The sequence below is a fragment of the Triturus cristatus genome, chromosome 2_2, assembly GCF_964204655.1.
Source record: "Triturus cristatus chromosome 2_2, aTriCri1.1, whole genome shotgun sequence".
Lineage (NCBI taxonomy): Eukaryota > Metazoa > Chordata > Amphibia > Caudata > Salamandridae > Triturus > Triturus cristatus.
Window position 1 is genome coordinate 146388922 of NC_140582.1, and position 72089 is coordinate 146461010.

Sequence of the window (72089 nt, forward strand, 5' to 3'; positions counted from 1 at the left end):
TAGCTCTGCCGGCACCTAGGGAAACCTAGAAAACCTATATATTTTTGAAAACTAGACACCCAGGGAAACCCGGGGTGATTTGTCTGGCTCTCCCCAGGTTATGTTACCCAGAATCCCTTGCAAACCTCAATATTTGAAAAAAAAAAGACACATTTTCCTTACATTTCTGTGGTGGAAAGTTCAGGAATATGCATTGATCCACAAATTTCCACCCGGAATGATTTGTCTGGCTCTCACCAGGTTCTGTTACCCAGAATCCCTTGCAAACCTCATAATTTGTAAAAAAAAAAAAAAAAAACATTTTACTTTCATTTCTGTGGTGGAAAGTTCTGGAATCTGCGTGGATCCACAAAATTCCACCCACCCCACATTCCCCAAAGTCTTCAGAGAAAAAAGGACCTCACTTGTGTGGGTTGGCATAGTGCCCATGACAGGAAATGGCCAAAGACGCAACATGGCACACCACAATTTCACAGTGAAAGCGGACCCTTATTTTGCAAAGTGCCTAGCTATAGATTTTGAACCCTAGCTCTGCGACAGGCAAGGACCCAAAACCTAATGAGGCGGCATCAAAATTAGCTATCACAAAACAACCTGGTTTTGCAAGGAGGTCCATTGAGTTTCTGTCCCCGGGCTCGGCGGCCATCCAGGGAAACCTACCAAACCCACACATTTCTGAAAACTAGACACCAGGGGGAGTCCAGCAAGGTATAGCTTGTGTGGGTCCCCCAACATTTACCTACCCAGAATCCCCTGCAAACCTCAAATTGTGTTGAAAAATCAATTTTTTCTCATATTTCTGTGTGAGAAAGTTGTAGGATCACTGGACAGACACAAATGTCCTACTACCCAACGTTCCTCCAGGTCTCCCAATAAAAATGGTACCTCACATGTGTGGGTAGGCATAGTGGCTGCAACAGGAAATGGCCCAAATCCTACTGTGGAGACTTCAAAATTAACTATAACAAAACTACCTGGTTTTGGGGGGCATCTGGTTTTTTGACCCCGGGCTCACCGCCATCTAGGGAATCCTACCAAACCCACACATTTCTGAAAGCTAGACACCCTGGGGAGTCCAGTGAGGTATGGCTTGCATGGATCCCCCAACGTTTCCCTACCCAGAATCCCCTGGAAACTTTTAGCTGAAAAAAACACATTTTCCACTTATTTTTGTCTGGAATCACCATGCCGGCACAAATGTCTTACCCCACAGCATTCTCCTCAGTGTCCTGAGTAAAATGATGCTTCACTTGTGTGGGTGTCCAATGCAGAATTGGCTAAAAACATATATTTTTTTAAATGTAGCGCTTAGAATTGTCGGTGCTATACCCTAAATCCCTATGTTTTGGGCTTTTCCCAGTCACAGGCCCTTGCCCCACCAACACAAGTGAGGTATAATTTTACTCGGGACACTGAGAGGAAGGCTGTGGGGTAGGACATTTGTGTGGGCACGGTGATTCTACCCTAAAATATGTGGAAAATGTGTTTTTTTCAGCTAAATTTGACGTTTGCAGGGAATTCTGGGTAGGGAAACATTGGGGGAACCACGCAAGCCATACCTCGCTGGACTCCCCCGGGTGTATAGTTTTAAAAAATGTGTGGGTTTGGTAGTTTCCCAAGATGGCCACTGAGCCCGGGGTCGACTTATATACCTAGATTACATATTTGATATATTATTTGATAGAACACTATATGTGCATGACAATCATTGATATTTGATGCTATGTTCACATTTGTGGTCCTAAATAAATCATCAGCCAACAGATGTACTGCCACGTGAGAAACAGATACTGTTGATGTGAAGATTTTGCCTACAATATTTTAGAATCAAGAGAATTACATATATTGCCACCTTGATACACCACTGCACACACACATCCCACAAATGTTTTAGTTTGTTCCTTTAATGTTAGCTTCAAAACAATTGTGGGGCCCATAGTTTGTCATTTACTGTCAATGCAATTACACTACTTGTGATTCTTCCGGCTCAAACAGTATGTCAGGTCACAACACCTAGCACTGTGTATTCTTTCATCCTTTTATTTCTAAATTTGTGAAGTAATCACACATTGGGGTATCATTGTCTAAATGTTTGAGTGGTATACATCACACACAATCCAAACACAAACACACAGATGGGCATTTAGTCATTCATTTCAAAATAGGCAATCTATTGGTCATTTTGGTTTCCATAACACTGAGTAAGCCATTCCTATAACAGCCGTCCTCGATCCACTCATTGATGAGACTGTAGGGGAAAATCTAGGCATCACTTCTAGGGTATTTTACCAGAATGTTGATGAAGAGTCCCTGATCGTCCACTATTGCCTGACATTTATTGAATAATTAGGTTCCCGGTTCCTGTATAGGTGTGCAGTGTCTTCTGGGGGCACAATTTGCACATATGTGCAATCTATGGCACTAAGCACATGGGGGAATCCTGCAATTCTGTAGAACTCTAGCTTTGTATTCAATTTCTATTGATTAGTTTTGGGGAAAAGTAGGTACTGTGAGGTCAGTTGAATCCAAAACAGATAGGAGTAAGGCAGATAATGCTCCCTGTGATATGCCTGCCAATTTTGCCGCTGTAGTTTGGAATGATCCCAAGGCCTAGATGTGTAGCACAATCCTAAATTTGACATGTGCCGAAATGGTAGGGGTCCTAGTAGTTGCTGTCTGGCGACTTGGCCCTATCTTCTCCAGCAGGACCATGATAGAAGGACCATGATAGACTCCCTCTTCAACCTGTAAAACTGTAAGACCTCCTACTCCCTGAGGTCAATGAGCGATATAGGTTGGCAAAAAATATGTTCATTACCCTTTCACTGCCTACATGGAGGTGGTCTCCTATCTACTGCTTGTTGTAGTACAACGACCTCCATGGCATAGTTGAGCTTGTCAAAATGTTCTGTGATGCTAAGGATTTCATACTACAGCCACTGCATAATTTCCTATGGCTGGTTTGTCAAATTTGGCAGAAATTCTGGAGCATTTCTAGCTTTTTACTGTGCTACTCCACGATATGTGACACAGTGCTAAACTCCTAACAAAACATGTATTTGTAAAGCGCACGTTCACCCGTATGCATTTTAGCACTGAATAACAGATGTTTATTGTTACCCAACTCAATGGTACTCATTTTATTGACCTCAGATAGATGAAAGGCTGAATGGATCCCCAGGATTTGAACCTGTAACCATAAGGCCGAACACAGGCGCTTGCAGTGGAAGCATTAGTCCACTGAGCCACCAGACCCATGTCATAAATGGCATTGCATCACTGTTGCACTGGATTTTGGTGGTGAACGCCTACACTGCATATATTATTTCCCGAGTGACACCGCTGGATTCAGCAGAACTTTTGCCGCACGCAAACCTTGAAAAACGATACATTTTTGCAGATGTATGGTTTTTTAAATATGACTTACTGCTTGTGCCGATCTTGCATCAAACTATGTGACGCAAAGCTGACACAAGCCACTCATAAATAGGCCCCTTAATTTACAAAGTGTGCAAAAAGTGGTCTGCTTCTACAGTATTAAAGCGTTGAGATTCGCCTTCAGAGAGTGGAGTGAACAGTTACCTTGCATCTTACTTGTCCTGTCACTGCAAGTAAGGTATGCAACTACTACATCTTAAGAAATGGAAACAGCGGTTTATGTCTGGAAAAATGTGTGGAATAGTGCAGCACTAACGTGTGAAATTAGGCATACTGAAGTGTGAATTCAAGCCTGAAAATAATAGAAAATTACTTAATGTGTAGACGGATGTGGAGTTACAACTTCTTATGGTTTGCATAATGGTTGTAGTAGGTGAGAGAAGAAAATCTAGTCTAAAAATGAAGCAGGTCATCCGTCTTTCCAAAGCCAACTCTTGGAAACCTCATAATCAAAGAGAGCAGCTCAGCACAGGGAAAGTGTGCATTGTACACATTGGTTTGGAGTTGGGTGTGAGCGGCTCTAAAATATTCAATTTTCAGAGTTCTTTACCTTCCTCTCTGATGTCCTGAGAAAGAAATTTGAGATGAACTCATGGGGGAGCTGTCTGAAAACACCCTTTAGAAAGAGTTTGAAATGTGGGTGTACACATTACTGACCCTCTCTAAGGGGCATATCAGCAAGGGCCGGCGATAATTATCGCTCAGCGCTCTTAGCGTGAGGATAATTATCGCCGTCCAAATCTGAATGTTATCGCGGAGATAGCGTGCTATCAGCAACGCTTATCTCCACAGCGATAAAATTCAGAGCGCCAATTGTGAGATTATCGCTGGAAATACAGCGATAATCCCACAAAGTTTGGTGATAGCTTGCTGATAGGGGTTGACATACTCAAGTCTGAAAGTAGACCCGAAAACATAGAAAAGCATTGGCTGTGTTGTCAACTATAGAGCTTTAAGTTCATTTGTTTTCTGTGATGTTTGTAGTAGCTAAAGAAACATAAAGCTGCTCACCCCTGCTTCCAAACTTAGGTTTCTGAAAGCTTAAAATCAAGCAGAGCATATCAGCACATGGTTAAACGTGGGAAAGTGCATGTTGTGCAAAGTTTGCATAGTTTGGACTTGTGTGTCAGGCAGCTAATAAACACTTCATGTAAAGTCTTTATTTTCCTATGTTATGTCCTGAGAAAGAAATTGGAGTTGAACCTATGTGATGCACTTTGGAAACCCCTTTCAGAAAGAGTGTGAAAAGTTTTTCTGATCCACACAACACGAGTAACGTGTAAAAGTGTCAACGCTTGGAAAATTGCATTTTTACCTAAAAAAGATGAAAACTAACAGTTAAAAATAGGCCCAAAATCTATTGGCTGTGGAGATTTAAGGTGTTGTGCTTTGTGTGTTGACTGATGCATGCAGAATAAACATGAAGTTGACCTTCCATGCTTATGAACATAGGTGTCTGAAATCTCATAATCAAACAGCACATCAGCACAGCTTTGATGGTGAGAAAGTGGCAGTGTAGGTTAGCGTAGTCTGGACTGGGGTGTGAGGCAGGTGCAAAATGTTGCATTCATTTTACATATTACATCCTGATAATGAAAGAGGACCTGAGTCCACATGGAATCACTTGGGAACATCTTTTCTGAAGAATGCAAAGAGTGGTCTGCTGTTAACAGCTACTGCTGTGGTGAGTATCACCTTTACAAAGTGGACAGAACAGTTGCTTTGCTCCTTACTCACCCCCTGAACGCGAGTAAGGTGTACAACAGCTACATGTTAACAAGCAGAAACAGAACTTAAATAAAAGAACTGTTAAGGTATACCACCTTAAGAATCGGTGAAAAGATGCAAACTAAACTCTAAAAAGTAGGCCCACAAATAATCTGAAATTATTTACTGTGTAGAGAGAGGCCCCTATAATCGCTGCTGAAGAGCCCCCCCCCTCTTATGTCTGACCTAGCTTGTAGAACAAAAGAGGTGGCCAATCTCAGGCATCTCGTAGCTTCATTAATGGATGCAATATGGTTGAAGACTGCTCTGTGAATATGAGACAGGATTTTAAATACAATTCTCTTATATATAGGCAACCAATGGGGACCTTTTAATCTGTTCACTATCAAGCAGTGTCTGGGAATATTTAGTAGTAGTCTAGCAGCTGCATTTTGTATTTGTTGCATGCATATTATTTGGAACTCCTAGATATGACGCATTGGAATAATCAGCAAATATATTACACTTTTCCTAACCATAAATAATAGGGAAGGGAAATCTTATGCAACATTTTTAATCATCCAAAACAGACAGCCATGACATTTGAATTTGTGGATTGAAGGTAAGCTGAGTACCCTAGCTTCACACGTAAATTGCATATAGTCTGAACAGGAGGGCCAAGCTCCTTTGGCCACCATTCATTATTCTAGACTTGTCTATTAGAAGCCAGGATGAGCAACTCACGTTTGCCCGGGTTAAGCTTCAGAGGATTTTGATGAATCCAAGATGCTATGGCTTTACTGCTCTATCCTCTCGGTAACAACAGAAGAGTGACTGAAGAATTCTAAAGAAAAGAACACTAAAGGAATGAACAGCACAAGGAAAAACCTCTTTGTTTAAAAGAACTCTCACTCACCTACCTAGTTGGTGACATGCTTCATCATTGGGTTCCCACCAGAGAGACCAGTGCCCCCCTGGTGTGCTACGATGCCTGAATTACAGCGGAGCGGGTTTTATCATGAGAGAGTGTAAGTGCAAAAGTGGTGCAAGTTTAAAAGATGGCTGGTTTTATCCAAAAGTGATTTTATTGGTGGAAAACCAGAAATCGTTAAAAGCAGGTGAGACGGACCTAAGCTGGCTGGAAAGGTTGACCAGACCCGTCCGGTTTAGTATAAAAAGTGAAAGGTGGTCGACATGTTTCTGCTTTTAGGTGCAATTATGCTAAGCATTCATCAGGACCAGAGCTCCACGGTGGTATACGCTCTCTAAGGCGTATCCTGACCTGTGGAGACGTATGGAAGGTAAAACTCATTGTTTTACCTATGCGCCCTTCTGGGATTTCCAAAAGCCACAAGACTGTGAAGTAGAGACCATCATCATCAGCCAGAGTAGCGATTAATTGTGTCATCTGCATAGGATGGTACCGCAAAGCTGAAACCACAGATATTTTTGACTAGCAGGGCTAGATAAATATTGAATAACGTGGGGTTTAGTGGGGAGCCCTGAGGCACTCCACAATTCAGATCAATTTGTTGCAATGAATAGGGAGGCAGTTGAACTGAAAATGTTCTTTCGTGAGAAAGCTAAAAAACCATTATAAGGCCAGCACTTTGAAATTGATACCAGTTTGCTTCAAATGGTGAATCAGTATGTTGTGGGAGATGGTGCTGAAAGCTGCAGCTAAATCAGAGCAAACTGTACCACTTTGTCTCGTATACTTTTAAAGTTTTCAGAATTGGTGAGGAGAAGAGATTCCATGCTATGTGCAGCTCAAATTCCAAATTAAGAAATATCCAGAAATTTATAGAGTAACAAGTTTATGAGAAGCTCTAACATTTTTACCGGAGAAGGTAAAGGGAAAAAGGCATAAAATTCGCCAAGATGGAAGGGTTCGAGTTGGCCTTTTTTCAAAATGGGTATAACAGCCTGAGATTTCCAAGAGTTAGGTAGCCTAGCTGAGGTAATTGATCAATTTAGTAAGGTGCATAGCACTGGGGCGATTGAAGGAGCATTTACTATTGGGCTGAGGTGGAAAGGATCAATAGAGATGCCATATCTAAATCTGAAATTGGAGCAAGGAGCCGGCAGGCAGGTTGGGGCCTCAGAGGTCTCAAACATTTGAAGCGATAAGATTTTATCTTTAGGAGAGGGCATAGATTTAACAATGTTGAAAGTGGCCTTCAATGAATGCTTTGCTTTCTCAATTTCATTAGTATACAAAGAGATCTTAGTTAGTCTGATTTCTTTATGAAAGATTTTTAGACTCTCTGAGTAATGTACTTTATCAAATGTAATCAAAGATAGATGCTACTTTATTTCTAGTTATTGGTATCATCTTTTCAAATATAAAAGTTTTAAAGAGAACCAAGGTGATAGGCTAGCCCTATCCAAGGTTTTCGTAGATTTATAGGGAGCTATAATGTCAAGAGAAGAAGAAATTCAGGATTGAAACCTGGTCCAAACTTCAGCAAGATTACCACAAAAAAATCTGATTGAGCTTTGCTCAGCGAGGCAGTAAAATCCTGTTCTTTAATGAGGTGTGATGGGCGCTTCAAGGATGATGCCGGCTTCATACTGTTCCTGGTGGTTATTACCAAAGAAAAACGGACCGCCATATTGTCTAAACAAACTACCGGTCTCAGAGTATCACAGCAGAGTTTGGGCAACTTAGAAAGTGGCACTAGATGCTAATTGCGTGAGTTGGAAGGAAGTTAGTTCTAAGAAAAAGCATGCTGTCGCATCTGAGTTATCATCTATGTGATAATTAAAATCTCTTAAGATTGTAAAATTGGCCACCTTAGCCATATAGAGAATTATTAGGTCGATTGGTGCTTCAGGGATACAGGTATCATAGCTGAGGGCTCAATAAATAAGTGCGCCTGATACAGTAAAATTGAATGACAAGGATAATAGGAAGATCAGACCCTTCACATTGTTGAGAGAGGCAATAGGAACAATGGAACATGTTTAGACATGTTTAATATTTATTGGGACTCTGCCACCTAATCTTTCTGACCTGTAATCATATAAAATACAAAAGCCAGCAGGAATGACTTCAGCATTGTCAGGTAACAAGTTGTCCTGCAGCCAATTTTCAGTGAGAAAGATGGTATCAGGATTAAAATCTGAGATAAAGTCACAGACATTTAGGGGCCTATTATCAACAGCCAGCGATAATTATCGCTGGCCGTTCTTAGCGTGAGAATTGCTATCGCTGATAATTATCGCCATGCTAGCGATGTATTAACAACGCATAGCGCAATGGCAATAATTATTCCAGCATTTCATTTCATTTGATCTTTATTTCGACATTTTTTCAGTCATAAAAGATTACAGTTAAAACAGTAAAAACATAAGTAAAACCACAGGAGATAAATAAACATTTCATAAAATCAGATTATCAAGCAGGGTATGCAATCATGGTATACAATCACCCCTGGAAGCTGCTGTAATGAGAGAACATCTCTTGGACCACATAGCTAGCAGGAACTTTGAGAGTGCGAAAACTATGTGCGGTGAAGTGTCAGTTTTGAGGACTCTCATTGCAACAAGACATTTATCAAAGCCCATGTTCTTGCACAAGGGTACCAACCAGTACTTTCTGGCTTTACTGTAGGCAGGGCAAAAAAAGAGCATATGTAGTTCATCTTCCTTAATCGCACCTCATCCAGGGCAAGAATTGCTCGTTGGTGTAGACCAGTTACTTGTGAATGCCCTTAGTGGTAGTGTTGCGAATCTCCATTGGATATATAACTTCCTAGCTCCAACTGGGTAAATAAAATTCAAAAACTCCTCAAAAACATATGAATGTTTAAGTGTTAAAAAGGTCGTTGTCAGAGGGCCAGCTTTGGAGTCATGGAGCCATATATTTTGTTTGTAGTCCATAAAGGACTTCGCAAGCATTTAGCATGAAACCCCCCTGCATGCCTGTTCAGGCTCATACCAAAGGTCCGAAAGTCCAATTTTCCCCAGTTCCTTTGTCACAAATGCAAGCCAGGGGATTTTCGCTGCACTACCATGGTTCAGCACATCCTTTAATTCAAGCCTATAATTGGACAGTTCTGGAGTTATCCATAGCCTGTGCCAAAACCTAAGAGGTTTCAGAGCTAGCTCATCCTGGATAAAACTCAGTCCTAAGTCCAATCTCAGCGGAAGGAGGGGTGTGCTTTGGGGGAGTGCAAGTAGCTGCCTCATAAACTTGTTCTCCACGTTAGGAATTTCGGGCCCCCCCAGAGTTCCCCACCATAAAGAGCCGATTCCCTCGCCTTCACTTTGTAAATCTCCAGTGCAGGGCTCACTGGCTTGATTGTAGATGTATTAGACATTTTGAGGATGCCGCCCACTAGTTGGGAGAGTTTAAGTTGTGATTTCGCCTGTTGGGGGCCCCAGGAAAGATTTTCATTGATCGTTACCCCTAAATATTGGAAAGTCTGTACCCTCTCCAGTCTAACCGAACCCAGGATCGGTGTTGGGCGGGTAGATGCCGGGGGGCTGAAAATCATAAATTTGGTCTTATCAGCATTGATTTCCAGTCCGCGGCATCGGCAAAAGTCTGTAAAACCGTCCAGCACTCGTTGGATCCCCGTGGGGAACTTGGAAAGCAGGAGGGTGTCATCGGCAAACATTATCGCCGGCACCCTCCTGCCTGCTAATCTGGGTGCATCGTTATTGGGAACCGCGGCCAGATGCGATATAACGCCATTCACATAGAGGCAGAACAGGGTTGGTCCCAGAACGCACCCCTGCCTGACCCCCCTGCAAACTGGAAACCGGGACGACAGCACCCCCTCCCTCCGACATCTGACCTGTGCGTAGTTTTGTGCATGCAACCTAATCAGCACCGTCAGTATTGCGTTGGGAACTCCCATTTCCAAGAGCACCGCCCACAGTTTGGCCCTGGGTACTAGATCGAACGCGGACCGGAGGTCCACAAAAACCATGTAGAGGCTGCCACCCTCTAGTGTTACCGTCTTCCAGAATAACATTATAAGACGGAATATCTGGTCCATGGTCGATGTGTTCCTCCTAAATCCGGCCTGATAAGGACTGAGGATATCATACTCCTCAATCCACTCCTGTAAGCAGTCCAGGATTAGACGGGAGAAGATTTTTTGGGGAACATCAATGAGGATAATGGGCCTGTAGTTGGTTGGAAGCAGAGGAGAGCCCTTCTTGAAGATTGGGACAATCGCTGCTCCCAACCAAGTACCCGGTACCTCCATACCTCGCAGAATTGCGTTGAAAAGGGCACATAGGTAGGGGGCCTAGATCGCCGGTTGATCCCTAAATAAATCACCGGGGAGTCTATCTAGGCCGGGAGCCTTACCCGTGGCCAACTTCCCTATGGCAATGTAGACCTCCTCCACTGTGCATTCATGATCATTTAGTGCCCCCAGTCTAGGTGTAAGTGCCAGTGGACTTTCTAGACCTGTAACTGCCGCATATAAGGTCTTAAAATGGAGCTCCCAAACCCCCGCCTCGATATTGGGTTCTATTGCAGATCTAGGCTTTCCTGACCCTGTGCTAACTATTGCCCAGAATCTGCGTGCATCTCTCGTTTCCAATGCGGAGGAAAGGTTGGACCACTTCTCCAAATCCCACTCCTCCCTAGCGAGGTTCATTGTTTCTTTATATTGTGATCTTAGGGTGCGGATTTTTAGTTTGTCTCTCCCATCTTTAAGGGCCACAATAAGCTCTGATTTTGCCTTCCTGCATGAGGCATTATACCATGTGGATACAGGCACCCTGCACCTCCTGTTAGAGCCAGGGTGGTTAAAAAATTCCGCTAAACAGGCTACTAGGTCCTGATGCACGCACTGCATGTTATCATTAAAGTCAAGTGCCAGAGGCTGGGAGATCAGGGAGCCCACCTTCGTAAAATAGGGTAAAATTGCGCTATATAATTTAGGCAGAGCATCTCGTGATACCACCAGTCTCTCCCACTTGACTCTACGTCTATTATTCGTTATGGTCCAGCGATAGCGTTGTTTTCCATGGAACATCACTGGTTTTCCAGCGATGTTCCATGGAAAATGGCGATAACCTTGCTGATACGACCCTGTGGTCGTATCAGCATAATCCACCTCCAATATAAAGTATAGGGAAGTCAGCATTTTTGCAGACGTTAGTTTTGGGCGAAAACCGTGGTTTCCGCCAAAAACGAACGTCTGCAAAAATGCCTGGCCCTCCTTGTAAATAACGCGATGTGCACATCAGCAATATTTACAAGGTTGTTCTGCCCAGTGACGCCCACTTTGCATCTCATTAGAGATGCAAAGGGAGGCATCGGGTAAAAGGGTGCTAACATGCGCTAATGCATGTTATCACCCTCTTGTTAATAGGGCGAAAACATTATCTCCGCTTTCTTTGCTTTCAAAGCCAAAAAAGCAGAGATAAGGCCCTTGATAATATGCCCCTTAGATTGTGTCTAGGTAAGGAGCGAACATTCAACAGTAATATTTTATAGGTCAAAGGTTTAGTGGATAATTTTCAATTAAAAGGTCTCTGCTCACAAAGGGAGGGACATACAGGTGTATAAAGGTGATATTCATAAATTGGGATACATTTACTCCTACTATGGGATCCATAAACGTTAATACCTACGGAACATTAGCCTTACCTTTGATGTGAAGAAGTTTTTGAATGGCTGCAACTGATCGGAGCTGGAATTAGTCGATCAGAGGGCCAATACAGTTTGGAGCTGTAATTAGTCACCCAGCAGGTGTGGCACTGGGTTTGGTCCAGGGACGGAGAAGGGCGCAGACAGGCTTGCCTTTGGTGCACCAGTGGGGCACTAGCTGCTCAGATGTGCACCAAAGCTGTGTTTAAATCTCTCCATCCTAGCGAGGGGACATGGTCCAGCAGAGTGAAAAGACAAGAACGCTGCCTGCACTAGTCACAAGAACACTCATATTTTGCAGAGAAAAATAAGTGATGGGGCAAATAAAAAAACACAAACAAGATCCCGGCAGATCCAGTGTGTGAGGTCAAGCTCTCTTGCGTCGCACACTACAAAGGAAAAGAAATATTATGAAAATAAAGGTGCGAAAAAATAAAATAAAAACAGAAAAGAAAGACTCTGCTAAGTCACAGGGTTCGAGTGGGAGCCAGCTACCTCCCAAAATACAAGGGAAAGAAACTTCTCCTGAATAGGTCAGCTATAGCTGAGTTGCTGTAGTGTGAGGGACTGGGATGAAGGTGGACATCCACCAGTGCTGTCATTGAAACCCGCCATTCTGGCCTACAGGGCCACAAGGATATATTAATATTAATATTAAAAGACAACAAGCAACATCAACTTTTGTGTACCATTAAACTAGGATAGTGGTTTTGACAAGATCATTTTTGTCTTGTTTTAACTCTTTTGGCTTTTTCTTGTATTTTAATTTTTTGCGAACTCACTTGTGAGCAGTCAGGACCAGGTGCCAGGCTTGGGTACTCTGTTCTTCAGCAGACACAAATGTACAGCAATCCATGCAGCACAAACGCAATCTGGTTGTAGAGGGGGTTGAGATCACAAATCAGGGCCGCTGAAGCAGCAGGTCAGGGAATTCAGTGTCACCAGGCTGTACACTGTGCAGTGGACCACTTGATGTAGGGGGTCCTTCGTCTGCCTCTTCTGGTATCTTTGCAGCATTCAGCTGCCTGTGTGCCTAAAATGTAGATGTTTGCACATTCCAAACATCCCAAAAGTATATTTCTTCCACTACCCCTGGAAGATTCAGGAGGAGGCCACCTTCACCAAGACTTTCTTTTCATCTGTTGGAATTTTAAAGAAGTGCTAAATAATGGACTGCTATGTGGATTCTGGGTCCTCCTGTTTCTCCTGTTCTTCAACAGGTTGGTGTTTTGTACCTTGTCCACCAGATGCAATTTTTCTAATTTGATTTAAAAAAAGCAACAACAAAAAAACAGCTGACCCTGGTGAGGCTCTGAATGGTGTAAAATGCCACTCCCTAATACCAATGAAAGTGTGGGAGCTACCTGGCAATGCATCAAGATGATATTAGCTACTGAAATGTGTGTTTCTCATTCAGCCACAGGTACTGGGGTGTCGTCTTCGGATACTGTGATATTGCAACACCTAAACAGGCAGAAATTGCACTGTAAACTTCAAGACAGCTTCCTCATTTGAGCATGTAAGAAAACCTCCACTTTAAAAGTTTAAATAAAAGTACCCCCTTCACAGTGAACACAACTTTTCTAAAAAAACACTTCAGTGTCCAGCTGGACTCCCATCGGACATGCCAACTGAAGTAAAGGTCCCGCAAGAGCGACATGGCATGTCCCCTCATTTGCTCTGTGGGTCTCACTGGAGTACCGCAGTGCCCTATGAGAGGTCAAAACAATGTATATGATATGAGCAATTTCATTGGGCAGAAAGAAAATAGTAGTTTAAGCAAGTCCACACGCTATTGAAGAGTTCTGGATACAATTTGTATAGATATTTGACAGAGGGAACTGGAAAAAATTGTATCAACATACACCATGGCATAGAGCAAAACTGGGTCAAAGACATCAACCAAAACAGGCGCTTGGGCTAGCTTAATATCATCATCCCTGGATGAGGATGTAATTGTGGTGTCTTCAACATGTTCAGCACCACAATCAACTAGGCCTGAGAAGGATCCTATTGTGTGGAAGTTTTTTACACTTCCACCTGGACAAAAAATGTATCAATGCCCGGAATGAGACATGCACACTGTGCAATCAAGAACTTCACTGTGTCAATCAAGGGCACGACTCTATGGTCATTTCTGGAACATAAAAGCATCTAAGAGCAATGTACCCCAATTATATTGCCCGGACCAAGTACCAGAAAAAACATACAGAAGGTGATGAAGTACAAAGAGCACCTGCCGACTTTGCAACATTAGTTGCTGTTCATTATTGCCCCTAATATATATGGGTTTGCAAAATGTCATTTCTGTTTGGGTCTATGGACTAGCGAAATTTCGAATGTTTGCATCCAAATGCCATGAACTTATTTTTGTTGATACTGACCAGCGATTATTTTTAATATTATAAGTATTCACTTTGACCAATTTTCATTGAAGACCTATCTGGGTAGTGGACAGAATGATAAGGTTGTCTACATATGCGATGTATGGAACTTTAGTTTTGTCTAATTTTGAATCATAAACCTGACTTTGTTGAAATACAACTAAAAGGTCTAAAATATATACACTGAAAAGTAGTGGGGCCTAGATGCAGCCTTGTTTCAAGCAATTAAAGCCCTCGTTCATCCGAAAGCTTCACTCTTACCCTGGTGTCACTATGTCGGTCTACTAGCATATTTAAGAGGCCTTCGTATATATGCCCCAAGAAGCCAGTTTTATCCACAGATTAGCACTGTTAACTTTATTGGATGCTGTAGAGAAATTGATATGGCACACAAAAGGTTTGTTGGCTTTGACTAAATGTGTTTTCTGTGCTAACATGGTTAGTGCCACAATGCCATCCGTTGTGCAGCACTTTGGGCAAAAAACAGTCTGAAGAAACGCAATTCTATTGGTTCTGCCCAATGCTTCAAATGGGTTCATACGTGTTTGGAAAAAAGTTTCCTGACTGCATCTAAAAACTATATCAGCGAATAGCTATGCAGAGAATCTTGGGCTGAATAATTGAGCCTTTCCATGATGGTTAAACACAGCACCTAAACAAATCATTGAATTGACAATGGTAGCTATTAGCACAGTCAGGCTTAGGGTTGTCTTCTCCCAAACGTTTTGCTTCTCCTTCTCCATTTTACTGAACCTATTTTTTCCTGGCCTTAGGACTTTGTGCACTTCCCCACTGCTACCCAGGTTAAAGTGCTGAAGCTTACTGTTGGAAAACATGGTTAAATTAGCTTATACCCAATTGGCATATTTAATTTACTTGTAAGTCCCTCAAGAGTGGTATACCATATACCCAAGTCCTATAAATTAAAGACTACCAGTAGGCCATGGAGCAATAATTGTGCCACTCACATATGTAGCACCTTAAAACATGTCCAAGACGTGCCACTGCAGCCTGGATGCAGTTTTACACTGCCATGTTGACTTGGCAATCAAAACCCGTTGTCAGGCCTTAGACTCTGATTTTATAACATATAATTCACCCCTAAAATAGACAGTAGGACGTTAATAGGACCTGGTAGTGGAAAATCCCTAAATCATTTTTTCACTACTGTGAAGCAAAACCCTCCCACAGATAACATTGGAGATTCCGTATTACCTTTAATAAGGAGTAATTTCCAAATGGGAGCATGACTGACTTTTACTGGTCGCAGGAGGCTTGTTTTCTCTCCAGGGAGGACCCAGCTTGGCACTTCGGGATGGAATGTTCTCATGAGGAGCAGGATCAAGACTGATTTGCATACAGCTGCGTCCAAATTGGGGTGGCGTAGTGAGCAAAAGAAAGATGGATTTAATCCAGATCTTTTGACCGGGGGTGAATATTTGATTCATTCAGCATTCTGGCCATCATCTGTTGCCACAGCACTGTACCCTGGTTAAGGAAAACATAGAGAGCTCTATGATTTTCAGGGCTTCAGAGCTTAAAAGTACCCTGAATAGTTGGTTGATGTTTAATGCCCAATGTTAGAAATGGGATTTCTGGTTGTGTTTTACATTTACCTACCCGTTCTGATGGTTCTGACCGTGGCCCGATTGGCCTAGTCCTGTATATAATCCCCTGGGAATATTGCCCATGTCAGTTGGCACAGTGCAAATGTGTGATTAGGTTTCTATTGTGTTTATGATAATACAAAGGCTATTTTTAATATAACCTTGTGTGGAGTTTCTTTTGTGGTGTGTTGCTGCTGTGTGTGTGTGTTGCGCAAACGCTTTACACATTGCCTCTGGGATAAGCCTGACTGCTCGTGCCAAGCTACCAAGGGAGTGATCAGGAGTTATCATCAGTGTGTAACTCCCCTGCCCTGACTAGAGTGGTGGTTTCTGCCTGGCTTAGGCGCAAGCCCTAGCCTTCCAGAAATCCAATTTCTAACACCCAGTGACAGGACCATCCATTAGAGGCTTGAGTTTCAATGGAAACAATTGTAATAGGTCAATTATGTTGTCAATTTGAACAATTGTTTTCAAGTTTGAGGTTAGGCTGTGCGAGAAGTTCTCTTGTTCAAATCATTCTATTTGACAGTTCTTAAAATGCTGCATATTCAGTGCAGTGCCATTTAAATATTTAGGGGCATATTTATGAGAGGCTTGTGTCACGTTTGCACCACGCAACGTGGTACATGCATGATGCAAAACCTTTCAGTCAGAATCTCTGAATGGCTCCAAAAATCTGGAGTAACACAACACAGCACAAATCTCTGCGTTGTATTACTCTGCCCTGGGAAGGCATTTTTTGGGTGTCCCCACGCAACTCTCATGGTTTTTGGTCCATTCCTAGATCTACAAGAACTTGTAAACCTGGGAATGGGCTAAAATCCTACAACTTCCCAGGGAAGGCGTAACAAGGAGTAATATCTTTATTTCTCCTCATTTCTTCCTCTTTCTACGTGTTGCAGTCTGCAACACACATAGAGAGAGGAATATGCCTCCCAGTATTGTTTTTGTGCACGAAGTTGCCCCATCCTGCACAAAATCAATCCAGTATGCAACACAGGCACTCTTGCACCATGGTGCAAGGGTGTCTGTGTTGGCGTCTGGCAGTCAAAAGGGCGCCAGCGCAGGGGAAAGGACAGGAATGCTCAATTTTGTCTTAAATACTGCACATTCCTGCCCTGTCATGCAGGTGGCTTGCTATACTGCAATGTGTGACTTTCTCATAAATGAGCCCTTTAGTGTGGTTGCCTGGAAATGTTGATTGCTCAATTAACATATCCAATACTTTCGTTAATGTATTTAGTCAGTCAGTCAATATTCTTTATTTGGCTCAATTCAGTCTGAAAGATAAGAAAACACATAAAAGCTGAACAATATGATGCAGGATACATTTATTATATTCAATATAAAAACTTGATACAAAGTAAAATTCATCTATTTACAAAGATTCAAAAGGGCAAATGGCATAGCAGCATGGAATATAAAATCAATTCTTTCAGATTGCTACACTATTGTCACTAACATTCTCAGCGTTTTAAGAAATTGGTTTCTTGGTCTCAGGCACAAACTACAGTCCTCGTCAGGGTGAACCAGAAAAGTCACTGCAACAATATGTGCTTAACCCTCTAGTAGCTGGCACAAAAGCAGTCCAGTCAAAAATTAATTACATTCAATCAGAAGAGCCAGAGTTATACATTTTGAAAGTTTTTTGTGAAAAATATTGCCTAAAAGATCAAAGCGCCAAATCCATGGATCTGGTCACGTAAGATCGAGTCAAAGTCAGACGTAAAAGCTGATCATGATAGAGTGCGGTTCAGATACAAGGTGTGGGTTGTTCCTGGTCTCGAATTAGCTTCAGACTTGGAAACAATTCTTGAAAAAGTTCTTGAGAAGGTGGCGTCTCAGCGGGACAAGGTAGCAGGCTGTATCCTAGCCATTAACAACAGGGAGCCTCTGGACGAGGTCTCATTGAAGCCGTTAGTGAAAAAACTCAGAGTAGGAGAAGCTGGATTTCCAAGCCGAGGAGGTCGCCTTCATCGATGGGCTGATGGTCGTCAATGAGCCAGGTGAAGATTTCTATCTTCGGACTTAAATGAGGCTGCAGACTATTGTCAAAGAGGGCTCCACATAGCCGGATATCACTCCTGGGAGGCCTGAATTGTTCTGGCAGCCATTTTGAATTTTGTCATGCCTCAATGCCTCTCCTCAGTGCATCAGTGACTATGAAGTATTTGCATACAAATTGAATTCTTTGACATTCTTCTCATACTCCACACTGTTGGTATCAGCGGAAGCTACTTAAATATTATTTTTTTGTTGCACTTACCTCTTTTATGCATGTAATAGCAGTTTTCTGAGGAGACATTGCTTCACTTTCATGAGACTTGAACTTACTTAGAACCTCACTTAGTGCAAAGCAGGTCCTGTTGACTTCATTGTGCAGGTATATCTTTCTAGGAGTTTCTTTTTCTTTTTGTGCGTGTCTGAATCATTTATGGGCAGGATTAAGAAACTTAAACTGTGAGACCGGCTTCACGGCGTTGCCCTCCCAATCATCCAGCCAACCTGCAACCACCCTCAAGACACGACATCTCCGACTCCGGCCGCCCCAGCCACCCAGATCCGAGGGCCGGCCAGAGCCCTGACAGACTCGACACCCTACCACGCATGTCCGACCGAGGGAGCGGGAACCCTTGAGCCAGACCCAAAGGCGCCAGCCCAGTCACACCTCGGGTCGCCTTCCCCGGGAAGACTCGATCGGCCACCAGGCCCCTGGGGAGCAGGCGCCTCCCCTGCCGAGCGTCTGGGGTCCCTCCCAGACCCACCTGAAAAGACCAAAGAAGTGAGCGGCAGGAAATCCCGCCGAACCCCCTCCGTCACCCCAGTCCCCCCTCTGCGAGGACCCCGGACTTCAAAGAGCAAGCGGAATATAACAAGGGGTGCCGGAGAAACGAAGGGAGAGAAGACCTGGAACCATCCGAGCCTGCTGACGCTGTCGCGGCTCCTGAACGCTGAAGTCACCTGGGCCTGCTGAGTGACTCGCGGCCTCTTGCTATTGAACCATCTGAGCCCTGCTGACGAGGTCGCGGCTCCCGAGCACTGAACCACCTGGGCCTGCTGAGTGACTCGCGGCCCCCCAGCTATTGAACCATCTGAGCCTTGCTGATGGAATCGCGGCTCCCGAACTCCGACCACCTGTGCCTGCTGAGAGACTCGCGGCGCTCCCCTTGAGGACGACTCGGTAAGTGATCGGCCAGAGAATCGACACCCTCCAGCTCGAGGATTGTGAGCTATCCGCAGGGTACTTCGCAGAGACACTATCTTGAAAGACTGTCCCGCTACCCCCATTCCCCACGACCGATTTGTGGTACTTTGGGCCACTGCTGTACTACTTGCATCTTGGATCATAAAGATCCCTTGAAAATCATCGATAAAAGAACCTATCGTCCTACAAAGAATACGTGTGGTGTCACTCTGTTCGTAGTGTATATCAGGGTGTGCGCGCCTAGTTCGGCCTACGTGGGAGAGGTGGGTCAAAGGGGTGGGCAAGACGGGCATCGAACCCCCCTCCGGCGAACGCCTTTCCAACATTTGGTGGCAGACGACGGGATCCGAGCCGACACCGAAAGAGAGCGTGCAGTAAACGACTGACACACTACCAAACAGAGATGGAAGGAGAAACCTCCCTGGGTGCCGCAGGTACCGAAATAAGCTCACCGTTCCGAGAGGATCAATTGGACTATTACACACATAGAGAATTAAAACAGTTTTGCAAAGACCTTGGCATCGCTACCACCGGATTAAGCACAAAGGAAGACTTCCAGAAAGTATTGAAAACCTGGGTCGAGACGGAGGCGCCCCCGACCCAAACGGAAGGAGACTCTGCCCATGAACCACAAAGCATCCCGGCGAGAAACAACGGGCCAGAGGGGAACCTGTCCCCCGAGGAGCTAGCGGACCGAGAGAGAAGCCGCAACCACAAACTTGAACTGGCAAAACTAAAAATCGAGGGAGAAATAAAACTAGCAGAGAAAAAGTTGGCCGTCGAGCAGTTACGGCTACAAGGGGAACTCGAAGAGAAGAGACGCCAAAGAGAGCACGACGAAAAGAAGCTCCAGCTAGAACATGAACGCAGCCTGAAGGAGATTGAGTGGCGGGCTAAAAACGAAAAGTCACAGCCACCCGGGAATCCACCGCCCGCTCCCACCGGGGAAACCAAAGTCCACATCCCCAAGGATGTGGTAAAAGAGTATTACAAGAACGACGATATCCAGCAGTGGTTTAAGGCCTACGAAGTCGCCATGACCTCTCACCGAGTCCCGCAGAAGGATTGGGGGGCTGGCCTATGGGGCCGGTTCTTAAGCGAAGGAAGAGATACCCTGCTAGATCTGCCCTCCACGGTCATGAACTCCTACAGCCACATGAAGGAAGCCCTCGTGGGCCGGTATGGACTCACCCCCAAAATGTACCGACAACGGTTCCGAGATTGTAAGAAGATACCGGGCACCACGTGGGTAGAATACGTGAACTTTTACAGCCGAGCCTTGGACGGGTGGATCAAGGGCAGCAAGGTCTCCACCTTCTAAGAACTGTTTGATCTGATTGCCTGGGAACATTTAGCGGCCAATTGCTTTGTAGAACTGCTCCAGCATCTCCTGGACAGCAAACTCACCGACCCTCGGAAGCTGGCCGCTGAGGCTGATCGTTGGGTGAATACCCGAGCCACCCGAGGCCCCGTGGGGGACTACGGCCGCCACAGTCAAGGCCCCCCCCACCAGAGGGGCGGAGGGAACCACGGCCGACCAAGAGACTTCCCCGGGGGGTCCTCAACCAGCCCCCCCAGCAGCCCACCAGCGGCGGGTTCAGCCCCGTCTCCAGCAAGCACCGGAGTCGCAGGACGGCTAGGTCCACGAGCTAGGATCACCTGCTTCCGCTGCCAACGGCCCGGACACTACGCCAATGACCGCCAGTGTCCCCAGTATCAGCGAACCACAACGACCAATCCCCCGGCCCGGCAGATGGCCTTCGTGGCTCTGGGGGAAGAGATGGAGGACTCCGAAGAATGGGAACCGGCGGCCATGGCCCTGGTCTCCCTTGGTGATCGAGAAATGGTCCCCGGGACACCCTTGCCCGCCAACACAAAGAAATACCGACAGCAGGTGACCATCAACGGCCACCGAGTCGAGGGCCTCCGCGACACCGGGGCGAGTGTCACCGCGGTCCACCGCAGCCTAATTTCAGAAGACCAGATCCTAACCGGTGCCCTCTGTCCGGTCGTATCCTCCGACAATTCTGAGAGCCTCTGCCAGATGGCGCTGGTGCCCTTCGAGTGGGGAGGGGTCTCCGGAGAACTGAAGGCAGCGGTCCGGACATCACAGCCCGTAGACTGCCTCCTGGGCAATGACCTGGAGAGTTCCCCGTGGGGGCAAGTAGAACGAAGAGCCCATCTGGAGATGATGGGCCTACCAGAATGGGTCTGCGCCACCACGCGCTCCATGACCGCACGATTGCCTCTCTCCGAGGGCAGTGAGACCCTCCTACCAAACACTATCCCCGAGAGCCGGGACACTCTACCAGAAGCGGACAACCCTCCTTCGGAGGGAGAAGAAGACACTAACCCGGGAGAAGGGACAGAACCTTCCGCCCCGGAGGCCCTGACTGAGCTCGGAGAACTGCCCGAGAGGGGCCAGTGGCGCTGTGAGGGGGGGCCCTCCCGGGAAGAATTCTGCCAGGAACAAGCCACTTGCCCCTCCCTCGTGGGACTCAGACAACAAGCCGAAGCCCAGGCCGCCGGTGACCGAACCGGAACCCATTGGATCTATTGGGACAATGGCCTCCTATACAGCGAGCAAAAGTCCGCCGAGCTAGGCGCAGCCCGGGTACTGGTGGTACCCCTGCGTTTCCGGAGCTTCCTCCTGGGCCTGGCCCACGATGTACCCTTGGCAGGACACTTAGGCCAAGACAAGACATATCAGCGATTGGTTACCCACTTCTATTGGCCCAAGATGCGAGCGAATGTAGAAGTACACTGCAAATCCTGCCTCACGTGCCAGGGCAGTGGGAAGAGTGGCGGAAAACGCAAAGCTCCCTTACAACCGTTCCCCGTTGTGAGTACCCCGTTCGAGCGGGTCGGCATCGACATCGTGGGACCCCTGGATCCGAAGACCGCCCAGGGCCACAGATTCATCCTTGTCCTGGTGGACCATGCCACCCACTACCCCGAGGCCATCCCCCTCCGCACCGTGACGGCTCCCGTGGTGGGCCGAGCTCTCATGGGGATCTTCTCCCGTGTCGGATTTCCCCGCGAGGTTGTGAGTGATCGCGGCACTAACTTTATATCCCGCTACATGAAGTCCCTGTGGCAGCAGTGCGGAGTCACGTATAAGTTCACGACCCCCTACCACCCCCAGGGCAACGGCCTAGTGGAACGCTTCAACCGTACCCTAAAGGGAATGATCCTGGGCCTCGAAGAGCCCCTGCGCCGGAAATGGGACGTCCTCCTCCCTTGCCTCCTGTTCGCATACCGAGAAGTTCCCCAAAAGTCTCTGGGGTTCAGCCCCTTCGAACTGCTATACGGACGTCCCGTCCGAGGGCCCCTGAGCCTGGTCAAAGAGGGCTGGGAGACAAGCCTCCGGGGGACACCCCCTGATGTGTTCTGCTACATCCTGGCGCTCCGCAACCAGACGAGGAAGCTCAGAGAACTCGCAGAGGCTAACCTCTCCCAGTTTGCTGACCAATTTCTCAAACCTATGGTTCAAAAGACACCCACCTACCTTAAAGATACACGCGATCTTCTGAATCATCTCACGGACAGAAGTTTCTCCAGTGAAACTATGCTGTTGGTAGGACTCGATATTGAAAGTCTTTATACGAGCCTACCTCAACAAGCCACCTTAGACACTCTAGAAGATCTATTGTTTCAAGACGAATGGCCATACCATACGCCTAGACACTTCGTCCTAGAATGCTGCAGACTGGCCCTAACTGAGAACTTTTTTGAATACGAGGACACTCTATACCAACAATGCCACGGTACTTCCATGGGAAGTACCTTTGCTCCCAGTGTGGCAGGGCTCTACGTGAGCAATTTTGAGAGTACATACATCCTTAATGATACCAATCCCTTCCTTCCAAGAATCCTTTTCTGGAAAAGGTATATAGATGATGTCATCATGCTCTGGGAAGGTACCAAAACCAATTTACAAACATTTCATGACTGGATGAACATCCAAGACCCTTGTCTAAGGTTTACCTTTGAGGCACATAATGATCATTTGGACTTCCTAGACCTTACCATCTACGTTGAAAATGACACCATTAAAACTAAGACTTTCTTCAAGACAACAGCTAAGAATAGCCTGCTTTCTTTCAATAGCTTCCACCCGCGTCCACTACGAGAGAATTTGCCCTACAGCCAATTCCTTCGTCTCAAAAGGAATTGTAGTGAACTAAGTGAGTATAAACAACAAGCTCAAGACCTTTCAAACAAACTCAAGAAAAGGAACTATCCAGAAAAAATTATCAAAAAATGTCAGAAACGAGCCCGGAACCAGCCTAGAGAAAGCCTCTTGGAACCAACACCACAAATCAAATCTACAGAAAAACTGACGTGTGTAACCACCTACAGTCCTGTTACAAACTCCGTAAAGAAAATTATCAATAAAAACTGGCGCATCATTACGTCTGGAAATCTCACTTGGCCAAAACCCATGTTTGCCAATAGACGAACTCGAAACTACAAAGATATCCTGGTACACACACGTCCACCTGACGTAAAACCTAATCCAAGTCAGAGCACCCTGTGGTCCCTACCCCCAGTAACGGGCCACTTCCCATGTGGCAATTGCTCTGTGTGTTCCCTGACTGCAATCACTAAGAGTGTGATCCTATCACCCAAACTGACCTGGACGATGAGACAACATTCTAATTGCAACACGACACATGTAATCTACATGATTACCTGCCCATGTCATCTCCGATATATTGGAATGACCTGCCGGAAGATTAAGCAAAGAATATGCGAACATCGCAGTAACATCAAATGTGGTAGAGGAACTACCAAATTGAGCTCACACTACATTGAACATCCACACACAGTCAATGAGCTCAGCTGGATAGTCCTTGAAACACTGGTATTAAAAACATCAAATGCAGAAAAATTACTCTTCCAGAAAGAACAGCGATGGGTCCATCGCCTCAAGACCAACACCATAGGACTGAATGATGATGTCCCATGGTTGAGCGTGTAAACAGAAATCTCCACCAGCTATAATTGTCTCCTTCATGTGACACCATCGAGCTCCTCATTGGCACTTCAGCTCTTAGTAATCACCACTTTGGCATGCCAACAACTGTGCCTTCCTTATCTGTCAAGACACCTCGCCCAAAACCCCGCAACAGACGATATGAAGCGTATGCGCTACTTAGTGCTTGCACTCTATTTATGGTAAACAAGGATAATAATCCCTAACGTTTTCAAGGCTATGGCCCGCTTCAGTCCCTTCTCTATGTTATTAACTATTTAGGGCACACCAGCTCTGAGTAACCACCACTTTGGCATTCGAACAACTTTGCCCTCTTTATCTGTCAAGAAACTTCACCCGAAACCACGCAACAGACGAAATAAAGCTGATGCGCTGATTAGTACTCTGTTCACGGCAATCGTAGACAACAATCTAATAAAGTTTTCCGGGCTACAAACCGGCCCTCTCTAGTCCTTTCACTGTCTCTATGCTACCAACTATTTAAGACACACCCCTATGCCTACGTACGCATACAGGAAACTAGAGTCAGCACAAGTCGTAGCGGACCATGCGGTACGAAGACCTCCACCTCTGCAGCCTTTGGAAGACACGTAACATTAACCTGGGGTTTCGCCTTGTAATGTTTGTTTTTCTTTTCTTTCATTGTCTAGTATTAACGCAGCCTTGTATCTTCGTACGGAGTTCGTACTTTGAAACATTCAGGTATTTTTCAGTGAATATTGCACGCTATTTCCATATTAGAGGCACAATTGATACATTTCTTCAAATAGCGCGCCCTACTTCATTATAAATTCTTTCCCATGTTTACAACCACAAACGTTAGACCTAAGTAACCTCTAACTCCCAATAGGTATGGCTAAACAGTTTACTTGCGGATTGAACACACGTACATTACGAGCAGTCTTCACCACCTTCGCTGCATATATATTTATTCTACATGTATGTCTGAAGAATTGTTGTATGTTTGAATTATCTTTCACCAGTCGTTGTCTCCTAGGGACATTGCTGTTTGCTCTCCTAAGTAAGAGCGATGGTTCGCAACTTCACTTGCAGATCAAAATGTATACCAATAAGTATATAAAGACTTGCCATTTATATTTGCTTTTATATTCTTCCCTTTTTAAAACTCCTTTAGGCACCTTATCTACCCTCATTAAGGTTTTTTCTCTGTATATAGGTATTAGTCCTGTTGAAGTCCATCTGAATCAACCTTGGAACTTCTAATTGATGTATTTCCTCAATTCACATTATTCACCTGTGGTCCTGAAGAAAGCTCCCTGACCTTTGGGCTTTGAATGAGCTGAAACATGTCGACCAATCACCACGTTTAAAGTTGCAGAGGGTCCATTACTCACCCTACCTGCAACTTTATCTCTTTTTAACGTCTCCCCAGCACCTATCAGAATAAAGTTTTTTATAGGTAGCATGAGGAACAACTCCTTTTTATCACTCACTTGAGCACTCCTCACTTTTTTATTTTATCATTTTTTTCCCTGATCACTGCTGGAAAACTCAGTGGTTCCCTCCGGGTGGAGGATGCATGGAATCAACCCAATGATGATGCTATCACGTATTTAAAGGCGGAGAATCAAGATATACCGCCCCAACATACTCTTGACGTGATTGAGGGTTTTTACCTATACCAGAGACAACCACCTGAACCCTGGTGCCAGTAACTAGTGATCCCTCCTCCTTTGATTATTTATAACCTCGAGGCCAGCCAAGAAGAAATGAAGCGCTGGTATGACCAGAACGCAACCCTGGTCGAGTTCCAGCCGGGCCAGCAGGTTTGGGTCATGGCCCCGGTGAAGCCCTGCGCCCTACAAGACAAATGGACTGGCCCCTTCAAGGTGATCGAGCGGAAGAGCCAGGTCACGTACCTGGTCGATGTACAGTCCCCCCGGAACCCCCTCCGGGTCCTCCACGTGAACCGTCTCAATCCCCACTTTGTGAGAACAGAATTAAGTTTGCTACTGGCCACCGATGATGGGGCGGAAGAAGACACCGAACCCCTGCCTGACCCCCTGTGCGCTAAAGACCTGGATGGCTCTGTGGAGGGAGTAAGACTTTCAACCACCCTCACTCCCCAACAGTCCGACGACTGCCGCCAGCTGCTCAGACAATTCGCAGACCTCTTCTCCCTCATTCCAAGGGTCACCGACTGGTGTGTCCACGACGTGGACACCGGCGACAGCCCGCCTGTGAGACACCGAGCCTACCGGGTGCCCGACCGGGTCCGCACCTGCATCAAGACCGAGGTACAGAAGATGCTCACCCTTGGAGTAATCGAACCCTCCGACAGCCCCTGGGCCAGCCCGGTGGTCCTGGTCCCGAAGGTGGCTTCCCCGGGGGTCGCCCCCGAACTAAGATTCTGTGTGGACTACCGGGGGCTCAATGCGGTCACCCGAGCAGACGCTCACCCTATCCCCTGCGCCGACGAGCTCATCAACCGCCTGGGGGCCGCCCGGTTCCTCAGCACTTTCGACCTGACCTGCGGATACTGGCAGATTGCTCTCACGGAGGGAGCGAAAGAACGCTCTGCCTTCTCCACACCAGATGGCCACTACCGCTTCAGGGTCATGCCGTTCGGGATGAAGAACGCCCCGGCCACGTTCCAGCGGTTGGTGAACAAGGTCCTGGCCGGACTCGAGGAGTTCAGCGCAGCATACCTTGACGACATCGCCGTATTCAGCTCTCAATGGCACGAGCATCTCCAGCACCTCCGACAAGTACTCATGGCCCTGCGCCAAGCCGGCCTGACAGTGAAAGCCAGCAAATGCCAGCTCGGGCAAGGCTCCGTGGTCTACCTGGGGCATCAGGTGGGCAGCGGCCAGGTCGCCCCCCTCCAACCGAAGATCGACGCCATCAAGTCCTGGGAGCCCCCCACCTCGCAGACGGAGGTCCGGGCCTTCCTGGGCCTTACAGGGTACTACCGGAGGTTCATTAAAAACTATGGTAGTATCGCGGGGCCCCTCACGGAGTTGACCTCCAAAAAGCTTCCGAAGAAGGTGCAGTGGACCACCCCGTGCCAGAAGGCGTTCGACGCCTTGAAAACCGCCATGTGCACCGCCCCCATACTCAAGGCCCCCGACTACTCCCAAGAGTTTGTGGTCCAGACCGATGCATCCGAACACGGCATCGGGGCCGTCCTCTCGCAGTTCGACGACAAGGGCATCGATCAGCCCATAGCCTTCATCAGCCGAAGGCTGCTGCCGCGAGAGCAGCGTTGGAGTACTATAGAACGAGAGACCTTTGCCGTAGTCTGGGCCCTCAAGAAACTACGGCCCTACTTGTTCGGAACCCATTTCCGAGTACAGACGGACCACCGGCCCTTGCGGTGGCTAATGCAGATGAGGGGGGAGAACCCCAAGCTACTACGATGGTCCATCTCTCTCCAAGGGATGGATTTCACTGTTGAACATCGCCCCGGGGCGGATCATGCCAACGCCGACGGCCTGTCCCGGTTCTTCCGCTTCGGCGAGGAGAATCCCCCAGTGGATGGGTAGTTCTCCACGCCTTTCAGCTGGGGGGGACGCGTGTGAGACCGGCCTCACGGCGTTGCCCTCCCAATCATCCAGCCAACCTGCAACCACCCTCAAGACACGACATCTCCGACTCCGGCCGCCCCAGCCACCCAGATCCGAGGGCCGGCCAGAGCCCTGACAGACTCGACACCCTACCACGCATGTCTGACCGAGGGAGCGGGAACCCTCGAGCCAGACCCAAAGGCGCCAGCCCAGTCACACCGGGAAGACTCGATCGGCCACCAGGCCCCTGGGGAGCAGGCGCCTCCCCTGCCGAGCGTCTGGGGTCCCTCCCAGACCCACCTGAAAATACCAAAGAAGTGAGCGGCAGGAAATCCCGCCGAACCCCCTCCGTCACCCCAGTCCCCCCTCTGCGAGGACCCCGGACTTCAAAGAGCAAGCGGAATATAACAAGGGGTGCCGGAGAAACGAAGGGAGAGAAGACCTGGAACCATCCGAGCCTGCTGACGCTGTCGCGGCTCCTGAACGCTGAAGTCACCTGGGCCTGCTGAGTGACTCGCGGCCTCTTGCTATTGAACCATCTGAGCCCTGCTGACGAGGTCGCGGCTCCCGAGCACTGAACCACCTGGGCCTGCTGAGTGACTCGCGGCCTCTTGCTATTGAACCATCTGAGCCCTGCTGACGAGGTCGCGGCCCCCGAGCACTGAACCACCTGGGCCTGCTGAGTGACTCGCGGCCCCCCAGCTATTGAACCATCTGAGCCTTGCTGACGGAATCGCGGCTCCCGAACTCCGACCACCTGTGCCTGCTGAGAGACTCGCGGCGCTCCCCTTGAGGACGACTCGGTAAGAGATCGCCCAGAGAATCGACACCCTCCAGCTCGAGGATTGTGAGCTATCCGCAGGGTACTTCGCAGAGACACTATCTTGAAAGACTGTCCCGCTACCCCCATTCCCCACGACCGATTTGTGGTACTTTGGGCCACTGCTGTACTACTTGCATCTTGGATCATAAAGATCCCTTGAAAATCATCGATAAAAGAACCTATCGTCCTACAAAGAATACGTGTGGTGTCACTCTGTTCGTAGTGTATATCAGGGTGTGCGCGCCTAGTTCGGCCTACGTGGGAGAGGTGGGTCAAAGGGGTGGGCAAGACGGGCATCGAACCCCCCTCCGGCGAACGCCTTTCCAACATAAACACTCAGGTAAAAACCACCCTATCACTTTATCAGACTCTGCTCTTTCCTCTTTGGAGCCTGTGATGGATGGTTCACGCACCTCCTTGGATATGGTACAATGTAGCTATTCTCGTCCAGCCGATTCAGCCTAAAATACTTAGAAGCGCACTCGCCTTCCTCTGCCAATAAAAGGCTTAAACAAGATCCTTCTGCCTCTCCTAAAGTTACAGTGCCTGCTTCTCTTGACACTGTTCTAGAAGAGATTCGTTCCTTAAGACCTTTTATCGAGGAAACTAATAGCTGTATTCAAACCCTGGATGATAAATGGTCTTCTATGGAATCTGGATTAACTTTGGTTGAACAAAATATTAGCAACACACAGGATGCTTAAACTAAAATTGCAACTTTGGAGAAGGATGTTCTGCTGTTAAAAGAACATGCAGGAGACCCACAAAATTCAAATATACGCAATAACCTACGTCTGTATGGTCTTGCAGAAGGAACTGAAGGTGTTGACACAGTTTCCTTCTTCACTTCCTTTTTTGCCAAAACTTAATTTAAGTATCAAACTGGCTTACAGACTCGGCCCTTGACACGTCCCCATCAGCTGCTCCACCTATACCCGCAGTGTGATTATTTTATTTTTTAAATTCACTGACCTCCTGCTAGTTTTGAATACAACTAAAACAAAAAAAACATCTTAAGTGGTCTGGTACAAAACAGTTTTTGTCACAAGATGTTTCTACTGCTACGGCTAAATGAAGGAAGGACTTTCTTGATTTTCGCCTGTGATATGTTCTTTAGGAGTGTTGTTTGGATATGAATTTACCTTAAAGAAATGAAAAGACAAAAAGCATTTGGAAAAATAGGAGCAAATTGGTTGAATTAAACGCTGCAGCTGGGAGAGTCTTGTCAGAATGTGTCTGAGGAAAGTCTCTCTGTGTACAAAGTTTTGACTGGTTTTACACATTTCTTGCAAGTACCATAAACCACCACTTGCTGCATTCTTAAAATGCATTAGTTATAAATAAACAAGGTTGACCATCTTAATAAGGACACAGATGGCTCTCGACCTCAGGGAGAGTAGTGTGGGTCAGTGTGTATGTGTCCAGATGTCCGGCATGAGGGAAGCGTGATCACTATGTGTGGTGTGCATGTCATGTCCTGATTAGCTGAGTGTTTTTATCTACATGTGGCATCTAGCTTAGTGGTATTTTTGGGGAAAGCTTGTGAACCTTTGGCGAAAAGGGTTTTATTGGGGCCAATTGCCAGGGACCTGACATTTTTTTACTTCACTAGTTCCAGGAAAGTATTGCTGTTATTGTTCAACTGATCTTAAATAAAGCTTTTTGATGTTACAATTGCCTCTAATTATTTACCTGGAGTTTCTGGAATGCCAGGGAGGCTAGTGCTCTTGGCACGGGTTAGTGGTTAATTTGTAAACCAAAAACGTGTCGGTGCTCTCATGAGGAGACAGATTGCACCAGCCCAATTTATCTGCAAACGATGCCTAAAACATAACTGCTGTGCCTACCGAAAATATATGAGAACTTGCTCCAGTACCTATGGTCGAGTTCACGCTATAAGCGCCAATGTTCATGATTAAGTGCCGGTACTAAGCACCGGAAAACACCGGCTCAAATTAAGCAATGGTGCTCGGACAGGCATTGCCATTCAGGGTGATCAGAAAACACTTTCCTTACGGTCTTGGATAAGGGCTGAGAAACAAACTTTGGGATTTTTCAATTCACAATTTGCACTATTTTTCCCAGGCCTGGATTTTAAATTCTCAATGTAATACAAATGGACATTTGATTCACCTGAAATAGTGTTGAGATTGAGAACAATGTAGAAATCATGTCATTACAGGGTGGAGAGCAGGTTTCAGTTTATTTCAAACATTTGAGCAGTTCTGCAAAACACTTTACCGGACGGATGAATGTGCCTAACATCGTGCCAGTATTCAATTTGCATGAATATTTCAACTCCATCCTTCACTTTTCTTTTGTATGCATTTTGCATGTACATTTAATGGGGAAAGCTAGATATGCAAAAACAGTAAAACTAGCATAAATAACTAAAAAGTAGATTTGCTGATTTTCTAAATGCTTTTTTGTTCTGCCCCTTGTTATCAAAGATTTGCACTGACTGCTGAGAGCACACCATAAATTCAGCATTTCATATTTTTAAGAAAAGATACATGCATTTCACTTTTAATGACCGTACTTTCAAATAGTTCTGACAGGAGACGGCTTCCACAGACACTTAAAACACTGATCTCGAACTTCTACAAGGCCTTTGTGCTCGCAGTAGAAAGGCCTGCCATTTTACATTCAGAAGGACTAGCTCAATGTTGCCAACGACCCGGCAGATCCCGTGGAAAAAAGTCAAACCGTGCTAGCGTGAACAATGGCCATATAAATTAATCAACTGCAGGCAATGAATCGATAAAGCTCCACCACTCTGCTGCTGAACACACTCTCAGAAACGAGAGCACGAATAGTACAGAGACCTCAAATGAACTTCCGGTAACATATCGAGAATTCTTAACGAAATGTTCTGTCTCCTTGGTGTTTCATGACTGAAGTAGTTTTTTTTTCAGTTTCTAAGGCAGCCTCGTTTAGCAAAATGGCACAATTAAGTGTGTGAACTGAAACCATGTGATTGACCTATTTCGAAAACATCCAAGTTTAACGTGTCTTTCATAATGGTTGACTAATTTTAGAACATAACATAACGTGTGTATTTGTAAAGCGCACGTATCACCCAAGTTAGGGTCTCAAGGCGCTGAATAACAGACGTTTATTGTTACCCAACTCAATGGTACTCAGATGGATGAAAGGCTGAGTGGACCCGCTGGGTTTTGAACCTGTGACCATGAGGTCAAACACAGGCCCCTAGAGTGGATACATTAGTCCACTAAGTGTTGTATATGTACAACACCTGAATTTCAATTCTGTCCATTTTGAATTAAGGAGTTTTAAGATTCTTGAGGCACTCTGATAAGTTTTCTTTACCAATTTAAGAATAGAAACCAAGTTATGGAGAAAGCTGTTGGCGTCTGCATTTATTTTATTGTTAATTACAGATGTGCAAATGGATGGAGAAAAGCCAAGTGCTAAATGTTCAATTGAAAGATAGCCAGAAGGATTCAATTTTCAGATTTGTTTCTAAAATGAAGATCATGAGATTCTTTCCTAAAGGTAGTACATGAAGTCCCCCCGACTTTTGATCCCCATCCAATGAGTGACCTACCGCCATTTTAAAGGGCTTCGTTTCGTTTAGAGGAGGCCAGTAACTTGTCTTCAATCAAATCCTCAAAGGTTCTGTCTGCCCTCCCTTATGAATTGCTGCAAAAGGTGGTGGAGGTTTTTGGTCTTCCTGATGGTGGAGAAACTGCTTGGTCCTAAACTGGTCTCTTCTGTTCTCTTCTGTCTGGAGCCACCATAGAAGCCATGAATGTGCACAGAGGATTGAAAAGACTCTACGAGTGCGTCAGGGTCACATTTGTGCACCCTCTTCAGTAGTCACATATTTGAATGCCATGGCATATCAGTCTTAATGTGACACTCTCCCACCATACCCCTGATATACATGTGGGAGGTTTTTAAGGAAAGATTTGGTGGTTGGCCCGCCAAGCTGAATACAATGACCTAATTGATTTGAAATCCTCTTGTCTGATTACACATTATAGAGTTTCTAAATATTTAAATAGAATCTGGCAGTGGTGTAGCAAGAGTGCCAAGGGACAGGCAGCTCATTGGACTAATGGATCCACTCCAATGATCTGTGTTTGTCCTCATGGTCACAAGCTCTAATCCTGGCACATCCACAAAACATCAGTTATTTCTGTGCCTCCATACACTTGAGAATGAATGTGCACTTTACAAAAACACATGTTATGACATGATAATGACAGTAGTGGCAATGCCCCCCCATCCATTAGTTTCACAATAAAAACATAATAAAACGTGGGGTGATGTAGCCACTCACATCCCCTGGGAACTGGTACCATTGTACCTGATGCAGTATCAATATCTGTGTTTATATAATCTGGAAGCCTGGCGTTGTACCCTTGGTGATCTATCTAAGCATTTAAAGGGAATACAAAGTTAACTGCTGTTGTAGTAGTCAAGACATGTCACTACCAACTCTCTGGGTATGGATGAGTTAATGATTTTATGAAATATGGATAGTTGGGATGTAATGCTGTTTACCAATACCTGGGCCTGGTGTTCAAAGTTAATATCAACATTGAAATTGCTGGTTTTCTTTTCTGCCTATGATCAAGGGAACGTTTAATCATGTCAGCAATTTGATCAGATAGGATGTATCTATGTTTTACTCCACTGCTAGGATATTACTTTTGGCTCAGTGTAGGGCAAGAAACACTCCTTTCACCCCAAGTAACTTTTTTCGTGGCATTGAGTAATATTGAACTAAATTCCCTAACTCTTTCTTTTGTCTGAGAAGAAGTTGGGTATTATCTCTGTATATTTGGAAATAACCTGAATACTAACCAAGTATTTTTGGCAGGTAAAGTACAAACATTGACACTGATGGTGAGGGGAAGAGCCTGAATAGCAGCAAGTCACCTTGCAATTGCAAGGTGCATGACTGGGAATCCAGACATGTCAGCTGTAGTTGGAGAGTAAGTATTGGATGCATTTTATTTATTTCAGACAATCATATCAATTTAACTCATTTTCTGATTAGAACTGTGTGACTCACTCTATGGCATGCCACTGAGATTTCCTTGAGTGTGATAGTAATAAGGAATATTTTTAAGAGGTCAGCTAAAGCAAATTTGTTTGTTCTACTACTTCTGAACCAGGCTGAAGCTCTAAGAGGAAGCTATTTCGGTCCACTCTTCCCGGCAATTGCCTTGTAAACGTTTCCCAAAGATTTAGCTACGACATAGTATGCTTTTGTCTGCTAAATTAAAAATATGTTGGGATATGGTATTGGTGTGATGGATGCATAATTTGGATTACCTTAAATAACACCTGGGATTAATGAGACATTGCTGTGGTTTGTGATGGCAGCACCTACAGTTAGAAGACATTGCTTCATATCAGTTGCTGCACTTGGTATTGCATGCCTATTGGATGCTGAGTGGTGAAGAGATATTGGGAACCTGCATGGCCTTTTTGTCCCTTCTCCTGTAATGTTATGTTGTGCAGGAATTTGGGTGAAGGCAGTTCCGTATTTGCAGTATTTTATCACTTTGGTGCTCTTTTGTTTTTATCTCTGCCTTAGGAGGAGGGGTGATGGTAGCCAGGTAAATGGGTTGCCTCAAAGCTTCTATGATGATTACACTTGCCGTGTTGCTTAATCTCTGCACCCTTGCTTTGACAAATCTATAGTCCTCTGGAGAGCTGATTAGACTTTTACTGTCTGAGCTTTGGATCTCTGGGAAACTCTAGTTCCCTGTAGCTTATGAATGTTGCATGGTCCGTCACCTTCTGTTTTCCTGTAGATAAGCCACAAAGCATCTGAGAATGGCAGGATAGGCTAAGCACGCTGCCATGAAATTGACTTTCTGGGCACTGTGGATCCTATAGTCCAAAATGTTCAGAACTACGCTATGCTTTTGTAGGCTATGCTCTAGCTGTGTCTATGTTGAGTCAGTAATGGAGTCAACGACTAGGGGAGGCGACAACAGCCTAGAATCACAAGAATGCCAAGGCCTGTGCATACAGAATTCCATAGAGGAGGACAAACAGCAAGCTTAAAAAGAAAGGAGAAAGACCCTGTCAGCAGTGGACATAAGGTGTGGGCTGGTAGAGGTGGTTGTAGAATGTCAGATATGAATCTTGTTGCTTCATTGGAATAGTGGAGCAAAAACACGCCCCCTTAGGACATACTTTCGAAAGGTCAAAAATGGTCTGATTTCAAATGCTGAGTCTTTCAACTATTTCTCACATTTGGATGTGGATCATCAGTTTTGAAGCTGAAATGAGCATGTTTCAAGTGATTTTCGTGCTTCCAAGTGTCCAACACACATGATTTGGGGTGCAGGTAAAAGTGAATGAAAATGGCCAATTTGCTCACTCTGAGGACTTTAACATTGTTTCTTCACCATGAGAAGTGAATTGAACAACATTTGGAGGTGTTAGAATTGGGGGTCTCTAGTTGGCTGAGGCAATTACCTTAGTTCAAATAGGGACCCTTGCTTCTTGTCAGGGAACGGAGGGACACCCTCTTTGATAACCCCTGCTCCTACCCTGGTAGCGTGGCATGAGCAGACAGGCTTATGTTCAAGGCAATGTGTAAAGTATTGGCAACCACACTCCCAGTGACACAATGATAACACCACAAATGGACACCACACTGATGTATGAGAATAGCAGTATCTTTATCAAGAAGAGAAATACTGTAAGACCACATGACAAAAATCCAGCATATGCGTATTCGTAATATTTCACTTTGCCAGTTCTTAGGCCGAAAAAAACACTTGTAGGCTCTTGTGGTATTAATGAGCAGTTCACGATGTTCAAATGCAGTCCTAATGCAATGCTATGCAGTTTGTAATGCGATTCGTATCATTAGACTAAGGCAGTCCTTAACGCAAGAATAAGGCAATATTCAATGCAAGTAATCAGGCAGTTCGTAATGCAAGACTAATGCAATCCTCAATGCAATTAATCAGGCAGTTTGTCATTGTGAGAAGTTGGCCTGGCATATGCTGGTCACTGGTTATAGTGGCCACCTTGCACCAGTCCAAAACGACTCTTATGGTAGATAGGTTTAAGACAACCTTTTAAAGAAAGCTATCCTAGTGGTAGCTGTGGAGAGCAGCCTTCAGGCTAAGTCTCAGAGGAATGTAAAGCAGCTTGTTTTACCTTATAATCTCTTGAATTACCAAATGAAAGGACACCACACAGGTATATATATCAAATATATATGTATTTATTTCTAGACACACTCTATTAATCTCTTTATAAGATTAGAAGCCAGGGACACATTCAAATATCAACTTTTCACAATAAGTTAAGCACAAATATGGCTGGGGCCCTGGGGGCGTACCAGACCATATACTAAAAAAGAGGGTTAGGAAAGTCGACTTGCAAAATTACAAGGCCTGGGGCCTGTAGAATCGCTGGAGCTTCACTACTGCAGTGAAAGCAGGCAAGTAACAGACCCACGGGAGACGCATGCAGTGTGTGAACACAGCCGCGGGTTCCCTATTGATTATAATAGAGCAAGTCGCGGTTTGATTTTTAAAGTTTTAGGGTACTTCGAGGAAGTCTACAATCAAGCCACTTACAAGGTAAGTAATTCAAGGGCCAACACACACTAGGGCACCGGAGTGCACGAGTTACCTCACCCAGGGAAGCCGGGTGCATAGGTGTCTTTTGGTGTCGGGTCGCGTCGCTTTTTTCTATGGAGACCAAAGAAGATTTGCTGCTTGCGTCGACTGAAGAAATCTCCGGTGGAATCCAAGGGTAGATTCGAGATGCAGATGACCTGAAAATTGAAGGGACAGTGTTCACAGTCACTTGCCAGTGACCGGGGCCAGGAAGCTGGTTGCCCACGGAAGTCAGGTGATTTCAGGTGAAGGGTGTTTTGACTCTTCGCTCACGAGGTCCAGGAAGGATTGACGATGACCAGCAGCTGGGTTCGGAGTGCCCCGCAACGCCTGCAGCTGAATGCGGTGTCGGCAACCGGATTGGAGCCAACAAGCCTTGGCAACAGCAAGTCTTGTGTAGAGAGAAGAAAGTCGATGGTGCAGACCATCAAGGGCTGAGGGACTCACCCAGCAGGGTGAGTGAGGGCAAGCCTGAAGCAACTAGGGGAGCCCTTTGAGTTGATAAGAAAGTCTTTGGGGGACCCACAAGCCAACGGGCAAGGGATCGCAAAGACGCATCATGTGGAAATGCTTCACAGGAGCCCACGGTCACTCATGATGGGGTAGGCCTCTGATTTTCGCTGCAAAACCTGCTGGAGGATTGAGCCACAATTGGTCTAAAGTACAAGTTCATAGAATGTCGTGAAGGGGTTGCACTCAACAATAGTGCACGGTACCCGGGTATTGCTGTTCCTCATCACTCGTGGGGTTCACTCGCCTCAGCTTTGCTGGGGACTCACAATGGCTGTCGAGAAGTCAGGAAATCTACTTCTGGGGCTGCAAGGACTTCGAACTCCGGCGGGAGCGGGAAAGTTTGCGACTATTGATTAGAGTTTATGGTGTCTGCCAAGCAGGGGAGTCACTCCTTGACTCCAAGGGAGATTCTTCTGTCTTCCAAAGGTAGTGGAACGTCAAAGGGCCAGGATTCGTCTTTGTAGAGTGTCGTCCAGGTTTATCCGTTTTGCAATGGCAAAGTTTGCTATCTTATACTGAAGATAGGGGAGGGACTAGCTCTATGACCACTCCTCTGGGAGGGTCAGGGTAGGGGGTGGTTAAACCCACTTCCCTTTGTCCAGTTTCATGCCAGAGCAGGGACAAGTAGACCCTGAATCGGTTTGAGCTGGCATATGCACAGAGGAGCCTTTTGCTCCCTCAGTGCAGGACTTCAAAGCACTCTAGAAGTGCACCCACCCAGCTCCGATACACTAAATCCTGTCTGGAAGGTGGTGACACCTCCCTGTGAGAGGATGCCTATTGTTGGGCCTCCTCCACTGCGAGTTTCAGTCAGCAGCAGGAGGGAAGCCCAGTGTCTGTGCTGGTAGCATCCATTTTGTGATGCCAGGGCTCTTTCAGATTTCTACTGTGTTACCACAGTAGGCACATGTCGTCCCCTCTAGAAGGGTGGGATCATGCTCCCACCTCATGGACTGATGTGGGGGTATGATTCTAAGTTGTTTGACACCAAACACAACATGTTTTGATGCAGTCATTCCAAAGTTAGCATTATAATGCACTTAAGAGTATATGGTTTAACCGCATCCACAAACAGCCACAGAGAATAGACTCTGCCAGCTGCAGAGGGGCCCTGCTCATGCAGAGGCCTCCCCTCACATTGTAAACCAAGTACCCTGCCCTCAGGATTGATAGGGCCTGCCTTAGGGGTGGCTGATAGGTTTATATGTGTGTGCATGGTGAGATATAGAAACCTATACCTCAGTGAGGAGTGCTAACACTACCTCACCCAGGCTGCAGTAGCAGGCCTGTGGTGTTAGATTGAGTCTGCTTCCCAGAGGTGGCATAACACATGCTGCAGCCCCTGATAGGCCTGTGAAGTGCCTATGCCCTAGGTACCTAAGGTACCATATACTAGGGGCTCATAAGGTACCACAGTATCCAATCACTAGTGCATCTAATATGCACACCAAGTCGTTTAGAGAGAACAGAGAGACTGGGGCCCTGATTAGCAGGGACCCAGCCAGACTATAGCCAGAAACCAGTGTATACATCAGAAAAAAAGTGGGGGCAACATAAGTGCAGATCCCTACTCTCCTCCACAACCCCCCCCCCCACCGCAGGGACATTAAACTAACCTTGACCAGTTGAGTCTTCATGTTCTAAGTGGAAATACCTTGAGAGTCCATCTGCATTGGCATGTTGGGTCCCAGGTATATGTTCCACTGTATGGGCCATCCCCTGTAGGGAAATGGACCACCTGAGCAGTTTAGGATTTTCCCCTTTCATCTGTTTGAGCCAAAGAAGGGGCTTGTGATCAGTCTGAACTATGAAGTGAGTGCCAAACAAGTATGGCCTCAGCTTCTTCAGGGCCCACACCGCAGCAAAGGCCTCCCTCTCTATAGCTGACCAACGTTTCTCTCTAGGGGTCAGCCTTCTGCTTATGAAAGCTACTGGTTGGTCTTGACCTTCATCATTAAGTTGAAACAGTACAGCTCCCACACCCAGCTCTGAAGCATCAGTTTGAAAAATTAACTTCTTTTGGCAGTCTGGACTCTGCAAGATGGGGGCAGTGCACATTGCCTGCTTGAGGTCATCAAATGCTAGCTGTCCACTGAACCTTTTTTGGCATTTTCTTAGAGGTAAGATCATTTAAGGGGGTCACTATAGATCCATATCCCTTAACAAACCTCCTATAGTACCCAGTCAGGCCTAAAAAGGCTCTAACCTGTGTCTGGGTTGTTAGAGCTACCCATTCCATTATGATAATTAAGCGAGAATTGAGCAGGAGACTTGCATTCTTGGTGTCGTGGAGTTATCTGATATTCTTACTACAGCCGAACCCCGAGAGGGCCGCCATCCTGGCATTGAGTGACGCAAAAGAAAGGATTCCATAATTGCACCAAGGCCTTCCGCAGTAAGGGCTTCCGCCTGGAGCTGCACGCGGACCGCGTCATTAAGTTTGCCTCGGTGGGTCTACCGCTTCTCCTCGTTTCTCTTGCCTTTGCCCGGGAACTGTCGACAGGTTTTTTTTGCCTGTGTGTCTTCGTGAGCGATCCGGTCACGTGGTTGGGAGAGAGTGGAGCGGAGCAGCAAGCAACGGCAGCAACAGGAGCAGCGAGCAGCGAGCGCGGCTGCGGAAACGAGCAACGGGAGACTGGAGATGTGGAAACATCGCTGAGACGAGTGAGAGAGTCAGCGGCTCAGCGGGTGTTCGGGTGAGTGCGAGCGTGAGCGTGAGCGGAGAAACCTGCGGGGAATTTTAAACCGCTCCTCCCCGCATCCCTCTCCCTTCACATCCCGGTTCGGCCCGACTAAGCTCTATTTTCACATTGTCAAAACCCGCCTAGAACATAACCATCTCACTCAGCGGGTTGCTGTTCAAAATAAAGCCTGGAAAGTCTCTTGCTGGACCCCCGCTGGAAAGACCCCGCTGGGGGCTGTATGAGATCACCGGTGATTGTTCCGATTGTAGGGTGCGAGCGTAAGTGCGTCTGCACTTTAACAGACAGCCGCAGCAAGCGCGTGCCCTAGGCGTTTTGGGGAGGCTGTCTAACTAGACTCAGGTACAGCCGAAACTCAGCCTCGAGTGCTTTTGGGCACCCCATTTGTTTTGCATCTTATGACCTGTAATCGGTCTATCCGGACTATTGTTGTTGGGAGAGGGGGGAGGAGCTCTGAGGAAAGTTTGCTGAACTGGCCACTGTGGGAAATGCTGTGAATTTTCCAAACGCCAAGGTAAAGGTAAAAGGCGAGCCGACCCGATCCTGGGTTCATCTGGGTACAGGTCTGGGTGCAGGTCTCGCTCAGGGCCCCAACTAGGTCCTCTTGGCACCGGCACATTTCATTTGCGGCAACAGCGTAGTCCGCCGCCGCCGATTTTTGCAGCGGCAGCTCTGCCTAGAGTTCATCTAGGCTCCACAATAAGTTCAAGGATTCTGACTCGTCCGGCCTGACCACTTATCTTGTTTGTCACGTGTCTGCTGGGAGCTCACTGGTATCAGTGTGCACCCCCTCTTGCGGAGCTGAGTTGAGGTGCTGTGCTGGCTGAGCTGGCTGAACCAGGCTGACGTCCCAGAGGTTGGGCAGCGCTTTTAGGAAACAAGCGGAATAGGCATAAGGACAGTGGTGGCTGAGGCGGAGGCAAGAAGAAAGGGGGAGCTTGTCATCTGCTTTCTGCCTTTTGCCTTTTGTATGTCTTATTGAAAGGAGTCTCTGAAACTAGACCATTGTGGTTAATAAGAAGCACAGAGCCATCAGGCTCTCGGGCCACTGCAGTACGGACTTCGGGCTTCACTCTTAGCTCTTGATCTTGCAATTAAATTGCAGGTAAAACCACCAAGGGAAAACCATCAAGGCAAGTCGCGTGCGACAAAGGTGAAAAACTAGACCATAATTAAGTGGAGGGCACCATGAGGTCTGGTCGTGTTCGAGACAGCGCTATACTAAAAAAAGACACTCAAAAACAGAGGCGGAAAAACATGATGCTGGAAGAAGAAAGATCTGTACCACCATCAGAAATAGAGCAAGCAATCATGAATAATTGCTCTCTAATAGAGTCATTAGCAGCTGGAAACGCCTCTGGACAACTACAAAATTTGGAAAAAGAAAAACAATAAAAAAGCAGTTTTCTCATCAACCTAAGATTTTTACAAAATTTTCTTTCTTAAAAAATGCAGGGGATACCCTATTTTCAAACATAACAAACGTCACAGGCCTTCAATCACCTCTTCAACCTGTACAATTAAGTCAATTATCACTAGCTATTGAAGACCTGAAATCAACTTATGAGAGGAAAAGCCCTGACACAAAAAGAAGTGCAAACATAACATCCATCAGTCCCTTACAAATAACATCAACACCTCAAAATGGCAAATCACGGATAAGCTGCATAACAACAGGAAGCGTTTCAACCAGAAATACTGAGCAAGTCCAAGCTCAAGTTCACAGACAAGAGGAGATAATTGAGAAAACTAAGACGACCAATGGTGATCAAGACAAAAATTACGGTATATCAGTAACTGACCTCAGTTTAAATGGCGATTGGAGATCCATAAACATCGAAAACAATCTTGATGACTATGACACAATTAACAAATCTTTATTTAATAACCAACCAAGCCAACTATGTCAACTAAACCAAACAAGTTCTGGGGAAAAATTATTTTCCAAGGGAACCGATTACATTAAAAAACAGGAAGGACGGGGCACATAATGTCAAGGGCCTAAAAATGCTGCCGCCTACCTTTCCCTCAAACAATGTTCTATCAAATTACCAATCGGAGCCTAGCAAGGGGAGGGGGGGAATAAAGGATTTAACCACAATAGAAAATGTTATTAATGACACAGATGTCATAGAGATCTCCTCACGTTTGGGAACAGAAGATTGGAATGACTTAATGGCAGCTTACAGCCAAGATACAAATAGGAATGGTCTGAACATGGTAAACACAGGCATTGCAATTGACTTACCAGACGACCTATCGGACGGAGAGGAAAAGAAAAAGGAATACCAAAAGGACATGGCACCCTCAGCTTGCACAGACAACTCATCAAAAAACCCCATCCAGGGGATGGCGTGGGACAGTTTGCTAAACACAATACAACTTCTTGTAAAAACACTCCACTACCAGTCAGATAAGATGGACGCCCAGCTGACTCTTCTAGACACTTTGGCTGTCTTTGTGGTTGCTATCGACGGGAAATTGGGAGCATTAACAACACTGCTACAAAATAAACAGGACCAAACCCACAACAGGGACGTGGGATGTGGATGCGGCCCTATTATCGACAAACTGGCTACTCTACCATCAATGCTGTGGGACCTATGCATACAACAAAAAAATCTGCTGCAAAAAAAGGCCAACTATTCATGCACCAGACAAATGGACGTAGAATTAGACAAGCCCTCCCTTGAAACTTGCACTTCAATCTCGATCGACAAAACAAAATATACAGGTTCAACATCGACCGGGACAAATGGTATTCGGGGGGAGACGGACATTTCGATCTATAAGAAATCTAACAAAGTAGTAAAAGACACGGGAGCAACAACAGATCAATGTCCTGCAGTTCAAACGGACGACAAGGTCGAGAAGCAATCCAACGCAAAACAAAGGAGGGCAAAGAAATGTAAAGGTAGAAATCAAAAATCAAACATAACTCAAGAAGGTTTCAGGCGTCTCTTTGGGTCAACCTCCCAATTTGATAAATATGAACCCAATCCTTTGGAAAAGATCAGTAAAAAGGAAGAAGTAGAGACTGACAAAAGAGCCAACAAAACTGTAACATTAAATGCTTCACAAGCTAGAGAATCTAGCAGATCGCCATTGTCATCGGCGAACGGCAGTAAAACTAAGGAGCAAGCACAGAATCAGATAGTAAAGCAAAACATCAGAGATCCATCGTCCGTGGTTACCGAAACGACCTCCACCAAAACATATGGAATTAACCATACGATAAAAAACGTTCTGATAACACAGCAGGCGTCACAGAATGGGGATCTTAAAGAAATACATGATAACGGATCGCTCCCCATTAGACAAATATTACAACCCACTGACATAAGATCAACGAATAGAAATGATATTAAAGAATATACAACGGAAGAAGAAATCGGAAATGGGAACCTAAAATCAACTACTGTAGAGGAAATCCTCAGCCTTGGAGGGCGGAAAGTTGTCCTACCCTCACCAGAGCAAGCACTAGTGAGCATACCGCAAGGACATGAATTCGTACAAAGTCACAATAACGAATGCAAAAACAAATCTAGTTGCATGGATACATCAAAAGATACATCAAAAGATACATCAAATATTGTTTGGTTTACCCCAGATTACATCTCAAAAGGCAAGTACGATATATTGAATAGAGGAAACATCCCACGGCTGCTAGCTCATATTCCATCTTTAACAGGTATTACAAATCAGGACCTGGATTCTATTCAATTTCAAACAGAATCCGGTACGAAGGTCGAAAAAACAAAAGCAACATGGACAACATCTTTAGTTGCACAATTTTTTGGGCAGAAACTAAGATTTTGAAAGATTGGGGAATAACAACTGCCCCATATACAAAACCAAAATATCCTGACCTATTAATTCCTGTGGCTGGAGAAGGAGAACAGTACTCCTCTAACGGGAAGGGACTAACAGTACTTAGAGGCGCCAAAGGGATGGAAGGAGTAAGAAGTGCGGAAGATCTCAGGGTCAGGGACTGTACCCCTGCCGGCACTTCACTAAGCTTTACCGATCTAAGATGGATCTCAAGAACAATAAACAATCAGTTAAACTGACAATTGGAAAATCAAAAGGAAATAAAAAGGCAAAACCAACTAAAAATATGCTCATGGAACATTAATGGTCTTGGTTCCAAAATGACTGACTTGGATTTTGTTAACTACTTACAATCCTTTGACATTATATCCCTGCAAGAAACATGGCAACTAGAACCTCCACATTTGCATGGATTTCTTCGCTTTTTTACCAGTGCGGTAAAAACAGCAAACTTTGGTCACCTACAAGGGGGTCTAGTGACTTCTGTCTCTGTTGTGAGTGGCTATGATGTCAAGGATTTAGGCTTCTCTACTCCAGATCTAAATATAATAAACTTGTCTTCCTCCACCCAAAGCAAGAAAGGTCTTGATCTAACATTGATAAATGCTTATATTCATCCAAAAAGGAAAGGAAAGGTCACAAAAGATCTATATAAATGCCTTGATGATATCATAACTGATACTTTAACAACTGATGTTATGATTACCGGGGATTTTAATCTCAACTTGATGGGAATCTCAACGAGCGACGTGAATCGCAATCAAAACATAGCCTGGAATATTCCACATCAAGAGGCTATATTAACATCCTCACAATCCAAGCTTGGAGAGGTGGTCTTAGAGAACCTTGAGTACTATAATCTCAGAGCATTGAATGAGAGATTCAGCGGAGACACTCCACCAGCGTGTACATTTTACTGCACAAGAGTAAGCAAAACACTGGATTATACCTTTATGCCACTATCCCTATTTCGCCACATTGCTTCATTTAAAATAAGGGAGAAGGCAGATAGCGATCACTGTCCTCAGGAAATTATACTTAATATCACAAAACCAAAACTTGAACAATCGTTGGTACCAAATGAGCTAATTTGCACCATCAATTATAAAAGGATCAAGTATTCGGCAGTAATGGATGGAGACATAGAAGCAAGAGCAAAACAACACTTTGAGGGGAGAACCGGGGTAAGCGAGGTTGAGAAATGGGAGAGCTTTACAACCAATATGGCAGGTTATACCACAACCCTGAAAATCCAATACACAAAGAAGGCTAGCAATACGCTCCTTCTCACAAAAGATCATAGAATAAAAATAAAAAGTATAAAAAATGACATCGCATGAACAATACGCCAACTTAGACACCTCCCAAATGACATGGTAAGACATTCCCATCTGCAAGAAATAAAATCATCTTTAAAAAAAATTAAAATGGAAGCAAATAGAGCAATTGAGGAAAACATGTGGGCAAAATTACATTCTGATATCAAGCTGAATGATGGGGCAAAATTTTGGAAAACAATTAACGCCTTTATGAATCCTAGGCACGAAGGAGTCTCTTCAAACATCAGCGAACAAACATGGGTAAACTATCTTAAAGGTCACTTTTCACAACATAATATCAATAATTTGACGATAGTTGCTGATGACAATGAACCAATTCCTTTGTGCGATATTAGGTATAATCAGCCAGCACGAAGTATGAGTACAGGTGCGACAAAATTTCAAAAACTAATTGAGCACCAAATCAAAAAAGGGAAGTGGGACGGGGCACCAGGCCCGAATGACATTCCTCCTATTCTGTACAAACTGAATGAAAATGAATGGGCTGGAGCCCTTGTACCACTGTTTTTGGAAATTAAACATCTCAATGTTTTGCCTGCCTCCTGGAAGGGCTCAATCATCTCCCCAATATTTAAGGCAGGGGACAAAACTCTTCCAAGCAATTACAGACTGGTTGCCCTTATGGATAACAAAGCAAAATATTTTGCTGGTATCATTTTGGAGGAACTGCAGGCTTGGGCTACAGAACACTCTCTAATTCCTGCTAACCAGACAGGATTTGCTAAAACTGTCGGGACATCAACAAACATCTTGGCTATGGGTCTGTTAATTGATAAGGCAAAAACAACTAAAATGCCAATCCATTTGTGTTTTATAGATTATAAGGCAGCTTTCGATCACATTAACCGACACCTTCTATGAGCAAAACTAAAGAGATGGGGGATACCAAAGCCTCTATTAGATTTGCTGATTAATTTACATAGCGACACATGGGTACAGGTGAAGCTGGGCGACGGCTCCCATCTGTCAAGACGCATCATAACAAACAATGGCCTAAAACAAGGATGCGTCCTGGCCCCAACACTCTTCAACTTGTTCCTAGGAGATCTCACTCCGGTGCTCAATAAATGTAATTCTCATGCACCAAAACTAGGAGGCCAAATATTGTCCTCGTTACTATACACAGACGACTTGGTCTTAATCAGTCACATGAAAATAGGGATGCAAAATCTTATTGATGCAACAAAAAGATATTCTGATGAAAACCAATTGACAATTAATCTGGATAAGTCAAAAACAATGTCAATCAACAATAAAAAAGAAAGACATAGAACAGTTGGTTCTGGAATAATAATCGTTTAGAGGACACAAACATGTACAAGTATCTAGGGGTCAAAATTGACAGTAGTGGCCAGTTTATTTTACAAAAGAAAGCATCAGAGGAAAAGGCATTGCGCTTGCAGGGGAGACCTTCGGAGAGTTGGAGGAAGAGCAGCACATTTTGCACAGCCCCTGGGCATTCAGGACCTGCACAGCGCACTTTGGAGCCGGTCCCTTGCGGAGCCCTCATTACCGGTGGCGAGGTCCCGCAGCGCGGGAGACCTCGGAGAGTTGGAGGAAGAGCAGCACATTTTGCACAGCCCCTGGGCATTCAGGACCTGCACAGCGCACTTTGGAGCCGGTCCCTTGCGGAGCCATCATTACCGGCGGCGAGGTCCCGCAACGCGGGAGACCTCGGAGAGTTGGAGGAAGAGCAGCACATTTTGCACAGCCCCATGGCATTCAGGACCTGCACAGCGCACTTTCGAGCCAGTCCCTTGCGGAGCCCTCATTACCGGCGGCGAGGTCCCGCAGCGCGGGAGACCTCGGAGAGTTGGAGGAAGAGCAGCACATTTTGCACAGCCCCAGGGCATTCAGGACCTGCACAGTGCACTTTGGAGCCAGTCCCTTGCGGAGCCCTCACATTTCTGCCATGTTAGATGTGAAGGACATCTAACCTGAGCTTCAATTGGAATTCCATAGAGCATATTATCAAGCCCATTATCGCCGTTTTAGCTGCAGTTTTCGGCCGCTAAAGCGTCGATAATTTTATCGCCTGTCTTGATAATATGCCCCTATATTCCTTAAATGTTTGGCTTCCCGTCATAGCCAGGAGTAGGCTGGGCTGGGCCACAGACTTTGGTTCTCCGTCCATCGTTAAACCAATTGTGACAGATAAGTGCCCGTTGCCCTTTAGGTTATTACTTGTTTGACCGCGTGTGGGTTTGAAGTTTCTCCTTTGATGTGGTCTTGAGGCGCACGTTCAATTGATTGTTGTCAGTGACTTACGTATTTTATCATTTACCCAATTATCTTAAAACACACCCGGTTTGGTACCGCTATCTATTCAACTGTGACTTCTTACTGGTATCCTCTTCCTGCATTGTCTAATTTACTGCCCCTCTCGCTTTTCTCCCTTTATTCTGTTATAATGGTAAAAAGAAAAGCCACAAGTTCACAGCTTAAGAAGCAGACGAAAGCTGGGGAGGGACCATGTGTTTCTATTCTAAATTATTTAACGGGTGCTATGGGAGCCTTGGAGGAGCAAATTGTGTCTGTCGAAGAAGCAATCTCTCGCGATAGCAAGGTTGCCACGGTTGCCACAACTTGCTCGGGGGATCCATCCTCAAACCACAATAAGCAATTAACTGATGATGCCATTGCCGTCAGTAACAGGTGTATTTTAGATATCTCAGATCCTATCTTTTTCACTGATCAGGATGCTGAGTTTCAGCCACCCACTAAACGACCAAAAAATCCGATTTCTACTTCAGAGGTAACGGTAGAACCAACATTTAGGGCCAAGGTTACCTTGCAGAAATCTGGTAACAAGGGAATTCATAAACCCCCCCCAAACCGAAAAAAGGAAGTCGTGGTGCGGTGTCAACCCCCACTCTTGTTCTACCACATTCCAATGTACTGGCTATACAAACTAAGATCGAGGCAATGAATATGTTCCTCAGAGACTCCCTAAGTAACATTATTACAAGGCTTGGCGTGATCGAAGAGATATTATCTAAACATTCAAAACCCTCAATAACCACTGAAGCGTCATTACCTATCCCTAGCGTTCCCAAACCTAAGACAAATAAGGATCAGGTCAAACCCTCATTAAAGCTAGGGAGTACCCAGTCGAGTTTTAGACACTTTGTCGACCATGCACCTCCATCTCAGGGTAGTTCTACAAGCTAGTTACTCTCCAGACAAACTGCGGCAGATTGTCACGTTGATGATGGTAATCGATATAATGCCATACTACCTGTAAACCCAGTTCATGCATCACCTGTCTCTTTCTTGGACCTACCACCTGCTGCTACGCCTTATACAGTTATATTAACTAATGTCCCAAAACTGAGAGGTGATTTGCACTTACCATGGCAGGTGTTAAGAAATAAGTCTTTAGCTTGGTTGGGTTCTAGGGTAGGCGAAACTGATAGGTTGTTCATGGAGTTCAAAATGGTAAGAAGGGTGAGCTGGGTGGGAAGAGACACCAAAGTTTTTCCTGGTGATTGCGTGGTCTTGAATTTCAAGACACCGCAATTTGTTCGCTGGATATTGGGTAGCATGGATTATCATTCAATGGCCCCAGGTAACATTGGTGTGGTTCCTTTGGGCTTTTTTTATAAACCTAGTGCCCCGGAATCAAGAACCTCAACTACAGATTATGGCTTTAAATACCCCATACAAACACATAATCGTTTTGAGCATCTACCTTCTTTAGAAGAGGTAGATTGACACAGCAGACTGGTCAAGTCAGGGGGCAATCTGGTTGAAGATTCTGGGGGTGGGCACTTACTATAATTTATGAAATGTGTACGGTACAACCTGCAGTCAATTTAATGCGATCCAGTGCTCATTATGCGACCAGGGTGAAGAGATGTTGTAAGGCTTGTATTAGGCCTTCTCTCCCTGTTGGTATTGACAGACTTATTCCTGACCCTATGACTCCCAAAATCCTTCCTAAGGATAATAATACGAACACCATAGATCCCCAAATCCCCTTGTATTCACTGTCACCGTTAATAACTTTGGGAGCTGGGTGTTGGGGGAACAAGTCAATATTAGGCTCCGAGGGACTTCAAATTGCATACTGGAACTTTGCAGGACTAAAATCAAAGATGCTTAATGATATATGGTTGGATTTTATTGGGAATTTTGACATCCTTTGTCTACAAGAAACCTGGTTAGTAGAGATTGCCCAATTGGCAGGATATAGAACTTTCTTTACTCCAGCAGTTCCGTCTCCTAGTGGTAGAGCAAAGGGAGGCCTTTGTACTTACATCTCGAATCTTTTGAATTACGATAAATGTTATTTTTGTGATTAAGTGTACTATCAAGTCATTGGCTTAACTTGTGATCCACATGTAAAGGTGATTATTGTCAATTTCTATAACAATGTTCCACAGCATCTCTTTTCAAGTACCTTGAAAACTTTATTGGATAGATTAGAGAGGTTCCAGGATTCAACGGACAAGGACGTAGTTATCTTGTGGGGGGGTTATTTTAATTGTTCTTTATGTGAACACATAGGTAAAGGGATATGTGGTCTAACGTATGATTTTAATGATGAAGATTGCCTCCCGCACTTTGCGCATACGGTTCAAGGGGATCTACTTAATGATATTTTACTAACATATGATCTGGGTTACACATGACTTAGCTCTAAGTGATCACTTCCCACTAAGTATAAGTCTGACAATGCAGTGCCAAACCGCTAAAATGAGGGGCAAAAATATTAATGATATTAACAACATTAAACTCAGCAGGCAGAACGGCTATGCATTAAGATGGGAACGTGTGAACCATGAAGAATTCTTGAGCAAAATTGTCAGAGATTGCTATAGCAACATTATGTAATGCTTAAATGAAGAGGGTGATCGCAGTGACATTGTGAAGAACTTTTCAATAATTGCTGCAACTATTAAGTCGGCCCTCTTTGTTGAAACCAACAAAAGCAAATCCACGAAGCTTGGATGGTTTGACCACTCGTGCACTCAAGCTTATTCAAAGTTGAAGCATGTGTTCCATGCCAAAATCAAAAATTCACTTAATATCAGCAATGCCAGAAGGGAGTACAAAATTGCCCTGAAAAACAGGAAATTCGAGTTAAAAAAGTTAATGTGGTTAGCACTACAGGAGGCAGCCTCGTCGAAAGACTCGGCAGCCTTTTGGAAGGCTGTTAATGCTCCCTTCTTAATTGATTCAGATAGCTAATATGGAGATTGCAATTCCTGAACATGACTGGATTAGTCATTACACACATCTCTATGACTGCCCCATCGTCGCTTCGGCCCTCTTAGGGCCACCAGTAATTGAGCCATTGCCCCAGGGACTAGAAACTCAAAAGCATTTGGTCTTCGAGCTTCAGGAAGTAAATGAGGCCATAATGACTAGTCAATGGGGCAAGGCACCAGGCCCGGATGCTATCCCTGCTGATTTCTTTAAATATAATCTTGAACTATGGGGACCACTTTTAACTTCACTTTTTAATGCATCTACAGAGTATAATCTTTCCCCAACCTGGCTAGTCTCTATTTTAGTTACCATTTTTAAGAAAGGAGACAGAGCTAACCCGGCTTTCTACCGACCCATCTCCTTGTTAGATTCCTCTATGAAAATTGCCGGTAGAGTTATTTTAAACAAATTACAAGATTGGGCCGAGGACCTTGGAATATTATGTGACATTCAATATGGTTTTCGCAAGGGAATGGGGACTGTGGACCAGAGTATCAATCTAAATCTTTTAATGAATAAATACACGGTGGCAAAAAGGGGTAACTTATATCTAACATTTGCTGATTTATCATCAGCCTTCGATTGCGTTGTACACGCAAATCTATGGGAAATTCTAGATGAGCTTGGTGTGGACACTGTTTTAGTTGCTTTTCTTAGACAGCTTTATGCAGGGGCTAAGGCTAGGGCAAGATATGCAGTGGAGGGCCAATGTACAGCTGATTTTAAGATAGGTAAAGGAGTGAGACAGGGTTGTGTTCTCGCTCCTTTCCTTTTTAACCTATATATTAACGGCCTAGGTAAATACTTAACTCAAAATTGTAGCGACCTACCCCAAATAGATTCAAGAACCATTCCGGCACTATTATATGCTGATGATGCCGTGTTAATGGCTCGTACCCCACTTGCCCTGCAACAAGTAATTTCTTCATTTGAGAAATGTATGTCCAACTTGGGGCTTACTATCAATGTCTCTAAAACTTTCGCCATGACTAGTGGCAGTGGTAACAGCAGGGGTTTAAAGACAATGTTCGTTTATGATAAGCCTATAGAATACACCAAATCGTTTGCTTATCTGGGCATATTATTTGATAATAAATTAAGTTGGCAAGAAGCCGTAAAAGTCAGGAGGGCCCTGTTTGCCAGAACCGTGACTGCCCTTTTTAATTTTAGCAAGAAACTGGGTAGGAGGCCCCCGTCTGAGTTGTTAAAAATTTACAACGCAAAATGTGTCTCTGTTGCCACTTATGGCGCAGGTGTTTGGGGGATCATCGATGTTACCTCCCTGCAGACGGTGGAAAATAAATTTTTACGGTTCTTACTGACAGTCCCAGATTCTACTTAAACTTACATATGTCACGCAGAGCTGGGAATTGGTTACCTAGAAGACACTATTAAAATACAACCATTACTTGAATGGCATAGGATTTGGACCTCGGAAAATCTGGCCTTGAATCGTAGTATTATTATTGATCTTTTAAAATTGGAAGGTGCATCAAGGATTAGATGGCTAACCTACATTAAATCGTTTTTCTGTAAGCTGGACCATTGTGAATTTTATGATGACCCTACCTCCTTGTCCCTGATTGCGAGAAAGGACTTGAAAAAATTGTGCTTGGACTATTTAAATGACTGTAGACTGGCTACGGAACTGAAGAAGATTTCTGTTCAGGCACACCAGTTGATCTCCATTCGTTCTTCAATCCAACCGTAAATAACAACTGTTGTTGGAGATTTTGACAGGTTTTTGTTAGTCCGTTTCCGCTTGGGAATTATTCATAGATTATTAAGTTTCCCTGCTTGTAACGATTGGTCCAAATCTCTTTGTAAATGTCCATGTGATGATATATCAACCCAATCCACATTACATGATGTCTTTCTATGTAAATTCTATACCATTCCCAGAAAAAGATGGATTCTGCCAGTTTTGAAATTCTTTGGTTTTAGGCAGTGCCGACCTGCACTTTTAGCCTTACAAATGTTAATGCATTTTTTAAATTTACTTTTAAATCAAGGAATCAATTGTTAATGTAGCTATGTCTATTGTCTTTTTATGCACTGTGTATTTTCTGCTTTTATGATTGATGATTTTAATCGAATAAAGCTGTATTGACTTGACTTGACTTGACTTAACAGTAGTGGCCAGTTTATTTTACAAAAGAAAGCATCAGAGGAAAAGGCATTGCTATTGCAGTCTCGTTAAAAAAACTAAATGAAAAACTTACCAGCCCATCTCTTTTCCCCATGGTACAAGTCATTCGTTCAAAACTCTTGCCTACCATTACTTATGGCAGTGAAGTTCAAAGAGGAAGAGATGCAGGAATTCTAGACAAAACTGTCTACCCAAATACACATGCCCGGCTCAACTGAGGTTAGAGTTTGGAGGTCACAAACAGGTGCTTGCAAGACAGGGGGCATACATAATTAGGTGGGATAAAATCAGGAAGGCAAAACAAGGGACCCTTAACAGCCTTCTATGGTCAGAACTACAGCGGAACCAAGCATCGCAAGCTGCCAACTATCTGGCCAAAAGCCTGGTGAATCTAGGCTTAAAGGAGTTGTGGAATACTTCCACCAACCATTCCACTATCAAAAGACTGGTAAAGAAAACAACAAAATACCTTTCATGGATAGAAGATAAGGAGTCTGTTGCCAGGAGGTCACATGGGTGTTTTGTCTTAAACTCCTACTCAAATCAAGGCCAACAGAGTTACCTCAATCTGGGTTACTCAAGATTTTTAAAGCTGAAGTTTTTAAAACTCAGAATGGGCCTGATTCCTTGCAGATGCCATTTTCCACACTGGCAGAGGGAGAAAGGGGACACCCTATGTCGGCTGTACGGCAAGGCAATTGAGGACATGCCACACCTTTTATGCTCCTGTGACAAATTGTTAGAAGAAAGAAAAACGTTTGTTGAAATTTTTGTTTAATCAACGAGGAATACGCACGCGAAGGAATGCCGTGCTCGCCTGCTTCTCCCCCGACGATTTGCAGTTAAACTGCAACTTGGTGAAATTTATGAAGGAGGTGGAGAAAAGGATGCAGGAACTTGTCTTTTAACTTAGCCTGTAGTCACTTGTTTATATGAACTACATATAATACACTGCTTATTATTATTACAATTACCAAAGTGACCGAAATGGGATAACGAAGAACTAAACCTGGAAGATTTTATCATTTTAGATCGATAATTAAGTTTACGTTGGAAATTGTACAGTATGCACTTGCTTTTACTTTCTTTTTTATTTTAAAATGTGGAATTGCAATGGTTTTTATTAACTGTGCAAATAAAATTTACTTACTTACCATTATGGTCTGGATTTTGCTCTGCAATGGTTGAACCTGACCTCCACCTACAAGGTGGCCCAGGTACACAACCTGACTCTGCCCTATCTTGCACTTAGTGGCCTTGATAGTGAGGCCTGCTTTTTGCAGGGCCTCCAAAACATTTCTGAGGTGGACCAGGTGATCCTGCCAGGTGGAACTAAAGACAGCAATGTCATCAAGATAAGCTGAGCAATAAGTTTCCATACCAGTCAGAACGTTATTCACCAACCTCTGAAAAGTGGCAGGTGCATTTTTCAAACCAAAGGGCATTACCACAAAGTGATAGTGCCCACCAGGGGTTGAAAATGCTGATTTGGCCTTGGCATCATCAGCTAACTTGATTTGCCAGTAGCCAGCTGTTAGGTCACATGTACTGAGGTACTTGGCTGAGGACAAAGTATCTATTAGTTCATCTGCCCTGGGTATTGGATAGGCATCAGTCCTGGTGACTGCATTGAGGCCTCTGTAGTCAAAACAAAACCTAATTTCTTTCTTACCACCCTGGGTATGAGGTTTAGGCACAAGGACTACTGGACTAGCCCAACGGCTATCTGAAGGCTCAATAACACCTAGTTCTAACATTTTCTGGACTTCAGTCCTGATACAGTCCCTGACATGGTCAGGTTGCCTGTAGATTTTACTCTTTACAGGTAGACTGTCTCCAGTGTCCACCTCATGGGTGCACCAGGAAGTCTGACTTGGGGTCAGGCTAAACATATGTCTGAACTGCTGCAGAACTTGTCTGCACTCAGTTTGCTGATGGTCAGTGAGGCTGCTTGCCAAAGCAACACCATCAACTGACCCATCATCAGGGTTCTGTGAGAGCAGGTCATAGAGAGGGTCACTCTCCTCCTCCTGGTCCTCATCAGTTGCCATGAGCAAGCCCATGTCAGCCCTGTCCACATATGGCTTTAATCTGTTGACATGGATTACCCTAAGAGGGCTCCTGGGAGTTCCAAGTTCTACCAAGTAGGTGACTTCTCCCTTTTTCTCAACAATTGTATGGGGGCCACTCCATTTGTCCTGGAGAGCTGCTGGGGCCACAGGCTCCAACACCGACACTTTCTGGCCTGGCTGATAAACAGTCAAATATTGTTATGAGGTCAGGGAAGCACTCCTGTTTAAAAAAAATGTTTTTGAAAGAGTATTGAAGATCTTATTCCAATGGTGCTGCAGTTATGCATAAGTTGTCCTCTTATGCTGTGAATAAGTATGGTTATAGACAAGTGAAAACTTGTTTTAAGCTGCACACTGTTCACCTAGTGTTCAAATTAACACCACAATATAATCCAAATCAAAACTTCTCAAACATTGTCTCCAAGTAAATTATAAAACATTTACTTTACAATGATACTTGTGTCATCACTTTTTGACAACCAAATAAAGTTTTCCACATTCAGTGATACAAAAAACGAATACATCAATTATACATATATTCCTTGTCGGTGTACAAGTCTGATGGGCAATCACATGATTACATATTTAGTTTACATGCCCAATGCATTTCGGAACACTGCGGTTCCTTCTTCAGGGGCCAATCTGCAAAAAAATAAACGAATACATGAATGTATACTTGGTAACTACATGGATGGCTCTGAAAGTCTTTAATGTGTGTCTCTGTGCATACCTGAATGGTCAGAAAAAATGTGCCTTTGTATAACGTTCTGAAAGAAACGGGGGGAAAAAAATCATGAACTAGGTACTAAGTTGATAACGTAAAGAGTTTCATAATAATAGCATTAAAGGTTAAAGGATAATGAGCTTACCTGTGAGGATAAGCTGAAATAGGTCTAAAGGTCACCTAAGCGGTAAAAATGAAAATAAAGTGGATGAGACCTAGTTAAAACTTTTACTGAGTATTAGAGGGAAAGAAATCATGAACAATCTTACCGCAATGAAACGGAGATTCGTAATACCCTGCAAGTCAAAAAATAACGTGCGAAGAGCATACTGAGCTCGAGTTGTCTGAAAATAATGTAAGCAAATAAGGGAATGTGACGAGAAAGCTTACCGGTAATCAAGGTACGTTACACTGGATCAGGTTTCCGCCAAATTCGTGTGTTACCGTCATCCACACGTACGAGATTTTAAACCGAGATCAGCTGAGACTAAATGTAGAAAGAGGACTAAGTGCAAACACTGTGGCAACCCGTGCTGTGATGCGCCATGTTTGTTCGGGCTGAAAGAGTAGAAACTGTTGTAAATAATTAAATATCAGCGAGTCGTCATGTAAGCATATGCCTAACCAATCCACAGTATAAACGTGCGCAAAGGAAAGTGCACCAAATATAAATAGTAAATGGTAGAAATCCACTGAAAAACGTCCGATTATGTGAAGTCAATGCTTGGACGGTAACCTGACTCGAACCGGTATATTATGATAAACGATGGAAAGGGGGCCTATGATGCTCAATTATGTGAGGAACGAATAGTCCGTGCTAAAGAATAATAATGCTGGACTAATTAGTGAATAATTAGGATGCACGTGGAGATGCATGAAAAATCGAAAATGTAAAATAATGCTATATGTCTCAAAGGAGTAAGAATCACTGTAATATTGCTCTGAGAGTGTTGAAAGATATAAATAGATGGCACCGTGATATATGATGATAGTTGTAAATAGTGAAAGGAATCTTCCATGAAAAAGAAAAAGAAAAAAAGAGTAATTATATGTATACGTGTATGGAGAAAATATGAATATGTATGCAATAATGAAATGTAAGAGTCTGGTACTAAATAAAATCCATATGTTAATAAACCATAAAGGTCATGGTACGGAGACAATTAATCGCCAACTGTTGTTTAGTTACCTAAAACCATTAGGATGTACGCTCTACTATTGATAAGAGTACCTGATGGTTGCTATAGGTAGCATGCCATGTCCAATCTGTCATTCAACCCTTTGGGGAGCATTGTTTCAAGGTGTTTTATCCAATACGTTTCTCTCTGAAGGAGTTTGAGGTGATTATTGACTCCCGGTTTAATTTGTACTTGCTCAATGATCTGAAATCTTAATTGAGATATTGAATGATTGGCTTCTGACCAATGTACCGCCAAAGAGGAGTTTAAATTTCTAGTCCTGATACGACTTTTGTGTTCTGTGAGCCGAATTTTAATTTTACGCTCTGTCTTGCCAATGTACATTTTGCCACATGGACATTTAATGCTGTATACCACGTTGCTTGTGTTGCAATCACTAGTGTGTCGTAATGGTATCTTTCTCCCAGTTGTTGGGTGTGTCAGTTCATGTCCCAGTATAACGTTATTGCAGTGTGTGCAATTTAAACATTTCAAGGTTCCTTTTGGGACTATCGGGATGGCTTGTATCCGAGGAGAGGATAATAGTTCCCTTAAATTTCTACCTCTGGTGTATGCATGTAGTGGACGATCCTGGAAGATATTGTTGAAATCAGGTTCGTTCGACAAAAGTTCCCATCGGTTGTTAATTATTCTTTTGATTGCTGGTGAACTCGTAGTGTATTTAGATACAAACACTATTAGGTTCTTCTTAGACTTGGGAGTGACTTGAAGAAGTTCTCTACGATTTTTCTCAGATGCTCTTTGTGCACATTCTTGTAATATGCTGTCTGGATAACCTCTTTGTTGATACTTGTGTTTGTATTCCTCAATTTTGTCCTGAGCCGTTTGTAAGTTGGAATAAATGCGTTTTATCCTGATGAATTGTGAATATGGAAGGTTTCTTATGAGACTCCTAGGATGGAAGCTGGAATGTTCCAATGCATTGTTACGGTCAGTGGGTTTTGAGAAAATGGATGTTTCAAGTTTATTGCCATCAAGTGATTTATGAATGGTGACATCAAGGTATTCGATGGCATGTGAATGAATCTTATGGGTTACTTGGATCCTGGAGTCATACGTGTTGATAGTTTGAATCATACTTTCAAAGTTGTCTTTTGAATCCATCCAAATTAGGAATATGTCATCTATGAAACGACAATAAAGTTTAATCTTTGTCCACCATATTGGATTATTGAAAATGTGCTGTTGTTCAAAATATGCCATAAAAATATTGGCGTACGATGGCGCTCCTGAAAAACCCATGGATGTTCCAGAAAGTTGGGCGTAGTATGTGTCGTTCCACTTGAAGTAACTGTGATGTAAACAGAAGTGCAGCAGTTGTAAAAGGTCTTAACCAAAAACTGGACAAATATAGTAGAGAACTCCAGGAAGGCAAACTGAGGAAATACAGAAGGGACACGATAGATTACAAACTAAATGAAGTATATACTTGGGCCAAAATCTATGCACGTAAAAGATTTGATCAACGGAAACCTGCTATCAATTCCTCAGAAGAAAGTCTAGTGACAGACAAGGATATCTCTACTACTAGAACACCAATACAACCTGGGTCATCTACTTCTAACATTTCACCTTCCACATCAGGAACTAGTGAACAGTCAGAATCAAACCGGGCAGTGTCTTTTTTATCACAGGCCCCAGATCAAGGAGAACCGCCGACCACACAGAAAGGGACATCAAGCACAAGAGACCGATTAGGCAAGGACAAGGGCGGCAAATCATTGCGAAGCGGGAAGAACATTCCTTAATAGTAAATATCTCCTCACTCAACCTCACATCACAGCAAAAAAGAGTTTTGGAAAAAGGCCTTTCTTTTGTACCAACCAATACTGCCAACAAGATTGAAATTGACATAACCATTTTCAAATTCATGCGCACATTACGATTACGACATTATTTCACTAATGTGGTCAGCCAGGAATCGACTCAAATAATGGATACCACCAAACAATTTAAACCTAAAAGCACTTTTTTGGCACCAGTATCACACAAAATGTTGGACACTTTTGAGATTATGGTCCAGAAGGATTTACAGACCTTAAACCTTACTCAAAACAAACATCAAAACTTAACCAAACAGGAACGGCACACCATCAGAACAATAGCACAAAACCCAGACATTATCATTCAACAAGCAGATAAGGGAGGAGCTATAGTCATCATGGACACTACATTTTACAATCAGCAAGTTAACCTTCATGTATTGGATCCTGATACATATTTACCACTTACTGTTGATCCCACTATGGAATTACAAACTCTACTTAAGGGCATATTACAAAAGGCCACTGAGTATGGCTGGATTGAAGAATCTACGCACCAATTTCTTACAACACCTCACCCACGTAGGCCTATCTTGTACATGATCCCTGAGATCCACAAAGATTTGAATAACCCACCGTTTAGACCAATAGTATCTGGTTGCGGATCTCTGTTTGACCCCATCGGGAGGTATTTAGACCATTATCTCCAAAAATTTGTACAGCAGTGGCAATCCTACGTGAAAGATACTACTGACTTTCTCCACAAACTTCAAGGCATACAATCAGAAGTACAATCGTCATGGTTTTTATGCACCATCGATGTGGTGGCATTATATACATCTATACCTCACATGGCAGGTATTGAAGCAGTTGAGTGGGCCATACTACAGTGCAACGACATTGATGTTGACAAAGTTTTCCTTTTACAACTGCTGCACTTCTGTTTACATCACAGTTACTTCAAGTGGAACGACACATACTACGCCCAACTTTCTGGAACATCCATGGGTTTTTCAGGAGCGCCATCGTACGCCAATATTTTTATGGCATACTTTGAACAACAGCACATTTTCAATAATCCAATATGGTGGACAAAGATTAAACTTTATTGTCGTTTCATAGATGACATATTCCTAATTTGGATGGATTCAAAAGTCAACTTTGAAAGTATGATTCAAACTATTAACACGTATGACTCCAGAATCCAAGTAACCCATAAGATTCATTCACATACCATCGAATACCTTGATGTCACCATTCATAAATCACTTGATGGCAATAAACTTGAAACATCCATTTTCTCAAAACCCACTGACCGTAACAATGCATTGGAACATTCCAGCTTCCATCCTAGGAGTCTCATAAGAAACCTTCCATATTCACAATTCATCAGGACAAAACGCATTTGTTCCAACTCACAAACGGCTCAGGACAAAATTGAGGAATACAAACACAAGTATCAACAAAGAGGTTATCCAGACAGCATATTACAAGAATGTGCACAAAGAGCATCTGAGAAAAATCGTAGAGAACTTCTTCAAGTCACTCCCAAGTCTAAGAAGAACCTAATAGTGTTTGTATCTAAATACACTATGAGTTCACCAGCAATCAAAAGAATAATTAACAACCAATGGGAACTTTTGTCGAACGAACCTGATTTCAACAACATCTTCCAGGATCGTCCACTACATTTAAGGGAACTATTATCCTCTCCTCGGATACAAGCCATCCCGATAGTCCCAAAAGGAACCTTGAAATGTTTAAATTGCACACACTGCAATAACGTTATACTGGGACATGAACTGACACACCCAACAACTGGGAGAAAGATACCATTATGACACACTAGTGATTGCAACACAAGCAACGTGGTATACAGCATTAAATGTCCATGTGGCAAAATGTACATTGGCAAGACAGAGCGTAAAATTAAAATTCGGCTCACAGAACACAAAAGTCGTATCAGGACTAGAAATTTAAACTCCTCTTTGGCGGTACATTGGTCAGAAGCCAATCATTCAATATCTCAATTAAGATTTTAGATCATTGAGCAAGTACAAATTAAACCGGGAGTCAATAATCACCTCAAACTCCTTCAGAGAGAAACGTATTGGATAAAACACCTTGAAACAATGCTCCCCAAAGGGTTGAATGACAGATTGGACATGGCATGCTACCTATAGCACCCATCAGGTACTCTTATCAATAGTAGAGCGTACATCCTAATGGTTTTAGGTAACTAAACAACAGTTGGCGATTAATTTTCTCCGTACTATGACCTTTATGGTTTATTAACATATGGATTTTATTTAGTACCAGACTCTTACATTTCATTATTGCATACAGATTCATATTTTCTCCATACACGTATACATATAATTACTCTTTTTTTCTTTTTCTTTTTCATGGAAGATTCCTTTCACTATTTACAACTATCATCATATATCACGGTGCCATCTATTTATATCTTTCAACACTCTCAGAGCAATATTACAGTGATTCTTACTCCTTTGAGACATATAGCATTATTTTACATTTTCGATTTTTCATGCATCTCCACGTGCATCCTAATTATTCATTAATTAGTCCAGCATTATTATTCTTTAGCACGGACTATTCGTTCCTCACATAATTGAGCATCATAGGCCCCCTTTCCATCGTTTATCATAATATACCGGTTCGAGTCAGGTTACCGTCCAAGCATTGATTTCACATAATCGGACGTTTTTCAGTGGATTTCTACCATTTACTATTTATATTTGGTGCGCTTTCCTTTGCGCACGTTTATACTGTGGATTGGTTAGGCATATGCTTACATGACGACTCGCTGATATTTAATTATTTACAACAGTTTCCACTCTTTCAGCCCGAACAAACATGGCGCATCACAGCACGGGTTGCCACAGTGTTTGCACTTAGTCCTCTTTCTACATTTAGTCTCAGCTGATCTCGGTTTAAAATCTCGTACGTGTGGATGACGGTAACACACGAATTTGGCGGAAACCTGATCCAGTGTAACGTACTTTGATTACCAGTAAGCTTTCTCGTTGCATTCCCTTATTTGCTTACATTGTTTTCAGACAACGCGAGCTCAGTACGCTCATCGCACGTTATTTTTTGACTTGCAGGGTATTACGAATCTCCGTTTCATTGCGGTAAGATTGTTCACGATTTCTTTCCCTCTAATACTCAGTGAAAGTTTTAACTAGGTCTCATCCACTTTATTTTCATTTTTACCGCTTAGGTGGCCTTTAGACCTATTTCAGCTTATCCTCACAGGTAAGCTCATTATCCTTTAACCTTTAATGCTATTATTATGAAACTCTTTACGTTACCAACTTAGTACCTAGTTCATGATTTTTTTCCCCCCGTTTCTTTCAGAACATTATACAAAGGCACATTTTTTCTGACCATTCAGGTATGCACAGATACACACATTAAAGACTTTCAGAGCCATCCATGTAGTTACCAAGTATACATTCATGTATTCGTTTATTTTTTTGCAGATTGGCCCCTGATGAAGGAACCGCAGTGTTCCGAAATGCATTGGGCATGTAAACTAAATATGTAATCATGTGATTGCCCATCAGACTTGTACACCGACAAGGAATATATGTATAATTGATGTATTCGTTTTTTGTATCACTGAATGTGGAAAACTTTATTTGGTTGTCAAAAAGTGATGACACAAGTATCATTGTAAAGTAAATGTTTTATAATTTACTTTGAGACAATGTTTGAGAAGTTTTGATTTGGATTACATTGTGATAAACAGTCAAGACAGCCTTTTGGTCATGCCAAGCTTTTTGTAATTCTTGGCTAGCCTCAAGGTTTTTAGTTGCCTTCTTCATGTACTCTGCCATCCAGGAGCGGATACCGATTGCATAGTCCATCACATCCTGTTTGGGAGGTTTGAGAGGTAACTCCCATCCCTCCTTCACCAAACATAATGGGCCTCTGACAGGGTGCCCAAACAGAAGTTCAACAGGGCTGTAGCCAACCCCCTTCTGTGGGACCTCCCTGTATGCAAACAGAAGGCAGGGAAGTAAAAGGTCCAATTTTCGCATAAGCTTTTCTGGGAGGCCTTTAATCATTCTCTTTAGGGTTTTGTTGAACCTTTTAACTAACCCATTGCCTTGTGTGTGATAGGGAGTAGTGAATTTGTAGTTGACACCACACTCCTTCCACATTGCTGACATGAATTTTGTATCTCTGTCAGATATAACCTCCTTAGGGAAACCCACTCTGGAGAAGACTCCAATGAGGGCTCTTGCCACTACAGGGGCTGTAGTGGTCCTGAGGGGAATTGCTTCTGGGTACCTGGTGGCATGATCCACTACCACCAGGATAAACCTGTGCCCAGATGCTGTTGGAGGGTCAAGGGGACCAACAATGTCAATCCCTACCCTTTCAAAGGGAACCCCCACCACAGGTAGTGGTATCAGGGGGGCCTTTGTTGTGCCACTTGACTTGCCACTGGCTTGGCAAGTGACACAGGAGCGACAAAACTCCTTGGTGTCCTCTGACATGTGTGGCCAGTGAAAATGAGGGACAAGCCTATCCCAGGTTTTGTTTTGGCCCAAGTGTCCTGCCGATGGGATATCATGTGCTAGTGTCAAGAGGAACCCCCTAAACTTCTGAGGTATTACCAACCTCCTGGTGGCTCCAGGGGTAGGATCTCTAGCCTCAGAATATAGGAGTCTCTCATCCCAATAAACTTTATTGGACCCACTATCACTCCCAGCAGCCTCAGCAGCAGCTTGCTGTCTGAGGGGTTCAAGAGAGGCGCAACACTGTTGCTCCTTGCTCAGATCTTCCCTGGAAGGTCCCACTGCCCCAAGAACTCAACCTGACCAGGCTCAAGTTCCTCTGGGGCAGTTCCTTCTTCAGGCTCTGCTTCTCCTCACTCAGGAGGGGAATCTGAGATCTGAGACACTCCCTGAGCACAGCCTTAACCCTACTGCTCCTCCTCTTGGGTAGCATCTGGTCCAGAGTTTCAGGATCCAGAGCTGGTTCAGCTTTATGCATTTTGGCCTGTGACCAGGTCACAGCATATACCTCTGCAGGTATGCCCAACATCTCAGCATAAGTCCATAATTCCACTTCAGACCAGGCTGAAGTCTCCAGATCATTGCCCAACAAACATTCGACAGGGAGGTCTGCACTGACTACTACCCTTTTGAGGCCAGTTACCCCTACCCAGGAGGAATTCACAACTGCCAGACTATGGTTGGTCCTGACATTGCTTGCATTGGTAACCTGGTACATTTCACCCAGGATGATCTGTGCAGGGTCCACTAGACCCTCTGCCACAATGGTGACACTAGCACCTGTGTCCCTGAATGCCAAAGCCTGTTTGCCATTTATTATAGGCTGCTGTTTGTATTTGCCCAGATTACTGGGGCTCACTAAGAAGGACATATCAAGGTCTCCCTCACAAACTAGCAATGCCTGTGTTGGTACTCTGACTAGGCCAGAGTCCACATCAGAACCCAGGGTCAACCCTACAACACCCTTATTCTGATTACCACCTCCACCAATGACTGCACTAGGGGAGAAAGGTGCCTTAGGGGCTGGGGTGGTGGTAGTTTGGTCTTTGGACTTGGTACAATCAGAAGTCCAGTGCCCTTTCTGTTTACAGAATTTGCACCAGGGCTTCTTTTGGCCTTTTCCCTTTGTAGACTGTGAATCCCCACCAGATGCAGATTTTTGGGGCCCTTGTGAAAACTTCTGGTCTTTTGCCCTATCCCCACCTTTATCTGAGCCTTTAGGATCCTGCTTCTTAGTGTCACCCCCTTGGTTCTGGGTTTTCTGCCTCACCCTGGTTCTGACCCATTTGTCTGCCTTCTTTCCCAATTCTTGGGGATAGGTCAGATCAGAGTCCACCAGGTACTGATGCAACAACTGGTTTTGGCAATTATTAAGGATCTGTTCTCTCATGATAAGATTATACAATCCCTTAAAATCAGTAACTCTACTACCAACCAGCCAACCTTCCAGAGCCTTGGTTGCACAATCAACAAAGTCAGTCCAATCCTGAGTCTTTGCTTTCTGGGTATCTCTGAACTTCAACCTGTACTGTTCAGTGGTTAAGCCAAACCCATCTATTAATGCACTCTTCAGGGCTTCACAGTCATTAGTATCCTCTTCTCTAACAGTGAGGAGCTTGTCTCTACCTTTATCAGAAAAGGAGAGCCACAAGATTGCTGCCCACTGTTTCTAGGGGACCTGTTGAACTGTACAGGGCCCTCTCCATAGCAGTTATCCATTTGTGGGTATTATCCCCACTCTGGTAGGGAGGAACAACCTTGGACAGGTTCCTATGGTCTGGAATGTAATCTCTGCCTCTAGGGACACTGTTGCTGCCAATAGGGGTATCTAACCCCTCTTTTCTAGAAGCTCTCTGGAGTTCAAAGGCTTCTCTATCTAAGGCCAATTGCTTGCTTCTGAGTGCAAGCCTAGCTTCCTCAAACTGGAGCATCTTGTACCTTCTTTCAGAGGAGGTCTCTCTATGTAAGTATGAGTTCCTCTGATGGACATAATCTTTGTCAGAGTGATATGAGTGATTAGATTCCTTTGAAGGGGACCTAGGCCTCTCTCCCATTCTGTCATCTCTCTTAGGGAGAATTCCTCTGTCCTGTTCAGACCTTTCTGGGTCTGGCCCTTCAATCACAGACTCCAGGTCATCTTGATTTTCATCATCAGACCCAGAGACTATGGCTGACCCACCCCCTGATCCAGATCCACGAGCTGCTATAGCTAGTCTAAGATCATCTGCTACTAGTAGATTTATCAGGTGTTGTGTGGAGGGACTCTGTCCTAATCCCAGGTGTCTTGCAACACACATGGCCTTCAAGTCAAAGAAGGTCATGTCCTTATACTGGGGTTGGGTGGACCCACTGGCTCCATCCTTTGAGGCCATTCTAGTGTTATGCAGTGTTGCACTACCAACACTAGTTTGTGGCCTACTGAACCTAACTTGAGCTGTAGCAAGGGTGTGCTTATCCCTTCACAAACGGCTCTAAGTTCAGTAGAACGTATTGATACTAAGCTTGACTTTATATGTACTTTTAGTACCTTTAGTGGTTTTCATTTAGTAATTCAAATAGAGATTTTCTTGTAAAACAATGGCAAGCTGGAATCCCACACGCTGCCCACCAGTGTGAGAAGTTGGCCTGGCATATGCTGGTCACTCGTTATAGTGGCCACCTTGCACCAGTCCAATTTGACTCTTATGGTAGATAGGTTTAAGACAAACTTTTAAAGAAAACTATCCTAGTGGTAGCTGTGGAGAGCAACCTTCAGGCTAAGTCTCAGTGGAATGTAAAGCAGCTTGTTTTACCTTATAATCTCTTGAATTACCAAATGAAAGGACACCACACAGGTATATATATCAAATATATATGTATTTATTTCTAGACACACTCTACTAATCTCTTTATGAGATTAGAAGCCAGGAACACATTCAAATATCAACGTTTCACAATAAGTTAAACACAAATATGGCTGGGGCCGTAGGGGCGTACCAGACCATACACTAAAAAAGAGGGTTAGGAAAGTCAACTTGCAAAATGACAAGTCCTAGGGCCTTTAGAATTGCTGGGGCTTCACTACTGCAGTGAAAGCACGTAAGTAACAGACCCACGGGAGACGCATGCAGTGTGCGAACACAACCGCGGGTTCCCCATTGATTATAATGGAGCAAGTCGCGGTTTGATTTTTAAAGTTTTAGGGTACGTCGAGGAAGTCTACAAGCAAGCCACTTACAAGGTAAGTAATTCGAGGGCCAACACACACTAGGGCACCGGAGTGCACGAGTTACCTCACCCAGGGAAGCCGGGTGCATTGGTGTATTTTGGTGTCGGGTCGCGTCGCTGTTTTCTATGGAGACCAAAGAAGATTTGCTGCTTGCGTCGACTGAAGAAGTGCCCGGTGGAATCCAAGGGTGGATTTGAGATGCAGATGATCTGAAAATTGAAAAGACAGTGTTCACAGTCACTTGCCGGTGACCAGGGGCCAGGAAGCTGGTTGCCCACAGAAGTCGGGTGATTTCAGGTGATCAAGGGTGTTTTGACTCTTCGCTCACGAAATCCAGGAAGGATCAACGATGACCAGCAGCTGGATTCGGAGTGTCCCACAACATCTGCAGCTGACTGCAGTGTCGGCAACTGTATTGGAGCCAACAAGCCTTGGCAACAGCAAGTCTCATGTAGAGAGAAGAAAGTCGGTGGTGCAGACCAGCAAGGTCTGAGGGACTCAGCCAGCAATGGTGAGTGAGGGCAATCCTGGAGCAACCAGTGGAGCCCTTTGAGTTGATAAGAAAGTCTTCAGGTGATCCACAAGTCAACAGGCAAGGGACCACAAAGATGCCTCTTGAGGAAATGCTTCACAGGAGCCCACCGTCACTCGGGACGGGGTAGGCCTCTGATTTTCACTGAAAAACCTGCTGGACGCTTGGGCCACAAATGGACCAAAGCACAAGTTCGTAGATCATCGTGAAGTGGTTGCTCTTGGCAATAGTGCATAGTACCCGGGTATTGCTGTTCCTCGCCACTCGTGGGGTCCACATGCCTCAGCTTTGCTGGGGGCTAACAATGGCCGTCAAGAAGTCAAGAAATCTACTTCCAGGGCTGCAGAGACTTCGAACTTTGGCGGGAGCAGGAAAGTTTGCAGCCATTGATTAGAGTTTCTGGGCCTGCCAAGCAGGGGAGTCTCTCCTTGACTCCAAGGGAGATTCTTCTGTCTTCCAAAGGTAGTGGAATGTTGAGGGGCCAGGATTCTTCTTTGTAGAGCATCGTCCAGGGTTATCTGTTTTGCAATGGCAAAGTTTGCTATTTTATACTGAAGATAGGGGAGGGACTAGCTCTATGACCACTCCTCTGGGAGGGTCAGGTTAGGGGGTGGTTACACCCACTTCCCTTTGTCCAGTTTCACACCAGAGCAGGGACAGGTAGCCCCTGAACCGGTTTGAGCTGGCATATGCAGAGAGGAGCCTATTGCTCCCCCAGTGCAGGACTTCAAAGCACTCTAGAAGTGCACCCACCCAGCTCCAATACCCTAAATCCTGTCTGGAAGGTGGTGACACCTCCCTGTGACAGGATGCCTATTGTTGGGCCTCCTCCACTGTGAGTTTCAGTCAGCAGCAGGAGGGCAGCCCAGTGTCTGTGCTGGTGGCATCCATTTTGTGATGCCAGGGCTCTTTCAGATTTCTACTGTGTTCCCACAGTAGGCACATGTCGTCCCCTCTAGAAGGGTGGGATCATGCTCCCACATAATGGACTGATGTGGGGATATGATTCCAAGTTGTTTGACACCAAACACAACATGTTTTGATGCAGTCATTCCAAAGTTAGCATTATAATGCACTTAAGAGTATATGGTTTAACCGCATCCACAAACAGCCACAGAGAAAAGACTCTGCCAGCTGCAGAGGGTCCCTGCTCATGCAGAGCCACCCCCTCACATTGTAAACCAAGCACCCTGCTCTCAAGATTGATAGGGCCTGCCATAGGGGTGGCTGATAGGTTTATATGTGTGTGTATGGTGAGATATAGAAACCTATACCTCAGTGAGGAGTGCTAACACTACCTCACCCAGGCTGCAGTAGCAGGCCTGTGGTGTCAGATTGTGTCTGCTTCCCAGGGGTGGCATAATACATGCTGCAGCCCCTGGTAGGCCTGTGAAGTGCGTATGCCCTAGGTACCTAAGGTGCCATATACTAGGGGCTCATAAGGTATCACAGTATCCAATCACTAGTGCATCTAATATGCACACCAAGTCTTTTAGAGAGAACAGAGAGACTGGGGCCCTGATTAGCAGGGACCCAGCCAGACTATAGCCAGAAACCAGTGTATACAGCAGAAAAAAATTGGGGGCAACATAAGTGCAGATCCTACTCTCCTACAGTCATGCAAGAATAATGCAATCCTCAATGCACGTAATCAGGCAGTTCGTAATGCATGTATAACAGACTCATTAATGCAAGTAATAAGGCAGTTCGTCATGCGAGAATAATTCAATCCTCAATTCACATAATAAGGCAGTTCTTAATGCAAGAATAATTCAATCCTCAAGGCATGTAATAAGGCAGTTCGTAATGCAAGTATAACGCACTCCTTAATGCAAGTATAATACACTCCTTAATGCAAGTAATACAGCAGTTCGTAATGCAGGAATAATACAATCCTCAATGCAAGTAATAAGGCAGTTCGTAATGCAAGTATAACGCACTCCTTAATGCAAGTATAACGCACTCCTTAATGCAAATATCACGGCAGTTCATAATACAGGGATAATACAATCCTTGATGCAAGTAATAAGGTAGTTTGTAATGCAGGAATAATACAATGCTCAATGCAAGTAATAAGGCAGTTCGTAATTCAGGAATATTTACCAGGCCAATCAACGCGATTTTCACGGGCACCACTAGGCCCCAACCACAGACAACAGTCCTGAACTTCGGAGGGCGGCCCCGGTCCTGCCGGGAAGGTCCGGGCCGCTCGAGGACTCAGCTCGTCTTATGTGATGCAGCGGCAGAGAGACGGAAGCACTCCTGTACTCCTCCTATGCCTCCCCAGGTCACACACGCTTGCGGCTCCCGACTGGAGTCAACGCCTTACCTGGGGGATGCATTGCCTCGCCCTCTCTCGCTCCCTGCACGTCGGACATCCTGCTGGGCGCTCCCGATGACGACACAGCTCCGATGCAAGGTGACACTGTATCCGCACAGGTTACGGCGCCACCTTCTCAGTTGATGATGATCTTGGGCAGATTCCTCTTGTGAACAACAATCACAATTACCTCACAACTTCCTTAGCTTTACGAAATCCTTCAGCACGTTGCGGCTCGGGCCGGTGGCGGCGATCTTGATCCACATCCTCCCTTACGATGACGGCTCGGGCCACAAACAACTTCACAGCATCGTGGACGATGATTCACACTGCGGGGGCACTGCAGTGACTGGCACTTTCCAACCAGCACCACGGACCCCAACGGCAGTCTCATGCAGCACATGCTCACACACAAAGTGCCACTGAGATTCAGTTGGGTTTCGGGCCACACAGTCCCGGGGCAATGCTGACAAAGGTCTCAGGCTGCAAAAAGCACACGCACACAGCGCAGCTGAGACACTCTCTTTAAACTTTGATGTTCCTGAGTTTCCACAACAAGGAGACAGCTCTCCTTGGGCCCTTGGGGACAAGTTACTTCAGGACACAGCAAACAGCAAAGTCCTTTCAAGCAGGGGGACACAGGACACAGCAAAGTCCCTTAGCCTCTCCTTGGTTAAATCAGCAAACTGCAGGCCAGCCCCAGAACACACACAAAGGGTCAGTCCTTTTCTTCGGTCTCTTCAGCTGTTCTTCCTTGGCAGAGTTTCCTCTTGACCACGAGGTAGTTTCAATCCTTTTCAGTCTTGAACAGTCCAACGTTCAGGGGTTTCAGCTCTCATAGTTATACCCCTAAATGTCTTTGAAGTTTTTGTGTTCAGGGGGGCACTGACCCCTGTCCACACCAGTTCTGGGTGTCTCCCTGCCAGTGACACCTTCTTCCTTTGATTAGTGGGGTTCTGGTTCCTCAATCACTCAGCAGGAGGTGGAGTCATTCTTTTATGGCAGCAGCCCAGGCCTCTTCACCTCCAGGGGCTACTCCTCCACCCTACACTCCAGATGCAGGTCAGCCTGTTGCTGTCTCAGCTCCTCCCCGGGTCAAGACATTTCCCAGATCCTATCACATTGAAATCCAGACAGTTAATCCACAACCAGGCAGAGACACACAGAATTGTTAGAACAAAGAAACCAGCCACTTCTAAAAGCGAGGTTTCTAAACACACAATGCAAAAACCACCTTCACAAAAAGATGTGTTATTAAATTGTGAGTTCAGGCACAATAAACTTCACCTCTCCATCTTAAGTCTATGGGAAGATAGGCTGGAAACATATTACACAGCCTTCCCCATTCTGTCCTATGGGCAAGATGGCCTTGCAACAGTGAAAAATGAAATGGAGAGTATTTCACTGTCAGGACATGGTACACACCTCAGTACATGTCCTACCTTTCACAGACACTGCACCCTGCCTAGGGGATACCCTGGACCTACCATAGGGGTGTCTGATGTGCATGGAAAAGGAAGGGTAATGCCTGGCAAGTGTGACATAGTGACATAGTGTGCTTTACTAGGGACTTTACTAGTAAGGCAAACATACCAATTATGGACAACCAATTACCATAACACTTTATACAGGGAGCACTTGCACTTTGACAATGATCAGCAGTGGCAAGTGCCCAAAGCATCTAAGTCAGCAACATAATGTCAGAAAAGGTCAAGGAGGAAGGCAAAAAGTTTAGGGAACTTTAGCCACAAAGGGCCAAGTCCAACAGGAGGAGTTTCATGTTCAAGAGAAAACTTGTTATTTTTGGCAAAAAGAGATAATACCACCCCTTACAGCATACTTCAGAAAGTTCAAAAAAGTCTGGTTTCAATTGTTTCATATTTCAGCTATATCTCACAGTTGAATGTAGATCATAACTTTTGGAGCTAAAATTAGCATGTTTAAAGTGATTTTCGTGCTTCCAAGGGTCCTAAACACATGATTTGGGGTAAGGGTAAAAGTGGATGAAAATGGCCAATTTGCTCACTTTGAGGACTATAACAGTGTTTCTTCAACCCGAGAAGTGAATTAAACAACATTTGGAGGCATTTCATGTTCAAACAAAAACGTCCCATTTTGGGCAAAATGAGATACCCTCCTTTTTATGACATACTTCCAAAAGGTCAAAAATGGTCCATTTTCAAAAGTTGCATCATTCAACTGTACCTCACATTTTGATGTGGATCATCACTTTTGGAGCTAAAATGAGCTTGTAGAAAGTGATTTTCGTGCGTCCAGGGCCTTAAACACAGAATTGGTCTGTTTTCAAATATTTCATCTTTCAACTACATCTCACATTTGGATGTGGATCATCGATTTTGGAGCAAGAATTAGCCTGTTTAATTTGATTTTTGTGCTTCCCTGGGTCCTAAACACATGATTTGGGGTGTGGGTAAAAGTTAATGTGATGCCAAGTTTGCTTAGTCTGAGGACGGTAACAGTTTTTCTTCACCATGGGAAGTGAATTAAACAACATTTGGAGGCATTTCATGTTCAAGCAAAAACGACAATTTGTTTACAAAAAGAAATAACACCCCTCTTACGACGTACTTCAGAAAGGTAAAAAATTGTCTATTTTCAAATGTTGCATCTTTCAACTATATTTCACATTTGGATGTGGATCATCTCTTTTGTAGCTGAAATGAGCTTGTAGAAAGTGATTTTCGTGCTTCCAGGGGACCTAAACACATGATTTGGGATGTGGGTAAAAGTAAATGAAAATGGCCATTTTGCTCAGTTTAATATTGTTTCTACACCACGAGAAGTGTATTAAACAACATTTGAACGCATTTCATAATGAAGCAAAATCGTCCAATTTTTGGCGTATATTAAAAACACTCTGTAGTATCACTGTATCAAGGAAGAGGCAGGAAACGTTAAGAGATCTGTTAAAAAAACTCTTATGTGGGGTGATTCATGACTGGATGAGTTTCAAGCTTTAAAGAACAAGATTTTCTTGGCATGTATTCTTACACCATTTGACCCCTCCAAAGAGTGTATTATCTCTGTAGATGCGAGCAACAACGGTGTAGGTGCCACCATTGCTCAGATGAAGGGTTCATCTGAATAGACTGTTGGTTTTTCATCAAGATCTTTGAGAGTAAATGAAAAAGTATTCTCGGTCACTGAAAAAGAGCTTTTGGGTTGTTGCTGGTCAGTTGAACGCTTCACATATTTCATTTGGGGGTGGACGTTTACTCTCAGGACCGACAACAAACCTTTAGTCAGTATTCTCGGTGGCTCTGTCATTAAAGATCATACACCCAGGTTGGCCAGGTTAAGCTCAAAACTTTTGCAGTATAATTTCACTGTAGAATATATCCCAGTTGGGAAGAACACGAGGGTGGATTATTTGTCTCATTCTCCTCTTAGTTTTGCTGATTATCCCGTGAATGTGGATGAAGAGGATGAAGAATATTTAATTGCTAGTATTGATGTTTGTCATGATACAACTTTCACAGAACAGGAGTGGGTTGATGAATCTGTGAAAGATGAGGAACTTGAATGCATTAGGAAATGAATTGTGGGGGGGTTGGCCCAAGGAGCAAGCATTGCCGTATGGTTTGCAGGTTTATTTCAAAGTTGCTGATGAGCTTCCCATCGAGAAAAAAGGGATGCGGGTAGAGAATGATAAATTTGTGCCTCCAGTTGGTCTAAGAGATATAATCATCATGTGTGGTCACGAGGGACATTTAGGTCAGACCATCACCAAGAGGAAGATCAGAGACAGTTATTGGTGGCCTGGCATAGATGCTGTTATCAAAGCAGGCGTTTGCGCTTGTGTCATGTGTGCCATTAGCGGTAAGGACCTCAAAACTGAAGCTGTCCCCCCACCAACCCATCAGTTTGCCTGAGTATGTGTGGTCCAAAATGGCCGTTGACATGAGTAGTAAGTTAACGGGATGACACTGCAGTTTTCTGAGGACTGATTACTCTGTGTGCCTGCGCTCCCTTACAAAATGGCTGCTGACATTAGCAGAGAGTGAACCAGATGACTGT